A 72,089-nucleotide genomic window follows, 5' to 3' on the forward strand; every position below is an offset into this window, starting at 1 on the left:
AGGCACTGTTCCAAACGAATGCCGTTTGGACCGTCTAGGCGTTCGAAATTGAGAATCCGTCCTGATTTTCTATGATTTGTCCCTTTAGGTGTTTTATTGATTTCTAGGTGATTTTCAGCCGTTTGGGCTCCGCCTCAGCACCGCTTAGACCGCATAGGTATCGCCTAAACGACAATGAACAAAAGCATTTTTAATTGTGCATTTATTTTTTTGCTTTATTATAATTCATTTTAAGTTGTTTCAATGGTATCGTTGTTGAAATGTTGATGTTTGCACAATTTTAAAGATATATGTTACATATATACGTGTTTTTCTATATTAAATAATTTTATATTATTATTTTTAGATAGTATAATACATAATTTAATTATATCTATAGAATAATTTGTTTATTAATAAATAAAAAATACAAAAATATAAATCTGATTAATCTCCGACTAATCCCGATTAATCTTCGAGGGTCCTGTCCGTCCGACTAGCGCCTAGTATTTTTTACAATCTTACATCTAGGGATAGAGGGATCAACAATACAATCATCTGATATGTCAATTTTAGTAGTAACTTTAATTGTACCATCTGACAAATATTGGAACTGAAATTGTGTAGTTTTATATGTGAGACTAAATTAACTCTTCCCAAAATGGACCTCTTCTTAAGTATTTGATTTTTCGGGGCGTTGTAGGCGATAGTAAGGGTACACATGTTTATGTAAATATAATATTTTTTAGTTAAGTATTCAATACGAATAAAAATAAAAATTGGACCCTCTTTATTTTGAGGTCATGTGCAAAAGATCATCTTGCACACCTCAAACTACGAGCCTCGGTATTTGTCATATTTATAAAGATGGTAATAAGATGGCTGATACGCTTACTTATAAGTTCAATTTGTTTGTTATATAAGACGCATGGGTGGAATAATGCTTCGAATTTTCGCAATTCTTTTAGATCATTTAATTATGTAGAGCAATTTCACTTTGCTTAGTTACTTTTGTTTCTCTTGTAACATTATGATATAGATTTATAACGATAGAGTTGATTTTGATTTTAAATCAACAAAGAGATTTTCAAGATAAAGTTGAAGGAGTCGAAAATCCCCTAATATTCATGAGCTAAACCCGTAGGAATTGTAAAATCCCTATTGTTGAAGGGATGAAACAAAAGCTTTCCAAGAGAAATATAAATTTGATTGATAAAAGTTGTGTTCTTACAAAGAAAGAGATGGATTTATATCATCCTCAAAACCCAAATGACAAATTACATAAAAGGATAAATATATATAATATAACTAAATATATAAAGCTTAAAGGTAAAATAGGGTGAGGATAAAAGGGTGGCATGAGTTGTAAATAATGGGTGGTAAAATTGTAATTAGAAGGAAGCGGAAATAAAAGGCAAGGCTAATTGGTAAGACTCTTTAAAAAGTCCAACCGACGTGTGAGAATAGTCACACGATGTATGAGCTTTATATCTAAAATATAGCTGGTGATTTTGGTAGCCCACACGTCGTGTGGGATTCCCACACAGTGTGTGAATTTCCAAAATAAGAATTATGAACTCTTCTTTAGATCCACACAACATGTGGGTTCTATTTTTCACATTAATGGTCTTTTATTTGCTTCGGTGTGTTGCCCCTTTAACCCGACTTCTTTCACCACTTGTCTACCCTCGTTTATTCAACTGGATGCCTGCACCATATATTCCATCTTGAAAAAGAACTTGACTTCAAGTTACTTGTTGAGTATGGAAGAAACTCGTTGATCTTGAATGGAGCCAAAGCTTTCAAATCGAACCAAGGTGTTATTCAAAATGCACATTCCATAAGCTTCTGGATTCACCTTCTTCACACGAATTTCATCCCATATTTCCACTAATGACTTGCCCCGGTTCTCATCCTGCTTGACATTCGTCTTCCACTTTCTACTGGCACAAAATGGGATATCTCGACGAAGCGTGTCAAACCACTTCCTAGCATTATCTTGCATACTCTTCCAAACTCACATGACATGTTGAACGGACCAACCCTGGACCTTCACGGTCTCCACTTCACTAACTTGAAGACTAGCCACCAATTTCCTCCACTCCGCTCATAGCCAATCTCAAATGAAATGTCCTGACGACACATATCAACCCAATCTAGAGTGATCCCATTTGCACTCTTTAAAACCCCAACATCCTTCATCCTTTATCCTTCATAGCATGACGAATCTCCTTTCTGGTGAGATTATAAACCTCTTCCTTCAAAGAACTTGCCTCCTCCACCTCCGGTTTAGGCTTTTGCCTTTGATTTCTTCGATCTGGAGATCTGGAAACCTCTAGTCTTTTTCGGTGTGTTTCATAACGACAAATCAAGGATTCAATGGAATCATGATGAGTGTTTCTATATCGTTTTGGAGATCTGGAACCTTCAGGTTTTGGAATCTACTTGAGAGGTGAAGGTGACCAATAAAGCCTTCGGTATGAAGGACTGACATGTTTTTCCTTCGATCTTCCACGGATCACTTCAGGTTGAGATTCCTCTAAGAATCCTCTCTTCTTCGGACAAGTCCAAACGACATGGTGTCATGTAGCCATTGATCTATATTTATCTCCATGCCTCCTTAGGAGTAAGTAATAACTTGAAAGCAATTAATGAAAGAATGTACTTAGATCTCTGTTTCCAAGGCTATTTATAGATGATTTCAAACCTAAAATGTAATGTATTTTACACGTGTTAGCTCTTGATTGGGTTCGGCTAAGTGTCTTTCCATGTGTAGACTATTGGTTGGCTTCAGACTCTTTTCCCTTTATGTCATTCCGTAATATATGGCGTGATCTAGGGAACATGAGCATACCTTTGAGCTTCAAAACCTCATTAATCCACATGTCAAGTCAAATGACTTCCTATTAAAGCTTCTAGTTAGTCGCACGAATCAATTCCTTTAGCTTATTTTGATATGGGCCTTTGATTCAGACCCGGAAGATTATTCAGTCGGGCCTTTATCCCGCCTTAACGATTTAATCTTGTATCAATTAGTATAGTTCAAAAAGTAACACAAGTTTAATTTGTCTTAATAAAATCACTTAAATTAGTTTTTGTTTTAATGAAGTCATTTTGAACGTTTTTCGGTCATTTTTCCGTTGGAGATGATTACATGGCATCTAATCATATTTCTCAATGTTATGTGGCATAATAAAAGGAATTTAACCATAAATTAATCCAAATAAATAAAGATTGTCAATTAAAATTTTAACCACAAATTAATCCACGTGGCATATGATTATCGATTACAATCAATTTAACATGACAGGTGGTATTGACATGACGATGAGATATCACATCAACAATTTTGACGAAAAGATAACTGAAAAAATGTCCAAAGTAACTTTATTAGAACAAAAACAAACTTAAAATCACAACATGTAAAACCCGAACCAGTAAAACCTAATCACAACCCGGTCAACCCGAACCGATCCATGATCTTTTGAGAAGTGGAAAAGATAATGCAAACAAATGAATTGTTGCTTTCAGAGGTTAGTGATCTTACATTAATTTAATGAAAATGAGAAATTTAAGGTAAACAAAGAGATAATTTCCTAGGTTGACAAAATCCTTGTTATATTAGTTAAATATACTGCTCAACTTGGCTTCAAAGCATTTTTTTTTTCTCTTAAATTGTAAGTTGTGCTGTCAATTAAGCAAAATAATTAATTTAATTTTGCTAGGTTTTATTTTTCAGTTTTACAACTAATCTATGTAATAATGATGGCATTATACCCAAAATATCAAAGATAAACATGTTACATCCACCAACTAATCACTAGCAGTGTTTAATTGACATTTTTTAGTACAATTATTTTTAAAAACCATAGTTTTACACGCATTGTTCAATTGGGTTTTTCAATGATCAGTGTGTACAATGACGAATACTGGATTGTTCGGTTAGGGGGCCGATTTTGCATGTTCATGCGTAAAAAAGTTTTTGCTAAATTAAATTTGATTTTTTCCGTATATATACGTGTTATAATCTGAGTAGTCAAGAACCAATTTTTAAGTATCAATGTAAAACTTGTCAAAATTAAGCTAGATTGTATTTAAGATTCTTAACATGTAAAAAAAAAATGTGTTTCAAGAAAAAAAAAGTTAGATTTAGAAAGGGCCTAACAAGAAAAAAAAAATTAGAAGTTTAAATTTGAGAAGGCCTAACATGAAAAAAACTAGAAATTTGGATTTAGGACCTAAAAGGCAAAAAAAAAAAAAATTAGAAATTTGGATTTAGGAAGGGCCTAACACTTCTCGAGTCATCTTGGGGGTGCTAAACCAACACGCCATTAATATTTCTTGGAGACAGGGAGCTCGGAATCATCCATGATCAGACTAATTTATCTAATACTCAATCAAAGTTCTAGGTCAAATGCTCAATTTAGCACCCCAATTCTTAAATTTATCAAATACCTTTGGTCATGGTGGTTTCGGCGGTCGAAAGGGCCCAGGCCCCCGATCTCCAGCACCACCCCTGAGAAAAAGTGGTTTAGTCTCGAGCACACTAAGATAATTAAATTAGTACTTATAATATAGAACGTGATTGTATAACACAAAATTATGGAAGTTCGAACTTAGAACCACATGGTTATGGAGGAATCCTTAGCTACCACCTAAACCAACTATGATAACTTAATTTTGTTATACAATCATGTTCTATGTTATAAACACTAATTTAATTGTCTTGGAGGTTGTTCGAGGCTGAACCAATATTCCTCAGAGGTGGTGCTGGAGACCGAAGGAGGTTCTAGCCTCATCGGACTTCGGGTTGTCTCTACCCCTGGGAGCCGGAGACCGGCGTCAACACTCCAACAATAGAATTAGATAATAATAAAAGAGATAAATAAGAGAATGAAATTACTAATCGAGAGATCCTGTACTTGATGTTCTAAATGTTTTACATAGGAGATCCGATAATCATTGTTCATTGAGTCTCGTGTTCGACTTACTAATTAGAGGAATGTCTTCCGATGATGCATTTGGACGATGTTTTCTTTGATTACCATATTGTTTAGAGATTCACTTGCCAATAAATTGGTTGGCATAACAAACTGTATAAGAAATTGGATTTTAGATCTTATTGTAACTATGTAAAAAAAATCTCATGTATTTCCATTTGAAAGTAAAAGGTGCCAAAATAGTTTCAATATTGTTGAAAAGAGCAATTTAGTTCTCAGGTACAAAGGGTACAATTTTAGTCTCGATATAATTAAAGCCTTTACTCTCAGAAATTGATGCAACAAACATTTGTCAATTCTTAATGCTAAACGATGAAAGTGATATTGAAACAAAAATATATGATACCTAGGTGTAGCGGGGTTAATGACACAGTTATTTGGTGTGTCAATTTGTATTAGTGATGATTTTAATTTTATCATGTGACAAAAATTGATATTAAAATTGTATTATTCTCTATATAGAAACTAAATTAGATGTTTCTCAAAAAAAAAAAATGAAGATTACTTTTTTATTCTCATTTCTTTATAAAAAGAAGACATTTGGTTTACATAGTTAGTAAAAGAAATAATTTGATTAACACTGTTATATAAAAAGTCAACATATCTCGTCATCAAGTCAATATCAATATTGTATTATGCACGTTTGTGAACTCAAACAAGTTAACATATAATATATCAAAGTCAACATGATATGTAATGAAATTTAACATGTGAAGTCATCAAATAATAACATCATTTGACAAACATTGAAACTGAAATTGAATTGTTTTATACGTAATATCTAAATCATATATTCCCCAAAAACTTATTTGTTACTTTATAATAAAAAAAAACACGTGGTTTACATGGTTAGTAAAAGAAATAATTTAACTAATACTGTTATATCATAAAGTCAATATGTCTCATCATCAAATCAATATATCACATTATCAAATGAATCTCAGATAAGTAAAGATGATATTATGTAACATGTTAAAGTCCACATTATGATGTCATTAAATTCAACGTATCATATTATCAAATACTAAATTCATTAGTTAAATTAGTTTTTTTTTCTAATTGGTTAAAACGTATATCCTCTTTAAAAAACCATTATATCACATTCATCTATTTACAAATTGATACAACCACATATGCTTGATTTTTAGAAATGTACAAAAATAAATTACGTGGTTTGATCGATTTGTAAAAATAATTATCCTCATTTAAAAATTTACAAATATGATTGTTTTATAAAATTTGCAGTTAAATGATTTTTTGGTCAAATTTTCGGTCAAACAATATTTACGCTTTAGTTAAATTTCAAAGTTATACATTGTATTTTAGATAATTTGTAAAGTCAATCTTTTTTTTATTGCTCCATTTGGGATAAATAGTCACGATAATAAATTTTGACGGAATGACTGAGTTTGTAAATTGCACAAAACGCGTAACTTGTATTTGTAAACTTTTAAACCACAATAACTATATTTACAAACAGAGTCGTCCCTGGGCATAAGCCAAGAGTGCGGTCCCCAGGGTCCGTCCAAATTTTTTATTTTTATTCTACATATATTAACATTTTTTGTTATAAATATAATTATAATACTGATTCAGTCATAAAAAAAAAGACCAAATCTATACATATACTAAAAGCTGGAGATAAAATGTTGATGTGTCAGTTTGAGATAATTTCTGAATTTAATTTCTTATTTATTTATTTTAATTTATTTAATATTTATTAATCTATTATTTAGTTTATTTTATTTTATTAAATTAGTGGTTATTCTCCCACTAACTCACAATCTCTAGCAGTTTAGTTAGATTACGACTCTCCCAATAACTCATAACTTCTCACGTATTCTGTAAACTCACATCCCTAAAATCAGTTTATGGCCTTCCTAAAAAAAATTCTGGAATCATTTAAAGGTATACAGGTTTTCTAAACTCAGATGTTGTTCCATTATCCAAAATCAGTTTTCTTCACGTCAATGGCTAAAATCAGCTTTCTTTAAGTCCGTTAATCGCTCCTCCCTCTACCAGGTGGGTTAATTTCTTCATTTGCATACTTCTGAGTTGGGTTAATTTCTTCATTTGCCTGTAATTATTGAAATGAGTTTGTGTTTGATTAATTTCTTCATTTGCCTGTCTTCTTCGTCTATTCAGTTGGGTTAATTTCTTCATTTGCATGTCTGTTTCTTTATCTATTCCATTTCTGCTAATTTCCCTCCTGATGTGCTTCTTATACTTTGCAGTTGGGTCTGCAATTATTGAAATGGGTTGTCAAAATGGATTAATTAAAGAGGTATTACACTTTCTTTCTAAACTTCTCTTATCTTTAATTCTTCATTTGCATTAAAATACTGAATAATCTCATATGACAACATGATATGGATTTGGATTTTATCCCTATTTCTGAGTATCTGGATCTTATGTAAAGCTAAATTTTAGTTTATCATCAAATGCACCGTACTAGATTATGCAAGGAAAACCTAGCTTAATTTCCCTCATGCGCTGTTAGTATATTATTTATTATCCTTATATTAGTAGTCCTTAAATTATGTTTTTTTTTTTTTCAAATGTTGGACTAGATAAGGATAAGAGTTATTTTTAAAGTAAAGGATAAGAGTTGTTGCCGCAAAAGCCTATCTAGCCTGATTGCCAAAAGAGATAAGTACAACCTCAACTATATATAATCTTATAATCATAGGTTTATTTTCTCTCTTTTTTCCAAGGTTTATTTTACCTTAACTCTGATTTTCTTTGTTTGTTTTGGTAGAGTAGTTTGCTTAATTATGTGCTCCAAATGTGTAATGCCGTTTTTACTTTCGTAGCAATTTTCAGTTCTCAACTCAAAATGTTATTATGTGTTTTAATTTGGTTAATTATGTATTCTGCTTGCATTTGTTTCTTTAAATCATGATTAATTTTAACATCAATTTCTATGTCATGGTTTTGAATTATTTTTCACGACATAGATTTTATTTCCACTCTGATTTTTATCTACTTTTCTTAATGGGTTGTGTAATGGTGTTTATGAAAATCGACTTTAAAAACTCTAGATTTTGAGCTTTTTAAGTAATTACTAAAGGCCAATCTCGACAAGAATTGGAATTGTAGTTTATAATTACTAAAGGCCAATCTCGACAAGATTTTGAGCTTTGATGTTTTTCTATTTAATTATATTCTTTTGTTTGTTTTTAGTATTCTGAGTTCAGTCTACTTTGTTTAAATTAACATGTCTGCTAGGCTCTCAACGGAAATATCTCCAAAGCTGTGCATCTACAGAATTTTCGTTCAATTGGAATGCTCCAGTCAAATACAATAAGATAGATTCCTTCTTTTCCAGAGTGATACTGTCAATGGCTGTGGAAAATTCATGGAATATGTCTTTCTTATAATGCTCTTACTAGAGTTCAAGTTATTTGTCCATTATTAGAGGTTTTGATAAGTGATTTACATTGCAATTCAAATAATGCAATCTGATTTGGTTTTGCACACTGGTCATGTATTTAATTAAAGACAAAAAGCATCATTAGCCTTCTAATTTTTCATTTTTTGGTTCATTAATCTTTTAATCTTTTATTTGGATATATTAAGCTCTGATCATTTATTTTTTGGTCTCATTAAACCCTTGATGATTAAATTAGTAAGTTGTGAATATCTAATTCTGCTAAAAATACGTTATTAACTTTATATGTATTAGAAATTATACATCTAAATTATTAAAAAATACGCGCAAGATGCGCGGGTTGAAAACTAGTAATATAATATTTTAGGTCTAAAATGGGTCCAAACTTACGTTTTAGATTTTTAAATACAATTTTTTTTATTAAAGGCTCCTTATCTCTTATTTCACAGAGGCCCATAAAATGTCAGGATCGGTTCTGTTTACAAATCCGACAAACCATACAAAAAAAAATTACATATAACTTTTCTATATTTAATTCAGGCTTAAAATATCATTTGTCCCATGAACTTATCCAAAAAGCTTGATTAGCCCCTTGAACTTTCAAAATATCCCAGTAGTCTCCTCAACTTATATAAAATGTTCAATTTGCTTTTAAACTTGCACAAAATGTAATTAACTGATCACTCAGTTGCAAAAAAAATTAAGTTAAATGCGGAAGATGTATTGCACACGTCTTAAAAAAAAGTAAAATGACAAAGATTAGGGTATGTAGTGCTAATATTAGAGAATATAATTTTTATAGTTGAGCAAGTAATAACTTTATTTTTAATCTATTTTTGAATTATGTAATAACATTTTAAAATGCGTGAAATATATCTTCCATATTTAACTTACTTTTTTTTTTGCAACTGAGTCATCAATTGATTATATTTTATGCAAATTTAGAGGATTAACTGAATATTTTATACAAATTGGGAGTTCATGGAAACACTTTAAAAATTCCTCAAACTTTTTGAATAAATTTAGTAGATAAATTTTTGACCTAATACATCACCAGCTCCCTAAACTTGTCCATAAAAATTTATTAGCTCCCTGAACTTTTTAAATGTCTGGTCTCATCAGCTCCTTAAACCTGTTTATTCTGTAACAACTAAATACAAAAATCATAATACTAACTCGGATTAAAGTGCAAAAATATCCCTAACGTTTTGATCAGGAGTATTTTTACCTTAACATTTAAAATGGTGCAACTTTACCCTAACATTAGTAGCCAAGAGTATTAAGCCTAAATTTTTTAATTAATTATACCTGACATCGGTCATAAATTTTAAATTTAGAAAACGTGAGGCATTGACAAAAGGTAAGACAAAAATAATATTACAAAAAAGTTGTCGGAGTCAGAGCCAGTTATCTTATTTTTACATGCACGAGGTGAATAGGAAAAAGTAAATACTATATTTTGAAAATAATTAAATCTCAAATTAACATATAGTATTTTTTTTTTATGAGATTATAACCTATCTTATTACCATAGAATCTTCCTATTAAAAATAAAATAATACTGACGAAACTATTTTTTATCTTTTGTGACACGGAAATGATTATATATTCATTAGATGAAAAACAATCCGTACAATAAGAAAATAATAATAAATATAATCTATAAATATAAATTAAAGTACGAATAGATGAAAACAAATAGAAAAGGTAAATTAAAAAAATATAAAAAATACAAAAGAACAATAAAACATATATTTATCGTAATGTAAAATCTGCAGAAAATCAACTCCAATTAATCCAATATTTATCATTTAAGCACTTTCGAATATTCGGATCTAAGTCTTTTCTTTTATTGCAACTATATAGATCTATTGATCCATGAACACCTCTTGCGAAATCCAAAAAAGACATAAAGAAAAGAATAATAGAGAGTTGATACAATTCAAACGGATAAAAAAAAATCCGGTAAAATGTATGAACATCGAAAAAAATAACAAAAAAAAAAAAAAAAGGAATCATAACCTGTGGGAGGAGGAAGGAAGAAAAACTTATTTCTTCCTCCTCAAATTATATCCATAAAAAATAAAATTTGAAACTCGATAGATTATTAGACTTTACCATAAAAAGAAAACCACGATGCATTTGATTTAGTTCTAGACGAAAACCTGAAATCGATTGAAGAAATGAAGGAGATGGACCAGAAGAGAGAGAAAGGGTTTTGTTATTCAATCTAACTCACCAAACGGAATACAATGGCTATATATATAGCCAGCCAACACATAAACCACGTGTATGGCAAATAACAGAAAATAAACCCAATATCTAAAATAGTCCTTATAATACTAAAACAATACAATTTATTCCTTCAGCCTCCCCTCAAGTTGAAGTACTAGCAGCTTCAACTTGTCCTGCATTATTGACAGCATGCAAGTGCATCTTCAATAAAGTTCCTGCCATTTGAATGCCTGTAAGTGGCTTTGTAAACAAATCTGCCAGTTGATAAGCAGAACTCACAAATGGTGTGTAAATGAATCCTGATTCCATATGAGCTCTAACAATGTGACAATCAATCTCCACATGCTTCATCTTCTCATGGAAAACAGGGTTAGCGGCTATATGTATAGCTGCCTGATTATCACAGCTCAATGGTATTGGAAGGTCAAGTGGCATTTGAAACACATCCATCAAATAGGACAGCCACTTGATTTCACATGAAGCAATAGACATTGCTCTATATTCAGCTTCTGCTGAACTCTTCCTACACACAGCTTGCTTCTTGGATTTCCAAGATATTAGACATTCTCCAATAAACATACAATACCCTGTAATGGATTTCCTTGTGACTTTGCATCTACCCCACTCAGAATCACAATAAGCCTGCATTTGCTTTAAAATTGAGCTATTAGAATAGAACAGCCCCAAATACATTGTACCTTTCAAATACTTCACTACATGTTTTGCTGCTTCCATTTGCATTTCAGTAGGCTCACTCATATACTGACTTAGTTGTTGGGTTATGAATGCTATGTCTGGTCTGGTAAAACCCAGGTATAAAAACCTGCCAACCAACTTTCTGAATTGCTCTGGCTCAGAACATAATGATGATTCTGCATCCACAACCAAACCACTATTAAAAGGGTTAGACACACTTGAACATTGAGTGAGGCATGCATCTGCTATAAGATCCCTGATATATTTTCCTTGAGAAATGAGAAGTCCTTTCTCTGATCTGGCCAACTCTATGCCAAGGAAAAACTTAGCTTCTCCCATGTCTTTGATGGTAAAACAATCATCTAGTGCTTGCTTTACTTCATTAATCAAAACAATGGATGTACCTGTGATCAACACATCATCCACATAGACAATTAAAGCTAAGAAAACATTATCCCCACGTTTAGTAAATAGGCAATAATCATGGATGGATTTTTCAAACCCCAAGCTAATCAACTTATCAAAAAAAGCTTTATTCCACTGCCTGCCAGCTTGTTTGAGTCCATACAAGGACTTATTTAGCTTGCAAACCATGCCTTTTGCCTTCATATAACCCTCTGGTGGAGTCATGTACAACTCTTCATCTATATGGCCATGAAGATAGGCATTGTTAATGTCAACTTGTTGAATAGGCCAGTTATATGTTACAGCAACTGCCAAGAAAATTCTGACTGTAGTGACCTTAGTAACTGGAGAATAGCTGTCATGGTAGTCAATGTCAAATTGCTGATCATAGACCCTTGCAACCAATCTAGCTTTAAATCTAGCTACAGTACCATCAGCAGCATACTTGACTTTGAAGAGCCATTTACAAGTAATTGCTCTTTTCCCTGCTGGGAGTGGCATTAGACTCCATGTTTGGTTCCTTTCTAAAGCTTCAATCTCTTGTTGCATAGCTGCTTCCCATTTTGGATGCCCCTGTGCCTCTCTGTAGTTCTTAGGCTCAAATTCCTTAGCAACATTAGCCAAACATAATAAGTAAGATTTGTTGTAGGTGAATAAACTGTCAGATGATGCTGTAAAAGCCTGATTAACAACAAAGTCCTGAAACCAGACTGGTTGTTGTGTATTCCTGGTGGATCTTCTTACTGGAACTATAGCTTGAGACCCAGTATGAGTGTATGATTCCTCTCCTGTATTTTCACTAATATGAATCCCCTCTAAATCAACAGATGGTGTCTCAGTATCAACTATAGTCGGCACATTGATCAAAAGAGGGCTTTCCTGAGTTTCATCAGAACCATGACTCACATTAGCATATGGGAAGATGTCTTCAGAAAACTTGACATCTCTAGATATAAGCAATTGCCTGGTGGAAATACTATACATTTTCCATCCTTTCTGGCCCACTGCATTACCCAGATAGATGCATTTGCTTGCTCTATCATCAAATTTTCCTTTACTAGGATTAGTATTCAATACATATCCTTGACATCCAAAAACCTTCAGTGCATTCAATGGAGGTTCTTTACCATGTAACATATAGTATGGAGATTTCCAGTGTAGTACCTTAGTTGGAGACAGGTTGAGCAAAACTGTAGCGTGTGTCATAGCTTCCCCCCAAAACTGAACAGGTAGATCACCTTGTTTAAGCAATGCTCTAGCCACAGTAGTGAGGCTCCTGTGTCGCCTTTCCACCACACCATTTTGTTGTGGTGTGTAAACACATGTTTTTTGATGCAGGATGCCATGTTGCTTGAATAAATCTTGTGTAAACTGACTAACGAACTCAGTCCTATTATCAGACCTTATGTGCTTAACTATGGTTGTATACTGTGTTTGCAACATTAGTATGAACTGATCAAGTAGACTGGTGACTTGATCCTTCGTCTTGAATAAGACAGTCCATATAACTCTAGTAAAATCATCCACCAGAGTTAGCATGTATCTGTTGCCAGTAAGAGAAACCTCTTTATATGGCCCCCAATAATCTGCATGAACAAGCTCAAAACTTCTTGTACTTTTAATCTCACTGACACCAAATAGTGATCTGACTTGCTTTGACCTCATGCACACATCACAACTATGAAAATCATCAGGCAAGTGTGAAACTAGACCCTGAATATGCATCAATTTTTCCTTGGACATATGTCCTAACCGTTTATGCCACAATTCAGCACTATCATCATCTTTAGCAAGCAAAACAAAACCAGCATCATCAAGGTAATACAAACCATTTCTTAAAACTCCTATAGCAAATGGCTTGTCATCTCTTATTTCTTGTAAAATACAACAAGATCCTTGAAAGCAAACTGAAATACCCTGATCTTGTAATAGTCTGCTAACAGACATCAAATTATGACAAAAACTAGGCACATACAAGACATTGAGCAATTTGAAGCCATTTTTTAACATAATTTCCCCCTTATACTGCACTAGTTCGGCTTCTCCAGTAGGTAGAAATATGTTTCTTGGATAGTCTAATTTCACAACATTATCAAGTAGCTCAAACATATATGTCATATGTGTTGAAGCTCCTGAATCCACTATCCAAGCTAACTGACTACTATTTGCAGTTGTGATAGATTTGTTACATGTGCAAGCACCAGCAAAAGCTGAGAATTCTGGCATGCTATTGGTCTGTGTAAATTTGCCTTTCAATTGTCTTTGTACCTCCCTCTGAACCATTTCTTGCACTAATTCAGACTTAGCTGGCATATTTGTATCCTCTTCAAAGTCCTCTAATGGAGATGAGCACCCAGAACTGTTGTCTTGCACAAGGTTGGCTTGATATTTGGCAGGACCAGTGAATCTCTTCCTCTTAAACCACTCAGGGTAGCCTTTTATTCTAAAACATTCAGATCGATCATGACCTGATTTCTTACAGTAATTACATTGTTTATCTTCTTTGCTTCGATTTGTATTAGAACTGTAAGATCCTCCAGAAAAATTACTAGTATTCGATTTGGAGCCTTTGTTGTTTTGACTTCTTCCTCCTGTAGACATATTAACAAATTCTGACTGCATACTATCATCTGCATCTTGAGGCTTTTCAGTTTTGGCTAACATTGAATAAGCTTTATACACTGGTGGAAAAGGATCCATTAACAATATTTGATCAATCACATGATTAAAATCAATGTTTAAACCTGAGAGGAATTGCATTAGTTGCTCTTCATCCGCTTGACTCTGAGCATTTGTGCGAGATGCACATGTACAGGCTACTGATGGCTTGATTTCAGCATACTCATCCTAGAGCCTCTTCAACTTGTTGAAATAATCCACTAATGTCATATTCCCTTGCTTCAATCCGCATATCTCCTTTCTCAATCTAAAAATGAGCGGTCCATTGCTTTCACCGTACCGTTTCTGAATCTCCAACCATAATCCTCTTGCCGTTTTTGCGAAAACAAATACAGGACCTAAATCCTTCGAAAGTGAGTTGAGAATCCAGGAGAATACTAGATCGTCGTCTTCTTTCCATTTCCAGTATGCATCAGATTTTTGATCCTCTGGAGCATCATCTTTTTCTATATGGTTGAGCTTTCTCTTAGCGTTGATGGCTAACTTCATAGATCTGCGCCAGAGTATGAAATTTCTGCCATTAAGAGCAGTGCTCACAAGCACCAAGCTCGGATTGTCGTTGCTATTGTGTCCTTGAGTCGCCATTGTTGACGGTTTATCGGAATTATTTGAAGATTCCGATTCTGAATCAGAGTTTCCTCTCTCCTCTTTGTTGTTTTTTAACGAAGTTGATTTCACAATCTCAGCAAAAGATTGTTGATGCTTCTTTGTCATAATCAACTTAGAATCGATGGAGAAATCTATGGATCATGAACCGGATAGCTCTGATACCATGAAATCGATTGAAGAAATGAAGGAGATGGACCAGAAGAGAGAGAAAGGGTTTTGTTATTCAATCTAACTCACCAAACGGAATACAATGGCTATATATATAGCCAGCCAACACATAAACCACGTGTATGGCAAATAACAGAAAATAAACCCAATATCTAAAATAGTCCTTATAATACTAAAACAATACAATTTATTCCTTCAAAACCTCAAGACAGTTTTCTATCAGAGAGAACAGTTTCTGTGCGTTCGGTTTGATGATAGGAAATTTATTGTCATTTTTATTGATATTTCAATATTTGCCATAAGCAATGCTTTTAAAAATTTCTTAAGAAAATAAATAATATCACACGTTAATCTTTTGATGAATATTATAAATATCATCACGTCAAATAGTATTTTTTTTAATTGGAAAAAAAGCATTATTATAAAATTTTAGGTGTTAAGAGTTTAAAAAATTAAATACTAAGTGATTGAGTTATTTGATAAATATTAGAAGTAATAAATCTTAAATTTATAAATATTAAAAAAATTGTAATAAAAAATATGTTTCTTAAAACCTATATGGAAAATGGTAATACTGTACAAGTCCATTTATAAAGTATATAAATTATTTTTTTAAAATAAATTTTAAATTGTTATTATTATTAAGGAAAAGTATAAAAATAAACACTGTACACAATTTAAAAGTTTTCAAGATGGTAACTTGTGGTTCATTCTGTTAGCAAATGCAGTCCAAATTAACTAATAGTGTTAGAAAAGTCAAAAGTCAAATAGTAAAGAGTGATTATGTTTAGAGAGAGAGAATGGAAATGAATTAAAGAGATGTGAGAGAATGAGGAGATGGTTATTTTGATATTTTATTTTTGTTTTGGGTTTTGTTTATGATAATTGGATAATAAGAGGGTTAATTTATAAAATAAACAAATATAAAGATAAAAATAGTTCTTTATCATTTGACTTTTGACTTTTTTTAACACCGTTAGTCAGTTTGGACTACTTTTGCTAACGGAATGAACCACAAGATACCAATTTACAAACTTGTAAACCACGTAGTTTATGTTTGAAAGTGTTCCAAAACCACATGGTTTATTTTTATACTTTTCTCTTATTAATATTCAACTTCAAATTTTGAATTATAAAGTTTAACTTATTTATCGAGATTATAATATCAATAATTTGAATACAATAATAGATTTACGGATTATTTTTTTCAGTATAGAAATCGTTTGGATTGATCGCAGCGGAATAATGAACTTTGATCGTGTATTATCAATCAAGTTTCAACTACACTAAAAGGGTGTTTGGTTACCATTTTTTCTGAAAAAACCACAGTCTTTTACTTCGTTGGAGATACTAGTCTAGTGGATTTTCCCATTGTTAAAGGTTAAAGATTTTTTTAAAAAAAATGAAGGAGAGAAGGGAGAGATTGATTTGAATAAATGAAAATCCAAAGAGTGTTCCTTCAAAAAAAAAAAAAAAATCCAAAGAGTGTTTTCTCTCTGTTAAAAAAAAGTGTGGAAGTGGAAAAGGTGGGAACAGTTACAAATGGATATGCGAGATTGTGCAGTAATGCGCTTAGTAATTTGGAAATTTGATAAAAGGGTATTCTAGTCTTTGCTATAGACTACGTGTGGGAAACCTAAGCTAAGTATAGTAATTCACATAAATTATGGTGAGGAGTGAGGCTCTAAGTGATGACAAGGAAGGAAGAAACTATGCGGTAAAAAGAAAGGGTGGTAGTGTTGGAAATGTGTCCTAAAGACAATAAATATTCTTACGATTAATGAAATGTTCGTTAACTTTTGTTTGATTTATTATATAGTTATGGTTAACTATTAAAAGGCATTTAATCTTTTGTCATATAATTAATAGATAGAATAAAAATCTTTAGTTTATGCAAGATGAAGTAAGGCTAACCTTTAGGACTAAAACTAATTGATCATAAACTTAAAGCACTCAAACCAAACATTATGTTAAAGGATTGGTACAATGTTGTTAAGATTTACATATAATAATGATTTCTATTCTTGACTAGGCAGTTAATAATATCTAAACAGTTACATGGATGTATATGAAAGAGTTCTTGTACATTGACGATCTGACAAGAGATACCAGGATAAATAGTTCTAATGTCAATTGGTTTATCTTATAGGTGATAGTAGGTATAAACAATCATCGGACTTAAATAATCATTATTGTGATTCTAGATTGTGAATTGTGATGTTTTGACGGTATTATCGAGCACGATCCAACACACTAGGTGTGTCTTGGGCAGTGTTTGGGTATCACATAAAGTAATTGCTAGATAATTGAATGATAGACTAAGAATTTGCCACTCTCGATAGATGAAAGATATATCATTGGCCACTTGTGGGATAATTATTCTAAATCCTTGCAATGTGATAGATTATAGGTTGAAATAGAGATTTCACATAATCTATCTAGTTTGAACAATTCAACATACACACGTGAACAAACGTCTCTATAAATGTGACTCGACATTTTCCATAATCACGATTCGTTTGGATATAGTTGATAAATAAACGAATTATACTATAACTATGCACTCATAGGTAAAGGTCAAATCAACTTGACTTCTTATGGCTCTAGGGGAGTGAGATATTTTTTTTTAAGTTGGTGCACTCACTCCGTTATAGGTTTGATTGTATTGATATGATACAAATTAATAGATATACATTAAAGAGTTAATTTACCAAAAGATTCAATTGAACTGCAATACACGGTTATGGCTAGATGCAATAAGAACTTAACGGGCCACACATAAAGAACAAGAACGAAGAGCGGAACGTAAATTGAAAATTGTTTCTACATAGAACTAAGGGAGACCGAAATAAATGTGTAGTATTTTAGGTATTTTAATTGAATTAGATATATTATATAATAGAGATTATAATTAATTAGAACTAATATTAATATACATATAGTGTTCTAATTGAAATAAAAGAGTTAATTATATTAGATATATAGAAAAGTATAAAAATAAATGATGTGGTTTGATCGATTTGTAAAAACAGTCCTTGTAATTTAAAAAAATTCAAATAGGGGTCTATGTTTTGTGAATTTTGCAGCTAAAAGATATGTGAGTCAATTTTTCGATCAAATAATACTTATTTTTTAGTTAATTTTTAAAACCAAACCTTGTATTTTCGGTAACTAGTGGTCTTTTTAATTGCTCCAAATCGCTCTATTTTGAGGTAAATAGTCACGACAATAATTTTTAATGGAATGACTGAGTTTGTAAAGTGCCCAAAGTAGAGATCTTTGTTTGCAAACTTTTAAACCACATAGACTCTCTTTGCAAATCGGACAAACCATAAGATTTATTTTTATATTTTTCCAATATATATTAACGTATATTATTTATCAGATAAATGATAATATTAATATTAATTATATATATATTATAAGGCAAAAGCTAACGAGCGCCCCCTGGGGTGCTAGATAAGAAAAATAATTATCATTAATCACTACATCAAAAGAATAAATAAAAGGATGTTATTATTGTCATTAATCATTTTTTTGACTAATTGACCATTAATCATTTTTTTGACTAATTAATCATTAATAATTTTTTTTTGACTAATTGATCATTAATTACTCCATTTTATTTCTACCATAACATCTCATTCCCTCTATTTTCTATTCCCACCATTTCATCTTCCCTTATAAATTTTATAATTTTTTCAACTTTTTCCCTCCACTTCCTTTTCCACCAAAAAATAATAATAATCAGATTACACTTTCAATTATAAGGCCTTAATATCTCATTCCCTCTACTTCGTTTATGCCATTTCATTTCCACTTCTTTGAGTTGAGAGCAAAATGTTTGATTTGAATGTCCTCCCATCCAATGAAGAAATAGTGGTGTTCATGGAAGAAGATAATGTAGAAGAAACTCATGATCAAGCAAGCCTACGGTTACAACCATTTGTGAGTCAAACATTTTTAAGTGAAGAAGAAGCATGGGTATTTTACCAAAATTATGCACGCCGACACGGTTTTAGCATTCGGAAAGATCGAACAAAAAAAAGATGGTATAATTGTAAGACGTGATTTCTACTGTCATCGTAGTCGAACTCAACCAGGAAAGGAAATTGACCTAAATAAGGAGCAAAGAAATAGAGTTTCTGATAAATGTAGTTGTAATGCTCACCTGCGTATCAAATTGAAGATTTGCAATGAAATATTTCATGAAGAGTGGCACACAACTACATTTATAGAAGGGCGTAATCATGCTTTACTATCTCAATCACAAGTGCGGTTCCTTCCTGCTAATAGGATGATAAGTCAAGAAGATGAGGCACATATTCTGCTATTGAAAGAAGTCGGTCTATCGGTGAGACAAATTATTCGTGTTCTTGAGCTTGAAAAAAATGTAGAGCATGGAGAGCTTCCTTTTCTTGAAAAAGATATCAGAAATCTTTTTACCAAAGTGAGAAAAACAGTTTCTAGGAATGATGTTTCCAATTTGATAAAGTATTTCAAATCTTGCAAAGAAGAAAATTCTAACTTCCACTACGTTGTTAAGGTTGATCATGAGAAGAAATTAGAGCACTTGTTTTGGTGTCCAGTTCAATCAATTGAGTAGTATGACAAATATGGAGATGTTGTGGTTTTTGACACAACTTATAAAGTAAATTTATATGACATGCCATGTGGCATATTTGTTGGTATGAATAATCATGGAAAAACAATATTTTTTAGATGTGCACTACTCCGAAATGAAACTACAGATACTTTCAAATGGTTAATGAAGGTATACATCATTTTCATTTATTTTTTCTCATGCAAAATAGCTTACTTTTAACTAACTTAATTATTCCTCCAAATTTTTACATTGTTCATTATTTTATAAGATTTAATTTTTTGCACTATGTTCATTGCTTTTAAGTTACTCAATTATTCCTAGCGTTTTTTTATTACACTATAGTAGTGACATATATATATTTCATTAATTCTAACGTATATGTTTTTATTTTCTTGAAGACTTTTGTGGACACTATGAAAAAGCCACAAAAAACGATCATAACAGACCAAGATCCATGGATGACACAAGCAATTTCTCAAGTATTGCCAAACACTAAACATTGCTTTTGTATATGGTATATCACTTCAAAATTTAGTGGTTGGTTCACATTTATTCTCCGTGATAAATAGCAAGTGTGGTGCAAAGATTTTTATATGCTCTATAAGTTGGAGACGATTGAAGATTTTGAGACCCAATGGCCCATTGTTCTTAGCAAAAACAACTTGCTTGACAATAAACATGTAAAAGGTTTGTATAATATCAAAGAATTTTGGGCATCGGCATACCTTCGAAGTTACTACTTTGGAGGGATGAGGACTACAGGAAGATCCGAGTATATTAATGGTTTTATCAAGAGATTTGTATCGTCCAATTCAACTTTAAACGATCTTGCTAAATAGGTTAGTAGAAACTCACTTTTTTCCCCTCTCAAATAGTGGAACTAGTAGGTACTATTAATGTGTGGTGTACAAAGTTTCAAAGTGATTCATTTTTATTATGTTTATTGTTTTGTTAGATTGATGTTGCGGTTCGAGAGATAATCCAAAGACAATCACATGATAATATGGTAGCTGTCACTAAGAAGAATGTTTTAAAAGTCAAGTCCCCTTTGGAAGAAAACGCTTCTCAAGTACTCACTCCGTTTGCTTTTGAGAAGTTCAAAGAAGAATGTCGTAGATCAAATCAATATTCAATCATTTGCGATGATGGTTATGATTTTACAGTTAGATATTATGCAAATGAAAATAGTCGATGTCACAAAGTATTTTGGGATGGAAATGTTGCAATGTGCTCTTGCAAACAGTATGAGTTCTTGGGGATAATTTGCCGGCATATATTGCGAATAAGGACCAAATATTAATTACATAATAATATACCAACTCCTAGTTAGAATTAGCACTTTAACTAATTACGTAATTGAATTACTTATCCAATTAATATACCAACTCCTAGTCAGTGGCTACAACAATACCATCATATTGTATGAGCGCCTTTCTCCTCCCGAAATCACTATGCAATGAAATGGAGGTCATGATGAACGCTTTCTAGTGGGGTGCGAGATTAGGAGGTGGCAGGAAAATTCACTGGAAATCTTGGGCAAGACTTTGCACATCAAAGAAAGGAGGAATGGGGTTCCGACATTTACACTCTTTCAACTTAGCTCTGCTAGCCAAACATGTCTGGAATATAGTCACTAAACCAACTGCTCTCTCTAGCAGACTTCTCAAAGCTGAATACTTTTCTAGAGGGGATATTTTGACGGCTAATCTGGGTTCCAACCCGAACCATATCTGGAGAGGCTTTTGGTCGGGTATTCCCTATATTACTAATGGCCTGAGATGGTGAGTGGGAACCGGAGAAACGATCCGCATATGGTCTGATCCTTGGATATCGGGTGAAAATAGGCTCATCTCCACACCAGCTCCATCGAGTACCACGTTCGTGTAGTGTCGGATCTGTTTGTACAGGGGACAACATATTGGGATGCTGGACTACTATGCCAACTGTTCTGCCCAGCGAAAGTTGGAGATATCCTACGACTGCCGGGTGGATCACAATCAGGCACCGATGCGCTACGATGGGAGTTTGAGAAGCATGGTGTATATAGCGTCAGGTCGGGATATTATGTGGTGGCTTTTGTTTTACTAGAACCAGCACAAGTAGAGGGTGTGGCAGTGGATTGGCCAAGGTTATGGAAGCTGTGGATCCCCCTCGAGTTAAACTATTTTTGTGGAAAGTGCTAACTCGAACCTTACCACTACGGGACCGACTAATAACTAAGGGGATGACCCTACCCAACGAATGTGCTAGCTGCCACCTATTTGGGGAGCATGAGACTCACGTCTTTCTTGACTATAATTTTGTAGAGCAGAGCTAGCAAACGGCTGGATTAATGCTGAATATACCACCAGTTAGTGACTTCATGGAATGGTTCAATTGTCTGCTGAACAATCACAAGTGGAAAGTTTCAAAGGTGGCTTGTATGGTGTTGTGGGGCATTTGGCACAACCGGAATGACAAAGTCTGGGGCAAGGCTCAGGTCACCGCTGCAGTTGGAGTACAGCTTGCTACGGGCTTCCTTGAGCAGTGGCAGGAGGCCAGACACACCGTAACACAAGCTCGCATACCATGGAACGAAGAGGCATATCGAGTATGGCAGAGGTCGGTGGGACAGGAGACTAAATTGAATATTGATGTAGCTGTCTTCCAGGATAATCAGACTATAGGGTGTGGATTTGTGTTACGGAATGCAGCAGGAGCAATCCTTGGGAGTGGCAGCAGACAGGTTGCAGGCACCTTCGAAGCAAACATCGCGGAAGCTATCAGCCTGAAAGAGGCATTGACCTGGCTCAAAACAGTGCAAAGGTGTAATGTGATCGTCGAAACAGACTCCCTTCAGGTTGCAAATGCCTTCAACAACCCGTTAGAAGATCGGTCAGGATTCTCTCTCGTTGTCCAAGACTGCATCGCCTTAGGAGACTAGATTGGTATCTACCAGATTTATCATGTAATGCGAAAAGCGAATAGTGTAGCTCATTGTCTAGTACGAGCTGTTAGGGAGCATGCTAGCCCGTCTTTTTGGCAGCACGGACCGCCCCACTGTTGGTCGGCTGCTAAGATAGATGTTCACTATTCTCATTATTAATGAAAGTCCATTCTTTTCAAAAAAAAAAAAATCCTAATTTGAATTAGCACTTTAATTAAAGAAAAAAAATACTATATATATCCATGATACATGTAATTTCAGCCTACATTGTATATTTTGTGATTAGGGTTTTATTTTTGTCTTACAAGAAATTTTCCCAAACACAGATTAACTAGTTGGTTTTAATGAGTTATAGTCACATCGTTCATCCGTTCGCGTTCGTGTGGATCTACATTAGAGGCACTCCTGCTTTGAATGATCACTTGTTGATTACAACACTGATTGTCATTTCAGATGATCTGATTAGAACACTACTGCAGTATCCAGTGGATCGCATTGTAACAACAGACAGTAGAATGCTTCGAAAGGTAAACATAAATATCCTTCTCGTTCAATTAATTAGTTTGTTCATCTAACGGATATAACGAGATCCATGAGATTTGGGAATAGAAAAATTTAGAGTTTTCATTGTATTGTCTAGATCGTTTATACATGTCGTATTCTCAATGGTAGCATTAGAGTTGTCGCTATATTTTCGGTGATGATCAGATTTTATCTGATTACTTGATTGTTTTATTAATTAATGATTTTTTTGAAATTATTTTATCCCATGTTGTTTTGTAAAATTTGGTATGGGTGTTTGTATTTGAAGTTGATTCAAATAACGGATAAGGTGCAAAAATATCCTTAACGTTGCAGTCATGAGTAATTTTACCCTTAACGTTTAAAATTATGCAATTTTATCTCTAATGTCTAAAATGGTGTAATTTTACACATAATGTTAGTAGCCAATACCAATTTTACTCCTAATGTTGACAAATTGGGTCAATTTAAGAAATAATTTATTAAATTATCTTCTCGGTTATCAGTGTTGTAAAAGTCGTAAGTCGCTAGTCGGGCGGACAAGCCCTCAAAAGATTAATCGGGGATTAATCGGATATGTACTTTTCTATTTTTTATATTTATAATTAAATAAATATTATATAAACACATTTAAACTATAAATTATCACATCTAAAAATAATATTAATAAATATTATATAAATATTATAAATATTTGTTTTAAATAAATAATAAAATATCTATAAATAGTCATTAAAAAAATGTGTCTACTACCTTCTCCATATTCATCAAATAATTCTTTATTTTCTTTCTCAAAATATTTAATACTAACATTTATAAAATTCCACAAATATACTCCAATTCTTTATTTTCTTTAGTTTGGTTTTTTTTTTTTAATTTCTAATATATGTTGAAATTAGTTTTATCTAGTGCTATGTAAATCAGTTTTATTTTTTTTAGTTGTTGTTATGATCATTAATTATTTATATTATTTATTTTGTAGCAAACTTTTTATAATTTTATGATTTGACCCGATTTTTACCCGCCTAACCCGACTTGCCCGCCTAGCCTAACTTGCCCGCCTAGCCCGACTTGCCCTGATTTATCCCGACTTGAACCGCCTAGGCGGAAATATATCGGACCCCCGACTTAACCCGCCCAGTTATAAAAAATCGGTCAGTGTTCTGAATTTCACCGACTAGTCGGCCGATTAGTCGCCAACTTGGCCGACTTTTATAACACTGTCGGTTATGAATCTTGTCGTCTATACTTCACATGTGCGTCATTTTATCACTCATTAATAACAGATAACAAACATATGATTACACGCGAAAATTTTAAAAAAAATATATATACTGTCTTTTGTACGAGTTGGACAAAAAAATTCATATATTTCACCGAATTTATAAATATTAATCTCCAATTCTATTATTAAATTATAAAAAATATGAAATCTTCTTTTTATAATCAACGAATATGTAATTTGTGCAGAATAAGCAACAAAATATTTGTGTTTTATAATACGGTTTTGATATATGCAGCCCTTAGGGCTGCATATAAGCATTTTTTTTTTGAATGAGGCTGCATATAAGCATTTTTTTTTTGAATGAGGCTGCATATAAGCATTAAATACAATGGAATATTTTTTTGTATTTTCAAGATGTATATTTATTATGCATTGAACTTCTAAATACACCAAAAATCATTTACTGCAATCATAATAAATTCTTTTAAATTTTCTATATCTGCATTAATTTTTAATTTTTAATTTTTTGAAAAGATATCTGCATTTATTATTTCGACAGGTTATTTGTAACTGTGTTAGTAACAGAATAAAAGTTACAAATAACTCGTCGAAATAACACAGTTACGAATAACCTGTCGAAATGATTAAGTCTGACATATAAAAGTTACACACAAAAAACTGCATACAGCCCATCAAAATACAATTAACTGCTTTATTTTATCGATGAACTTCTTTGGAATATCTGATGTGATAGTCAAATAACTGTCAAATCAGTAAGTTCAAATTTTCTGTTGTGTAAGGATAAAATTGAATTTACTTGACATTGTTAGGGGTAAAATTGTACAAATTCATAGTTACGAGTAAATCTGCACTTTTTAGAAAACGTTAGAAGTTCAATGTATAATAAATGCAGATATCTTTTCAAAAAATATTATCATTTCGGCAGGTTATTTGTAACTGTGTTGTTACTAACACAGTTACAAATAACATGTCGAAATAATAAATGCAGATATCTTTTTAAAAAATAAAAAATAAAAAATAAATGCAGATATAGAAAATTTAAAAGACTTTATGATTGCATTAAATGATTTTTGGTGTATTTAGAAGTTCAATGCATAATAAATATACATCTTGAAAATACAAAAAAAATACTCTATTGTATTTAATGCTTATATGCAGCCCTAAGGGCTGCATAAATCAAAACCGTTTATAATAATGTATAAAATTAATCCAACTTGCAAACGTTAGAGGTAAAATTGCTCTTTATTGTCAATATTAGAAGTAAAATTGCACAATTTTAGATATTATGGATAAAATTGTTCCTGGTTGTAAACGTTAGGGGTATTTTCTTATCCCTCCATATAATTAGAAATGCATAATGGATACGGATGAAAGAGGTTCACTGGTTTTGAAACTCTAATTTGGTTTTGAATCAATGATGTATATGGACAAAGTAAAAGAAAAAAAAATCTATACATCCAAAAGTTGTTTTTTTTTTGGAATCATCCAAAATTGGTTTTAATGCTTTGTTTATATGTGAACGAAATTGCATGATTGAATTTTCAATTGCAAAATTGCAATTGCGATTTGCTGGTAGGCAATTAGTTGCGCGGCACCGGAGTGGCTGCCAACCGTAGACACCCGTTATCGTATAAAATGAATCAGAAACGTGGCATTATGGAGTTTCTCAGATCAACTGTCACTGCAATTTAGATCTTCATATCATTCAGAAAGCTTTCATGGAATGTTTTCTTTTGAGGAAAACCCTCGTATGGCTAGGTTAAAGACTTCACAATACGGATGACTTCTTCTAAAGCCAGACTCTCTAATCTTTGATTCTGTTTTACAGGTTAACTCTGGAAGATTCGACATGACATTCAAACTCTCAGTCACAAGTTCAGATATACAATTATCATTGCGCGGTGAGCGTGGAACTCAAACAAAGCACGTAAACTACAAAAAACTCAGCAATGATTGAAGAAAATTGCATCCAGCCAGAAATCCACAGAAAAAATAAAGAAGAATACACTCATGAGTCTGGAGACCAGTTCGGTTCAATAATCTCTAGGATTGGATTGAACTTTGGGGATTCCTAAAAATGAATTTCCAGGATTGGATTGAAAATTCCAGTCCGGTCAAATTCGGAGATTCAGGGATTCGGTTCCGGTCCAATCTAGTACAATTATTTGACGAGTCAAAATACGTATACTTTTACCAAAAATAAATTAAAAATATAATTTACAAGATAATAAATATATAAAATTCTTAATAAAAATAAATAGCATATGTATACCATACCAATTATTAATTTTAACCTAAATAAAGTAATTGGTGAACCGAATTGCTAAAGAACAAATGAGTAACTTAGTTTCAAGATTAATAAATTTTAACATCTTAACACACACAAATCTTAAGAAATGCATAATTTAAGCTAAATAACAACAAATTAAAGTACAATAGCAGAAAAAACTTGACCAGATTCTAACGAGTTAAAATTCAATAACAGAAATCAAAATTTGACTAAAGTCATACACTACCAAATTAATTAATTTATTTTGATTTTCATATGTACACAAATTTTAGGATTTAACCAACAACCAAAAGAAATATTATGAGAAACAATACCTGAAATTGAAATTGAAATTGCAAACAATTAGATTTCACTTTAGAGAGTAAATTGAGAAGACGATGTCAGAACTAGAATTCTAATGAACTAGGATTCTCATGAATTAGAATTATAAAATAGGAAGAAAAAAGAATGAGAAACAGAGAGAATATAGAGAAGAATATAGAAGAAAAAAAAGATTTCATTAACCAATTACATAATCAATTAGTACAAGTTGATTCTCTTAAATAGGAAACATGACAAGAAAAATACAACTGGCCTAACAAATCATCGCTCTAATAATTCTAACATACCTCAAATAAGAATAGGAAATATAACCTACCTTAAATCACCATAATAATTCTAACTTAGCTTATGTAAAAATAGGAAATACAACATACCTTAAATAAAAATAGGAAATACGATACTTCACTAAATAGGGAAAAATAAAATTCGAATATATAAAATATAAATTTATTATGATAAATCTTCAGTTCATTCAATTGAGTTCGGTCCAATCCAATCCAATTTTGTTATCGGTCCAGTTCTGGATAATTTCGATCCAGTTCTTTGACAAAAAGTCAACAATCCAGTTCGATCCAGTTCTTTGAAAAAAGTCAACGGTTCGGTTCAATTCCGAATCTTTTTATTCGGATGTTCGGTTCAATCCAGTTTCTCCAAGATCTGCACCCAGCCCTAGTTGGAACCCCAATACCGAAGACTGGTGGATGAAGTCTCTCGCAGATTTTGCCAAAACTTGGGAGCGATGCAAAAGGAGATGGATGACATAAGGGTTGTGCATTCAATAGAGATGACAGAGCTCAATAAAACTAAAACAAACTGAAGGTAATATGCAGAACAATCTCCACAAAATAGGGGAATTTAGCCATCGATCAACACAAACACCCAAGAGGCACACCCAAAGCCCATCACCAACGAGAAGATATTCCAGATCAAGAAGTCCCTCCAAATGAAAGGAAGGACCCGAAATCCCCAAAGAAAGGCCCAGACGCTATTATGAAGAAATGAGCAGTGGGAGACGATCCCCTCATAGGCCTCGGTCGACTCACATGAAACACGGTGATAAAACAAACCAAAAGAAGAGGATGAAGATAAGTCTGTCAGCAAAAAAGAGATGTATGAAATCCTCAGGAAGGAGATTTTGGATAGGTTCAGCACATACATTGGACCCTCACCCGTTACGGGCACATGCACGCCTTTGTCCAAGAAAATCCAGTGGAACCAATGTCTAGAGAGTTTCGTATTCCTACCTCCAGTCAATATAGAGGTAGTGGAGATTTGGTAAATCATGTCAAAGATTTTAGAAGAATTATGGAAGCCACAAAAACCATGGATGCAGTTCTATGTCGCCTCTTTCCCACAACTCTAAAGAATTATGGAAGCCGAACCCCCTGCTTAAAAGGGAGCCAAGCTCAAACAACAACAAATCCTCCAAAGAGAGGGAAGGAAATGATAGAAATCAACCAAGGCTATGTGAGCAAAGGGACAAACCACATGTCACCTTTAATGCCCATAAAAAGGAGATGCACTTTTGGTTTGAGGACAACAAGATGCGAATCAAATACCCACTGACGGTTGTCGAATCCACCAAAAATAAAATATAACTTCACAGCCCTCAGGCTTGCACAAGGGTAAGCAAAGGTCGTACCCAAAGGACTAATACTGATCTAATTTGTACATATAACCAAGCAAATAAATAAAAAGTAAAAAGGGGGATTGGAATAGATGTTTGCTAAATTAACAAAAGTAATGAAGTTGAGTTGAAATTGAATAAAATGATTAATTAGAATTTCAGCTAAGGGATTCTCAGGCAAGGAATTTAGTTAGTCTTGATCATTGACAGAAATGATATTTCTTCTAAATTGCATATCAGACTAGTTTGGTATATTCTTCCTAAATAATGAATTAACCAAGTAAGACTGTAGTTAACTCCTAATTAACGAATAACCTTGCCTCAACGGCTAAGATTCAACCCGTTAACAGCATTATGAATTAGAAGAACCTAATCTAAGCCAACCGATTCTCGGCGATATCGATTCAGAAACTTAATTACTTATTCACTTGATGTGATAAAGTCGAAAATAGATGTATTAATGTCACATGGAGAGTTCTCAATTTGTCAATCTGATTATCCCCAAATACAATCTAGATTTCAACTTTATAGCATCAATTGCTACTAACTCAGATTTAACTAAATAATGACTCGTTGATTATCTAGTTTAATCAGACAGCTATATACCAGTTTGATCAAATGAACAATCGGCCGTATCATTCAAAAGCAAACTAACAATTGAGATAAAATCCCTAAACACAGTGAATGAACAAATGATATGAATAAAGAGAAAATACTAGAAGAGAAACGATCTCACAATACTTGAAGATTCCTGCCTTTGAATTATCCCTTAACCGAAATACAGAGTTTAGCTATGAATAGCCATAAAGAACAAAATAAGTGTTTTTCATTTTTCCAGGATCAAGAACGATAGAAAATGTACGTCCAAGTCTAAGAAAAGTGAGAGAGATCAAAACAAATCAAAACCTAATGTTTTGTAGAGATAAGAGTATCCCTAAAAAAAATTAGCTAACAAAAGAATATTCATCTCATCAGAAATCTTTTCTAATCTTCTCATATCCCTTATTTCGTGCATACTTAGTCTTTTCCAACTGTACAGGTTCATTCTTGATAAAATAAGGGAGAGTCCTGGTCAGTCTGAACATCAGCAGATTCGGAGGTCCTTAGTCTTGGGCAAGACTAACTCCAATTTCGTTTCAAGTCCAAAGTCTTTTCAAATTAAGTCCAATTCTGCTCCTTTTAATCATTTGAGTCCTGTGGAGACAAATCATACCAAAACAAGCAATAATATCCGAAATAACACTAAATTAATTAAATAACCTAGCACTAAAGTGGGCATTTGAACGTTGAATTGGACACTTATCAAAACACCCCACACTTACCCAATGCTTGTCCCTAAGCATATCAGATCATGTCAACAGCTCTTTACTCTTATGATTTCGTGTTTACCAACCTTTCCCGATCCCCCCTCATAATGTAAAGATTATCAGCCATTAACTCTTAAAGCCAAGACATTATTAATGTTTAAACATACAATGTAACCACTTGAAAAATCTCAGCAAACAAGCTTTTGACCATGTACATAAGGTATGAATTAAAATCAACAACACCCTCACGGAAATCGCTCATTGCACTCAAGTGTTTAGGCTATAATTAATTTCAAGAAATCACTCATGTCGCAACCTAGAATGAAATTACCATAAGCTTGCCAATATATCAAATCTCCACCACTTAGTATGAATTCAAGACACTAAATCAGAGGGACTTAAAACAGGGTGTAGCGTAGGCTGGGGTTAAGGTTTGGAAAAGAAATGAGGAAGAAAGGGAAATCGAGAGTAATAAAAATGTACATTTACTCTGAAAATGGCCAAAATGGAATCAAGACACGATTATTTACAAACGACTCACAATTCTTAAACTTCAGAATGAATGAATGTTTAAGACAAACTTAAAAAACTATAGACATACTGAAATGAATAAGTTAACGAAACATTTTTTTTTCTTTTTTTTTTCTTTTTGCTTTTGTTTTTTCTTTTTTTTTTGTGCCTCTGATTTTTTCTTTTTCTCTTTTTTTTTTCTTTGAGGCTTTTTTTTGTTTCTTTTTTTCTAAAGATAATATTTCAAACTAGAATAAGAAAACTACTACTTTCTAAGTTAATGTCCATTTAGACACCTTTTGAAGCACAACCACATATAAGCAACAGGCTTGTGCTAAATCCTCATACTTTGATGAGCTTGTGGTTAATTCGAATACGGAGATTGCTTAAAGCAACAGCTAAACACATAAATAAGCGAGAGAATATACAGACTCTGATGGCTAGAACATCCCTGGCCAAGGGATTTGAACAGGGGTATGTCAAGAATGGGGAAAGGCTCAAATGTGGCTAACTAAGGGCTGGTACTGTTATTTTTTGTTAGTCCTGGACAAGACTAAGGGTGCAAAGTTTATTTTGAAATGGCTAACAGAAAAAAAACCTACTGCCCTTATCATTTTTAATACTCGAATACATCAATGTGGTCTCGAAATGCATAACATGGCAAGTTCTAGAATTTCAAACTAGAATTGGACAACACTCAGAAAAATATAGAACAAAGTGTAATGTTTTTGTTCTTGCATTTAGGCTAAAAAACTTTCCAAAAATTGGGGTAAATTGGTGTTGTTTCATTCAAAACGTCTGTCATGTAATGGGAAATTAATCAAGTGGTTCATATGCATGCTCAAGACAATTGTGCAACCCTGACCTTTTGAAATCGACAGCTTTACTCAAAACAATACTAAGGGGTTTCAGTGCTAAGTTGGCAACCTAGTTTCAACCGAGTGCAAAACTGAGAGCTAGCATTGTTATTTCTAGGGACAAAACAAAGGGTGGACACCCCACACTATTGCAGACAAAAATAGACAGAAATTCTAGAAAGAACACGCATAAAATGAGGTAATGAAACAGTATATCTCCATGAAAGTTAGACAAAATCAAAACAAACAAACAAACAAAACACACTTCTGTATCAAAAACCCCTCCCCCACTTTCTCCTCGCATTGTCTCAGTGCGAAAATCACACAATTAGGGGCGAAGGAGACAACAAACACCACAACGAAAAAGATAAAATTCAAACTAAAAACAAAATATAAACGAGTTGCGGAAAAGCTTACTGCCCCTTTTGGAGGAGGTATTGTTTGGCTTTCTAGTACGGCTGAAGTTTCTACCGATGTAACATCGAAGGAGTTCAACAGTGCTTGTAACTGTGGTGCTGTAAGCGGTGGCACTGTATGAACATGTCGGAGCCATGATCGACAGTGGTAAGGTCTGCTGTTTCTTCTTAGTAAGGAGGTTGGAGGGACGACTTTCTCTGATTGCGATGGTGATAGAACTGACGGGCCTGAGGTTAAAGGAGGGGTTCCGCTGCTCATCGCAATGCTGAAGTGAGAAATTGAAGGAAAGTAAAAGAAGACAAAAGAAAGAAATAAAATAATTAAAATAATAAATAAAAGAGTAAATAAATCGAAAATTAAAGATTGAAGGAAGTAGAAGTTGGTGATGGTGGTGAAATTAAATGGTGGTGATGTTGAGTTGATCAAATGAAATTAAAAAAATGGAAGGAAGAGTTGGTGAGGTGATGATGAAGGATAGGAATTCTAGAAAGTGGGAAGTGAGTGGCGTGGGTTTGTTGAGGGAGTGAGGCGGCGTTGATGGAATGAAAATGGAAAGATAGTGGTGGTGGTTCAATGGGTTGAGCGGCGGAATTGCAATTTGGAATTGGAGAAGGCAGTGAATGGAAGAGAGATAGTGGGACGGTAGGGTAGCATAGGTTAGGAAAGATTTAATTGTTGTTTTTTTTCCTTTTTTACCCCGCACTTCTCTAATTTTTATGCTAAACACTCTTGGGCTTCCATTAACTCCATAACTCATTCTTTTGGGCCTTTATTCCTCCATCATTTTCTTTCCTCCACACCTGAAAATTAAAACTCAACAATTGAAGCCTTTGGAGAAGATGATGTTAGTTAAGTTAGTTATTGCAAATAAAAATAAAAATAAAATAAATCAAATGAAAATGAAATCATAAACACTAGTCTTGGACAAGACTAAAACTGGGCTGCCTCCCAATAGCGCCTCTAGTTAGCGTCTATGGCTAGACGTAATCGAGCTCTAAGGCTAGTCTCCTGGGTCAAGATATTGCACTTCTTCGGGGACTCCAATTGGGATATTCTTATAAAACGGCTCAAGTTGGTGTCCGTTTACTCTTTGCACATTTCCATTCTCCAAGCTCTGAGTATCCACTGCACCATCAATATTCATGTCACACTGCTTAATCGCCCATAAGGCTCTGTGTTCTGTTTTTGGTGCCTGCAAAATGGAAGGTAATGGGCATTGATTAGCACGAGAAATTGTTTTAACACCAGAATTTTTCGGTTTTGATTTCAGCGCTGCCATTTCTTGCATGACTTCCTGCACACCTTCTCCAAGCTCCACGCCTTTCTCCTTTATTTCATCGTACACATTCAGACTTTCCTCAACAACCACCTGCAACTTATCTTCCCTAAAAATCTCAAAAACTTGCTGAGTTATTGGTTCGACAACATCTATACCACAAACAGAATGCACTTTATTAGGAAATTTCATGGTATTATAAACATCAAATTGAACAATTTTACCATCAAACTCCATAGTCAGTGTTCTTTTGTGAACATCGATTTTTGTCCGAGCTGTTGTTAGGAATGGTCTACCTAACGGGATTTCTGATGAATCTGAAGGGTGATCTTCATCTTCCATGTCTATAACATAGAAATCAGCTGGGAAAATTAAACCATTAACCTGAACTAGAACATCTTCCAACAAACCTTCGGGATAAACAATAGATCGGTTAGCAAGTTGAAGCACTACTCCCGTTTCCTCAAGAGGTCCAGCATTTAAGGACGAATAAATAGACATAGGCATCATATTTATAGACGCTCCTAAATCACACATTGCCTTCTTAATGCTAGTATTCCCAATTTGGCAAGAAATTGCAAACATACCTTTATCCTTACATTTTTGGGGCATTTTGCCTTGGAGTACAACAGACACATTCTCAGCCATGACAATCTTTTCATATCCAATTTGTTTTATCTTGTTAGCACAAAATTCTTTGAGAAATTTAGCATATCGAGGGATTTGTCTAATAACATCAAGCAATGGAATATTTACCTCAACCTTGCGGAACGTCTCAAAGATGTCTTTCTCCTCCTTTTCTTTCTTTGATTTGGCTAAACGACCAGGGAAAGGTGGTCTAATTACCATAGGTGTGTGTTGATTTATGGCTTTTTCTCCAGATGAGTTACCGGCTGAACCTTCTGTCTCATTTTCGAATACCTCCTTTTTGCTTACAGATTTCTCTGACACGGGCTGTTCTGATTCGGAAGCAGATTTAGTGCTGGGCAAGACTAAATCTTTTCCGCTGCGAAGTGAGATTGCACTCACATTTTGCCTCGGATTCGTCTCAGTTTGCGAAGGTAACTTCCCCTGGGACTGTATTGCACTCAGAGTAGTTGCTATCTGACTCATTTGTTTTTCCAAGTTTTGGAAGTTTGCTTGAACATTGGCATTGACCTTGCCTTGTTCTTCCTAAAATTTCAGCAAGTTAGACACCACAGACTGATCAATAAAACTAGACGCCATACCTGAATTTAGATCCGTTTGAACATGACTATATTGTTGAGGTCTTTGGTACTGTTGGGGAATATTCGGTTGAACCACATTACTTTGCTGCTTGTAGCCGAGGTATGGATGATCCCGCTGTCCAGGATTATATGTATTCGAGTATGGATCATACTTCCTTGGGGGATGTCCTTGATATCCGAGGACGGCATTGATCTGTTCCGGTGTACCTTCATGCAATGTGGGACATTCATCTGTGGCATGTCCAGTAACTGTACAGATCCCGCATGCCTTAGCTTGAACCACTGTCCCTACAACCAAATTTTGAACAAGAGACGTCAAAGCATTTAGTTTTTCCTCAATGGAAGAAGTACTTACCTCATAAGTTTTCCTTGGAGCATCTTGTTGCTTCCCAAATTGTTGGGAAGTTGCTGCCATACTTTTGATAAGCTCTTTAGCTGCAGTTGGTGTTTTATCAAAGAGGCTTCCCCCACTAGCAGCATCTATCATCTTTCTTTCCATGCCTAACATTCCCTCATAAAAATATTGAATCAAGGAATGTTCAGTTATCCCATGTTGGGGGCAGCTTTCACACAACCTTTTGAACCTCTCCCAATAATCATGGAGTGTTTCAACATCCTTTTGCTTGATGCCGCTGATCTCTCTACGGATCATCGCTGCACGTGAGGCTGGAAAATACTTTTCTAAGAATGCTTGAGCCATGCCAGTCCATGTTGTGATGGATCCGGAGGGTAGGTTGAGAAACCAGTCTTTAGCTGCATCCTGCAAAGAAAAAGGAAAAGCTCTTAATTTTACTTGTTCCTCGGTAATTCCTTGTGGGCTCATACCTGAACAGACAGCATGGAACTCTTTTAGATGATTGTGCGGGTTTTCACTCTCCATCCCATGGAATTTAGGCAAGTAATGGATCAGCCCTGACTTAAGCTCGAACGCCGCATCCAAGTTTGGATATGTGACGCACAAGGGTTGCTGATCAGCTTGAGGTGCATGAAGTTGCCTCAAAGTTCGTTCCGCCATTGTTTCTACTTCATATAGTTCACTTTCCTCACTGGAAATTCCCTCTTCTTCACTAGAACTGGAAGTTTCAGCCCCTTGTAATTTTTGCAACCTCACTTCTTTACGAGATCTTCTTGCTAGTAATTCAATTTCTGATTAAAAAAGCAGTTGCTTTGAAGTTTCAGACCTGGTCATAAATGGCTTTAAATCAAGTTAGATTAGTCCCCGGCAATGGCGCCAAAATTTGACGGTTGTCGAATCCACCAAAAATAAAATATAACTTCACAGCCCTCAGGCTTGCACAAGGGTAAGCAAAGGTCGTACCCAAAGGACTAATACTGATCTAATTTGTAAATATAACCAAGCAAATAAATAAAAAGTAAAAAGGGGGATTGGAATAGATGTTTGCTAAATTAACAAAAGTAATGAGGTTGAGTTGAAATTGAATAAAATGATTAATTAGAATTTCAGCTAAGGGATTCTCAGGCAAGGAATTTAGTTAGTCTTGATCATTGACAGAAATGATATTTCTTCTAAATTGCATATCAGACTAGTTTGGTATATTCTTCCTAAATAATGAATTAACCAAGTAAGACTGTAGTTAACTCCTAATTAATGAATAACCTTGCCTCAACGGCTAAGATTCAACCCGTTAACAGCATTATGAATTAGAAGAACCTAATCTAAGCCAATCGATTCTCGACGATATCGATTCAGAAACTTAATTACTTATTCACTTGATGTGATAAAGTCGAAAATAGATGTATTAATGTCACATGGAGAGTTCTCAATTTGTCAATCTGATTATCCCCAAATACAATCTAGATTTCAACTTTATAGCATCAATTGCTACTAACTCAGATTTAACTAAATAATGACTCGTTGATTATCTAGTTTAATCAGACAGCTATATGCCAGTTTAATCAAATGAACAATCGGCCGTATCATTCAAAAGCAAACTAACAATTGAGATAAAATCCCTAAACACAGTGAATGAACAAATGATATAAATAAAGAGAAAATACTAGAAGAGAAACGATCTCACAATACTTGAAGATTCCTGCCTTTGAATTATCCCTTAACCGAAATACAGAGTTTAGCTATGAATAGCCATAAAGAACAAAATAAGTGTTTTTCGTTTTTCCAGGATGAAGAACGATAGAAAATGTACGTCCAAGTCTAAGAAAAGTGAGAGAGATCAAAACAAATCAAAACCTAATGTTTTGTAGAGATAAGAGTATCCCTAAAAATTAGCTAACAAAAGAATATTCATCTCATCAGAAATCTTTTCTAATCTTCTCATATCCCTTATTTCGTGCATACTTAGTCTCTTCCAACTGTCCAGGTTCATTCTTGATAAAATAAGGGAGAGTCCTGGTCAGTCTGAACATCAACAGATTCGGAGGTCCTTAGTCTTGGGCAAGACTAACTCCAATTTCGTTTCAAGTCCAAAGTCTTTTCAAATTAAGTCCAATTCTGCTCCTTTTAATCATTTGAGTCCTGTGGAGACAAATCATACCAAAACAAGCAATAATATCCGAAATAACACTAAATTAATTAAATAACCTAGCACTAAAGTGGACATTTGAACGTTGAATTGGACACTTATCACCCACCTAAGCTCAAAAAAGGCCAAAAGCAATAGAAAGTATTGCCACTTCCATAAAAGCGAAGGCCATGAGATCGAAGATTGCAGGCAGTTAATCATAGAGCTGGAGAAGATGGTTGAAAGTGCCAAGTTGGACCAATTCCTCAAAAAGTATGGGAAGACTCAACGAAAGAAAAAGAAAAGAATCTCAAAGGTCGCACCCCTAAGGGAGAAATCAATGTCATAGCAGGGGGCCCGATCCAAAAGAAAAAGAGAAGAGATATCCACCTTGGAAAAAGTAAAGGAGCAACAGTCTAATTTCTAGTTCGGCGATTTAAAGAATAACCCCGAGGAGTGGTATGATGACACTTTGGTAATTAAGATGCTGATTGCAAAATTCAAAGTCCGAAGGGTTTTTATGGACACAAGTAGCTTTGTCAACATTATCACTCGGATGTCGAAATTGGAGACTCGTGCTAGTCTGGGCATTTATTGGCTTCTCTGGCCTATTTCAGTTCCTCTCTAAAGATTTCCATCTCCGTTGCATGTTTGGCCTTGAGAATATTCATTGATTCTTGTATGGAGCCTACATTATAGATGAACTATTTAGATGAACTTCTTCTATTCTGGGTCCAAAGAACACCAAACAGGCGTCCATGCATATGTTGAACTCTAGAGTAATCTGTAAAGGCTTGAGCGAGTTATTGTTTTCCTTTACAAGGATTATGTTCCTTGGTGGTGGGTTTGATGATGAATGGATGTTCGATGATGTATGGACCACATGGTTGTTCAACTAAGTCATGACTTTGATTGTTTCGCTCCACACTCAGTGCACCAATTTAATGTGTGGTATTTTGTATTGAGCTTCTTAGGGTCCTTTCGGTGCCCGAGGTAAGATAGAAAAAGGATTAAGGACACATGAGGACACACGACCCCAGTCCGATGCTTAAGTCAACCGAAGAGAATAATACTAAAAACTACATAGTTGAAATGAGCAAAAAGAATGTTACCTTTTAGTGTATTGTATACCGTCTATTTATATGAGAATTGGATCTAAATGAGCTGGAGCCCTAGATGACAGCTGCTTAATGATGGAAGTCTACTATCAAACTTGAACTGTTGTACCAGTCTTAATTGTGGTTCCGTAAATGAAGATGCAAAACTCGAGTAAAATGTGCATGACCATGGGTATTCTTTGACTGGTCCATACGATGTTTGAAAATTACCGTTCATGGAGGGAATACCTTACTGGGCTACCTGTAATATGATTTTTTTTAATGAAAGAATGAATATTATAAATCAAATTTAACCAGTTGCCATTAGGCTTAAAAACGACGGAAGGATAATATCCTTTATATTCATCATTGAAGAAAATAAGCCTAATCTAGAGGCCTCATCTGCAACCATGTTTGCAGTCCTTCGAGTAAAATGGAACGCGCAATATGGTATTGATTCCGAAATAGCATGACAATCATCTAACACTAGATCAAGACTTGATAAATCCTCTCCTATTTCCTAATATAACGTTTTGATAATCACTTTAGCATCTCCCTCTACACAAATAATATCATCTCCCCTCTATTTTATCCAACTAGGAGCTTCCCTACACGAGATTGCCTCAACCATCAATTGTAGAAAGTGGCCCTGAATCCGTCTGAATCAAGTCGCCATAAACGAGCCCTTGACATCCCACAATACATCACCCACCCCAATTATACTAATATTTGCATGTACAACATCATCAAAGTTTACTTTCAGTCCTACTATCAGAGGGATCCATAAGTCAGACGTTCCCCAACCGGCGTACCAGACCCTCCCGACCCTAATGACTACACTATGCTCCATGAATTAAGAAACAATGATGCGTGTTTTGAAATTAATTCTGGATCCAACGCACATCTATTCCACACCCACTGATTCTAGATGTACCATATATACCATATCAATGACGCCCACTGCCCTGCAAGTTCCCGAGAGCTATCACGTAAAGTTGATTCCCACTATTGGTTGAAGTCCGATTGATAAGCTTCCCAGAACTGAGATAATATTGAGTAATTCTAAGCTCGTAATGTTATAAGACAATGGAGAAACATATGGGAGATTGTCTCATCAAACGATAGAGAAAATAGATAGCGTAAGTCAACATCAACACACGACGGTTATAGAGAGATGCCTTAGTTGGGATTATGTTCCAGGCTGCATGCCACATGAAATTTTTCACCTTCGGGGGACAAGACATTTGCCAAAGCTTACTCCAGGTAGCACTACGCACTTCCTTCGTGGGACTTGGATGGGAGTCCATCAAAGTGAAGTAATCTATTTTAACACTATAAATCCTTTCTTCTCCCCCTGCCAACAAAATTGATCATCTCTTCCACAAGAAGAAATTGGAACCCATAAAATGCATTATCAATCTTTTAATGATAAAAATTCATCAAACATCTCCATATTCTATTGCCCGTCCTGAATGAAACGGTCGACCATCCACCCATGGTTAAAAGGACCCTACGACTCCTTTGGTCTACCCGTGACTGAGTCTAACCAATTGGCACACTAAACTTGGGTGCCTTTACCATTACCGATACGCATAACAGCTCCCATTCGAATTATTTGCTAAGACTGATACACACTTGCTCAAATCGCGATTGGGATGGATCCTAACACCACCTCCCTGAAATCAGTCACGGGGAAGTAACGAGCTTTAGGAAGATGACTCACTAATGATTGTGGGTTGACCAGAAATTTCCATGCCTGCTTTCCTAGAAATGCAATGTTAAATTCATGAAACTCATGGAAATTCATACATCCCCATTCCCAGCATAAACACATGTACTTCCAAGCTTTCCATTTGATTCCCCTCATCCACCAATATAAATTCAGAAGAACTTCAAGTCTAGAGCCAATAGATTTAGAGAGTAAGAAAACCTGTAGTATGTAGGATGTGATCGACGGAGCCACTACTTTGATTAATACCGCCTTACCTCATTGGGAAAACCATCTCCCTTGCCAACCTCGTATCATCTTCTACAAGTGATCCACCAATACCAGAAGGTAAATGATGCGGTTTCGGTGAAACCTCACTAAGGGATAAGTGTACCCCGTCGTTATCAAGTAATAAATTTCTGGTTAAGTCCAGGTTATCGTCCACAGGATTTATTTCTGCAAGTATCAATCTACTCGATCTAGGATGTTATCTAGGCTTAGGGGGTTTTGAGTTTGGTTTGTTAAATTAATCTACTCCTAGGTTGAATTTGCACTAATCCTAGGTAAGTTATCTAATTCTAACTAAGTTATTCTAAACCTAACTAAATTGCTCTACCCCTAATTGATCTTTCATTAATGAAACTGTCCGAAGGAATATGGAATGATCGATAATAATTACGATAGATTATCCAGGCTATTGAATGAAAACCTAATCTGAGTCACTTGTATTCAAGGCGATTAACCCTACTTACCCTCCTGAGGTTCCTAGTGCGTGATTCCCTAAGGCCGAAACTAGGTCTAAGGCTCAGTAAATTGGCGCTTAATCAACTAAGAGGTCGTCAATCTCCTAGGCTCTGACTAGGTCAGATTCAGCTCGCAATATGTGCCTACTAGATTTTGGGGCTTTTGAATGAGTTAAACCAATTGAATAAAGTGTAAGACAAAGATAAGATAAATAATCATAGAACAAAATAAGAGCTAAGTTATTATTAAAGGCGAGATGATTGTCACAAGTTACAATAAGACAAGTTCAGCAACTGTATCAAAGAGTACAAACATGGAAAGATAAAAGGCGATACTAAAATCCCTTTCAGGGAACCTGTTTACTCTGCAGCCGGCGACTTGATCTTAAGGACGAACCTTGAAGATTCCTCGAGGAAAAGCTTTGAAGGAGCTTCAATGGAGGTTGAGGAAGATGAATGAGATGGAGAGGAATTACAAGGGGAAAGCTAAAACAATTTACACAAAATGAAAGATATCTAATTTACAATTAAGAAATCTTATTTATAGACGCGTCTCAGGCCTCGTTTTGCCCTATTTTTATGTCCTAGTTGGTGTAGGAAGACGTGGGGCCGAGCGTGGCTTCGTGGGGGCGGAATTGGTCTTTTTGACCAATTCCTGCAGGGCTGCTCGCCGAGCAGGAAAGGCTGCTCGGCGAGCAGGGCTGCTCGCGCCGAGCAGCCCCCTGCTCGCCGAGCAGGCGCCTGGTGGCCTGCTCGGTGAGCAGGCTCCTGCTCCAGGGGCCTGCTCGGCGAGCAAAAATGGCCCGTGGGGCCCTGCTCGCCGAGCGTTTTCGCCCGAGGCGCTCTCGATCCAAGCTTGATGAGTTCCGTGACCTTTTTCGTCCGACTTCACACCTGCACACGCATAAAAACTCCGGAAAACATTAGTCCAAAAGCCAAATTGATCCGTCAATCGCTTATTTTGAGCAAGCGCTTCGTTTGGTGCGACTTTTGACGGACCAATTAGCTTCAAAAGATAACGGAATTCTAATTCGCATGCTATTTCAGCCGTATTTGCCTAAATTGATTACAGAATGAGCCTAAACGACGAAAAGTAGATAAAATGTTCTCAATTCCTAACTAACTCACACAAAAGCATTTAAATGCGAGAATTGCTCGCTTATTAGCTAAATAACCCTAAAAACCGTGCTAAAACCGTACCCAAAGATAGGGGTTTTTGACCCCTATTAGTAAACGACCAGTTGCATCCCACAACTGATGGGAGCCCCAAATAATTTTCATTGGAATCCACCTGTTGGAATGTATATAACCTGATAGTGTTATTTGTCACTCTAAAGGAACCTTTGAGCTAAAAGAGAGTTTGGATTTGGTGAAGTTCATTTTCTGCCCTGAAGCCCATTCATACTTCTGAAAAATTTCCTTGACGGCCCCACATTCCTCTAACGAGGTCATAAAGAAAAAGTAACCATCATCTATAAAGAGCAAATGAGATACCATCGGAGCTCCTAGACTAATTTAACAGCCGTGAATGGACCCATTTTCCTCCGCCTGTTATAACAAGGCCGTTAATCCTTTGGTGCATAGAATGAACAGATAAGGGGATAATAGGTCTCTCTACTGTAGACCCCTCGATGGCTTGAAACCCGAAAACTCAGCATTCATGTTGACAATTTGGTACTCCTCTGAAGAAACACAATCCATAATTAAGTCAATAAATCGTCCTGGGAAATCTATATGTACTATAATCACTCTCAAGAAGTCCCACTACATTCTATCATAGGCTTTAGACATATCCACTTTTAATCTAGCATACCCTTGATGACCCCCTTTGCCCAATTTGAGTGCGTGACCCACTTCATATGCAATCATAATATTGTCAGTGATAGATCGTTTGGGTACAAAAGCACTATGGGATGGTGAGATGACACTTCAATCGATTTGTAATAGCTTTGGTCATTACCTTCATTAGAACATTGCATAGTGTTATAGGGCGTAGGTCAGAAATCCCAACATGCAGAGTCTTTTTTGGGATAAGAATCAAATTTGTTTTATTCAACTAAGCTGAGATGTTACCCAAATTAAGCCATGATATGCAGTAATTTGAGACATTTGAACCCAAAATATGTGAGTGCTGTTGAAAAAACCTGGGTTAAGCCCGTTCGCAGCTCGGGACTTGTTGGGGTGCATAACAAAAGTAGCCTGATTGATCTCATCGAGCGTGTAGTCACGTAACAGCTGCTACTGTTGGCTAGAGGATGCTCGCGCTTGAACCGTTTCAATGGAATCAAGCCCTGCACAACCCTGCACTAGAAATAGAGTCTGAAAGTGGTCTTGAATCGTCTCTGTTAGACCAATAGACCATGTACATCCGGTTCCTTACTCATTAAGAAAACTTCCAAAATCATTCTTTCTTTTCCTAGTTCTGACTGAAGAATGAAATAAACGCGAGTTTCTGTCACCCTCCCAAAGCCATTGGACTTTTGAACTTGTTTCCAATATAATTCCTACTCTCTTCGTACCCTTTCTAGTTCCTCACCGATCCATCAGATCTCCCCCTCCTCCATCAAACCACGTAACTCCTTCAAACGGCCTTACAGCCTCTTTGATTGCCCTCTGAACCGAAGTTGGAACCTCTTTCCCTAGTCCCACATCTTTCTCCTACAACTATGCAGCCTGTCTACAAATTGAAGATCGCTGGAGACCCCGCAAGCATCTGTAACTGTCAGCTAACAACCCTCCTCTAGACCCTACACATTCTCATAACGAAACTGAAAAGATGATGATAAAGGTGGGTCACTACTTTATAGGATAATTGTCGAATGGTCCGATTGTGTTGTTGCGATATTCAAAATGGACACCATATGGAACTGATTCTGCCAAGCTTGATTAACGACTCCTCGATCTAGTTTCTCCTTAATGACCATCTGCCCATATTTATGCCTGCTCCACGTAAATGGATAACCACTTATATGAATTTCAGAAATGGCACATTAATCTAACGCCTCGTTGAATCCCGTTAGTAATTGAGAAGGATGCCTTCAACCCCCAAATTTTTGCAAACACAAAGAGCATACCATTGAAGTCCATCACCACTAACCAAGCCAGATTAGAAATTGTGTACAAATCTTTTAGACACTACCATGATAGTATTCATCTGCCTCTTTCTAGAAAGCCATAAAAGCCAGTAAGGCGCTAGTCTTCTGCCTAAAGAGTTGGGATTTTTACATCAATGAAATTGATTCCGTATTTTAGTAGACTAATAATAATCTCCTACTTCCATAACATCGCTACACCTTCATAGACACTTCTCATAGCAAAATGCCTATCGAACCCAAGAACATTCTTCAAATTATCTCCCACCATTGTTTCCATCAAGAAAATAATGGCAGACTTATAGGTCTGAATGAGCTTTTTAAGCTCATTGACTGTCTTGAGGTTACCCACACCTCGATAGTTCCAACTTAAGCAAGTTATGGCTTCCGACTGGTTCACTCAGCGGAACCTGCTGATATCTCTATTTCATTGATCACTCCTTCTATAGATACACTCTGCACATTTGGACCTTCACCTCACTTCCGTTTCAGATCAGACATCACCTGAAGAACCTTCTAATTGCGTATTACTGACTCTATGCTCTCCTCGGTATGGCGCCAGATTATGTCCATACTCTAACTCTCGGTAACAGTACCTGTAACACTAATGATGATAGGGGACGTATTCAGCCATAGAGACACATTTTGAACGAACCAACGGGGAGCCGTATGAAGGAATGCACCATATAAGGTTGGTTGTTCCGAATCGTTTAAGGCGAACAGTCGCGCTCATTGTGCTCGAGCAAACTACAGAAAAAATAGAAATGAGGTAAACGTTCATATTTGAAGTTTACCCAAGCCCATTGCGTTACAAACATCCCTAGTTTCATCCTCATTTTCAACGGCTTCCCTATATCCATAAGAATCTAGACATTTAGATATTCGATAAAATAAGTTCGTAGCACAGTTCCTATATAAGACTCGCATGCCACTATTATCTTCTTCAAACGGAAAAGACCCGGCAGGTGATGTAATTGTACCAAAAAAGCTACTTCGTTTAGCTGCACAGTATAAAAGTCGTTCGAGCTATCAATCTGCTTCAAAACTAGTAGCTTGTTGTCAAAAGACCAAGGTTCACCATTCAACACAACATTAATATCGAAGACATGATTGAATTGGAATAAGAATCGATCACCTTCTAGGTCGGTAATGGACATTCCACCCACTGGCTTCCACAATTTAGAAAGGGTCACCTTCATCTGTTCCACGTTTATCGGTTTGTTAGTAATAAACCGACCCATACAACTCCAACGGAGGTTGTAGGACGGGCTGGTGCTTTGTTCTGGAATGATTACCGGCGAAGATTTCCTCCTCTTCTAACGTTAGATGTAGACAATCCTAAGCCAATGGTTCCTCTTCTTGATACGGGAAGAGCACCAGGGCGAACAATAAAGAGGAGCTGAGAATAAGAGGCGAATGAACACTTGAGTGATGAAAAAGGCCAGCCGAGTAAGAGATCAAAGGAATACCTTAAACCCCAAGTTAGGGTAATCACAGCAAAACCCTAACCGCATGGTAGTGAAGCTAACAAGTGGTGATGAATAATATCAGCAAGTTTACCTTGACCATTTAAAGTTCTGTAAATATGTAACGTGTTTACAAGTTAAATGTAATTTTACTATCTCTATTAGTTATCAGCTTTTACTTAAAAAAAGTTATCATCCCTATTAAAAATAACATATAAAAATATGAGAGATTCTAGTTGTATTTATAAATAATAATGGTAATTTTATTTTATTAATTAATTAAAATAACATGTAAAAACATGAAAGAATATTGATAATAAATTTAAATATGAATAAATTTATCCTAATCCGGTTAACTTAAAAATTTAAGTGACAATTTTGTATAAATTAAAAATAACTGGATACCTATTAATCTAAACTCACACGGTATAATTACACGTGTATTTCATATATCAGATTGTCTATAATTTTCTCTCTCTTAATTTTAAATAATAAATTTGCTATTGATAATTCTTTAGACCTTCCTAATCTATACAGACACGTTTTAATGCTATACGACAAAAAAACCCTTACACCTAAAAACGGAAAACTATTGATAACTTTTTAGACCTTCCTAACATATACAGACACGTTTTAAAGCTATACGATAAAAAAAACCTACGCCTAATAACGGAAAAACTTATTCCCTGAAAACGGATAATATCTACGTAGTTTCGGATCATGTTATTACACTAGGACCCGAGGAAAGAGCCAAGGAGCTATGGTTAATAACTATTTTAGTTATACTCCGTGACTTAACCACCCATTATTACACCTTTGAACCGTATAATAACCGTATATATGTACGTTTTAATCTAACCGTATATACCCCCACTCACTCAACTCACTCGGTTCCTCAAACACACACTCTCTCTCTTGTTTCTCTCTCTAGAAAGTGACCTGGAAAATGGATTTGAAAGCCGCTGCTTTAAAATTGCCTTTGCGTTGAGATTTCAAATCCCACGCATTTCATACCATAAAAATCGCCATTACTCAACCTGCAAATTCCAGTTTTCCCACCACAAATCCCTTCAGATCCTCCTGTTTCCGGTTCGGATCCTCCGGTTTTTGGTAAACCGGTTCTTTCTCTCAGATCCTTCCTTCCCATGCCGTTTGCCAATCTACTTCGATGAAGTGCTGATTCTTGCGCCGGTTTTTCTCGCTGAGGTGAGTCGGAAAATGTTTTTTGTTTGTTTGTTTTCGTTTGTTTGTAGAAATGGAGGAAACGCTGAATCTTGAGGTAATCTTTGGGATTGGTTGAGAAATGAGAACTGCAGCTTCCATTGTTTGGTTTAGATTCGAGATGAGTAGTTTCTTCTTATTTGGTTACCAGACGGATTGGATTTTTTTTTTGTTTTCCGTGTTTTGTTTGCAATGCTTATTCTATGGGCAGATCAGTGTCCAAATGACGGTTTTGCCCCTTAATTGGCTTCTTCCCTTGAGGGGGAGGGTAGCCGTTCTTGAGATTCCTAATGCGGTTACTGTTTTCATTTACTAATTACTAGGCGTTGCTTGCTGGATTGGATTCTATTGATTTGATTCTGCTTTCTTTTGTTTAGAAGTTGAATTGATGGACCTGTGACGTATCGCGTCTTTCATATGCCTAGTTGTTTATTCTTTGATGAAGAAAAGAGGGAAGTAGTCGAGATTAAAGACTGAAATTGGATTTTGTATATGCTGTGCTTTGAAAGGTCTCTAGAATGGTTTGGTGTTGGCTTGATCGATTCTATTTTGAAGAGATAATTTGTGTTTTTCTTTTCTATTGTTTTTAATGAGCTTTGTTGGTGCCAGACTAATTGTTTTATGAAACAATGTATTAACCATTAGTCACTTAAATCAAAATAGAGCATGTCTTTGAGAAGTCTAATTTATTTACTTCAGATAGAAATTGTGTTTTCTTAGCACTTTTCAATTCAGCAATGATTTGATTGGGATAATTCAATTAGCAAATTGAGGAATATTTGTTTAGATTTTGTAATTAGGACTTGAGGTTATGATCATCCTTGTTGGTCTTCTTCATGCCTCAAATTTCCCTACTTAATGCTTCTTTATTTGCTTGCAACTATTATATGCGCAAGAATAGCATTTCTTTTTTAATTATTTTCTTTTGATTGTGTACAGTGTCCATGGATTTTGATAATCTTGTCCCTGTTGATACACTTGAGACTGGCCATCCAAATGGCAATAATGAGCAAAGTCCTGTCTGTGGAGAGGATGCAATGTCAAATGGTGAAAATGGGATTGCAGGGCTAAATGACAATTTAGCAAATGTGTGCAACTTAGAAGACAGTGCTACTAATACTTCATTTGCTGGTGAGGTATGTGAGGAATCAAATGTGCATGTGAGAACCAATGGACTAAGTGGTTCTAAGGTAGTTATTCTCTGAGCTGTTGTTTGGTTTATATATTAAAACAAAGGTTGATTAGAAATCTGTCAACCTGTCATATAGGAAGAGGGGAAAAAAGATGCAGCTCATCCAAAACAAGTCAAATCGATGAAGGGTCCTGGAAAGAGCAAGAATGAAAAGATATCAACTTCAAAAGCTGTCTCAACCACTCATGCGAAGAAGGACAAAGATGGAAAAATTGCTGAGGTACCTTCTACTGTTTCAAATGGTTTGAAGAGTAAATCATTTAATGAGAGGCAGATGTCAGCATTAAAGGTAGGTACACATGCTTATATCTTTAAAAGTTTCATGGTTATCTAACATGTCATTGCATCTTTGCGAAGTTGCTTATGGTTGTATTTAATTTTGGCTGTTCCTAGCAGCATTCTGGGAAGTCTGATGCAACACCCTCTGAAGGCCAGATGTATGTATTGTTTGTGCATATTACGTTTCCCTATTAATTTGAGATTGATAAAGAGGAATATGAAGATGATTAAGTGCTTCGTGGCTAATCTATCTGTTGCCTGATAGTTTTCAAGTATCAGTTAGACATCACAAAGCACATTTATTAATAACTGCTTTTCTATCCAGCTCTTTGTGAACTGTGATTTCCTGGATGCAGGGAGAGGATAAAAGTGAAAGCACCAAAGGTGGCACCTGCTCTTAAAGCTGAAGGGGATGGACAAGATTCTTCGTATCTTTTTCATTATAACATTTTACATTTGTTATTCTGTTGATAAAATTGCACTTCTCCATTTATCTCTTACATTGTTATTTGTGATATATGGTCTACTGTCTTCATCCTTAATTACTGTGTAGAAGTCCTACTGAAGAGGATGGAAAACCTCGCAAAACTGGTAACCTTCCCAATTATGGTTTTAGCTTTAAGTGTGATGAACGGGCTGAGAAAAGGAGAGAGGTTAGATTTGCTCTTGAGTCTTCTTGATCATATGTGGGTTGTGGCATCATTACTTGAAATATCATCTTAATCTCCATGCTATCATGTTGAACAGTTCTATACTAAACTTGAGGAAAAGATTCAAGCAAAAGAAGTAGAAAAGAGTACCATTCAAGCAAAGTCCAAGGTATGGATGATTTCTAATTTTATTGCATGGTGATTTCTGTGTGTTTATCTGCCATGGAAATATTCAATCCTCTTGCAGGAATCTCAAGAGGCTGAACTCAAGATGCTCAGGAAAAGTTTGAACTTCAAAGCAACACCAATGCCGATTTTCTACAAGGAGCCTCCGCCACCTAAGACAGAGCTAAAGAAGGTAAAATCCTTTTTCAATCACTAGATTAGTTGACTCGATGTAGGCTTTATTGTCAGAATCTTGATTTAGCTAAATTAGTTATCAGTTGATGAAATCCTGATCTAGCACAGTATATTTAATTGGTAACTAAATTGTTATTTTATTGCTAATTTTTTGTTTTTCCTTTTCTCATTGTCACTTCCTCCTCCACATCAAACTCTCTTTATTGAATTTGATTGTCAGTGTAATTTGTTTGTCCTACTGCTGCTTTCTCCTTACGAATTTTGCAATTAGTGACTGTCTACTACCTACACGTGATTATTGTAAAGTCTCTCAAAAGTATCTTTCATTTTCTGGGTTGATATATGACACTGGTTTAGTTTTAAGTTGGAAAGAGTAAATTTGCAAAATTTTGACAGACTCTAATCTAATTTGTATTTCTTACTAAATTCCACTACAAAAACCTTATACCCTGACAATATCCTGGTATTTTCAACCAATATTAATCTGACTGCTGTTATCCTATGTCTGGATCTTAAAACATCATTTTCAGTAAGGGGTGTCAATTCGAGTTAGTGTCTAAATCGTGTTATGTTATCTTATATCTTCCATATGATTGTATATGATATAAATGAAATAAAAATGATAATCATCTTGTGTTAGTCGGGTTTTCTATAAATCGTGTTACTGTGTCAGAAATTGTCACACCTACTTTTCAGGGGTTCTTGGTTAGAAATAGCATTTTAGTATCATGTTGCTACTCTTGTCCAGTCTAGATGCAGTAATCTCTTAGTCGACATTTTCTTGATCATGGACGAATATAATTTAAAATATCTTATTGGACTTGGTTTGATGCAGATACCCACAACGAGACCTAAATCTCCTAAGTTGGGACGGAAGAAGAGTCCATCTCCTGCAGATTCTGAAGAAAATAATGGCCAGAGCATCCGGCCAGGTCGGCTTAGTCTGGACCAGAAGGTGTCTCAGAATAGTGCTGCCAAAGGGCCTTTGCCTATACTATCAAAGAAGCCACTGAGAAAGTCACTCCCTAAACTGCCTTCCCAAAAGATCAGTTTGCCAAATGCTGAAAAAACTGAATCATCTGAAGCAACAAACGAAACAAACGAAAGCACATCTCCCGTGCTAGAGCAGGAGACAGCTCCGACATCTGCTGGTAGCGAAATCGAGCCTCAAACAGATGAGGATCCAGGGTCCTCCGGAGGAGAGCAAGCTCAGCCCGCCACTTCAGCGCAAGAACCTTTTCCAGATGCACATTAAGCAGAGAAGCATCAGAATCAGATGATTTTACAAAAATCCGCGTCAGTAAATAAGAGGTCAAGGTATGAAATCATCCGAACCCGCCCGCCAACGGTAATGCAGTAAGGATTGTGATGTCATGTTTGTCAATAGTCACAGCAGCATTGGTTGTTTTTTGTGTGCCTGCTTTTTCTTTCAAGGTTGCTGGTCTCTTCTCCCCACCCATTAGGATTATTCATTCTGCTTGCAGCATTTTGTATGTTATCATTTTGCAAAAGTTATCTTTTAATTTATGTTGTTAAGCATCCCTTAATCTGCTTGCTTCTGAAAATATTTTTGGGAAAATTTTGCATTAGCTCTGCTTCTAGAAGATTATTAGCTTGAGATCAAAAAGTACTTGAAAACTTTCCCTTTGAAACCTTTTTATTGGACAGTTGAATATTGTGGATTAAAGTCTGGTTTGATGTTTGCATTTTGTCTTCTCAAAACATTATCTCAAATAGGAGTATATCAAAATGGTTTGTTGTATCATAATTGCCGATGTGTAGGGCTGTAAATGAGTAAAAGCTTGACTGAGTTCGGCTCGATTTATAACGAGCTGAGCATGAGCACGAGCACGGTTAAACTCGGTCCAAAAGCTTGTGAACAGGCTCGGTTATAGGTTTATGAACAAATTCGATTATATTATTAATGAACACACTTGTGAGCAAACTTGATTTGTTTTTTTAAATAATAATATTTCTATTAAGGGGGAGATGTAAAACAAGTAAACTTTAGTTTTGTAGGATTGAAAATATGTAGTTTTTTGTATTAAAAAATTTTCAAATGAATATAATTCTCGAGTTCGCGAATGAAATTCATGATCAGAATTGGCGAGTTGTTTGTGACCAAAGCTCGTGAGCAAGATGTTGATCTCGTGCTTGTCAATTTTTTGATGAGTAAAGCATGAGCAGAATAAAGCTCGGTTCGGTTATAGCCCTAACTATGTGATTTATATATGCTTAATAATTATACAAGATAAATTACATACATGACTATTGAATTTTGCTCCAACTAATATTATGGTCATCAAAATTTAAAATGTAAACTAAGAGTTATTCAATTTTACACTTTCTAACAAAAAATTAACTCAATCTTGACTACAATTCTAATTATTATATTTTTTTTGTTATTTAGGTGATATTTGGTTAAGAGAAAAAAAGTGAACGTTTAGAGAGAGATTTGAAAATAGTGAATTTGGAAAAGAAAAAACATGGTAAATATGATTATAAACAATTTTAACTTTGACTGTTCTTTTGAGATTGTTCGACTGTTTTTTTTTAAATCTTCAATGGTCATTTTGAGACGGTAATTGAAGTTTAGTGGCATAAGGTTAGGAAATATAAAGTTGAATGATTTGTACGTTAGTTTTGAAGATTAGTGATAATAATATCAATAGGGTAATATGCATTTATCATTAGTGTAATTTATCCTAATTATATATGATACAAATACAAAACGTTGATAACCGTTTTAAACAAGTTATCTCAATAAATCATATTGTAAATCTCAAATTACTTTAGATTTGTAAAATAATAGCTATATTAATAGGAGGATGTTAATATAATAGTTACAAACCGTTCAAAGACAACAAGAATAGTACTGATTCTATCTCTCTATTACATATATTCCCTTTCAACGATTGCATCCTCATTAGTATACTTTAATTAGTCAAAAGTAAGTAATTAATCTTCAAAAACAAGAAAAAGAAATCCACTTTTGAGAATTTTCTCAAAGTAGTTTCTTTTTGTTTACTTAATTAGTTTAATATTTCAAAGCATAATGTCTAATTTTGCATCTAATGTTTTTGAGAAAGAAAAATGATTCTTTATCGTACAAAATAGCTTAATTTTAGACTCCACGATTCTATCCGGGAGAGCATTAGTTATTATGTCATTGCTGATTGGAAATGTTGAGTCTAGAATTGAGTTATTTTGTATGTTAGAGGTCTACACCTCCCAAAAAATGTTAGGAGCGAAATTAGATTTATCCCGTATACGGAAATATGGTGAGAAAAGCTAGCTCTCAAGTAGCAGCAATAAGAGAAGAGTAATCGAGACTGTGATGACGAGGGAATTCGAATTCTTCATCTTCACTATCCTCTGCTTCCTTTTCTTCGCCTTCATCATCAGCGTCCCATAGAAATCGAGCATACGAAGCAAGAACATAACTGCAAAGCATAAACGAATAATTGTTTTATAAATTTAGTTTCGAGACTAACAAATTAAAATAAGAGGAAGTGCAAAAATAAATTATGGAGTTTGGGTCTTTTTCAAATGCAGTCATGTGTTTCAAAATGTGACACAATTGTACATTTTACTTTCCAAATGGGAAGGCACCGTTAATTTGGTGACATGACAACTAGATTTAACGATGTCTTCCCATTTGGATTGTGTTTATTAAAAGATGTAAGCACTTACAGTATATCATATTTTGAAACACGAGACTATATTTTAAAATGACTGAAATCATAAAGTTTATTTTTGTACCGTCTCCTTAAAATAAGGTTCTTTTAATCAAGTTTTATAATATTATTTACCAGTCGTGAGGAGAGGATTGAACAGCTTGATCAAAATAAGTGAGAGCACGATCACTATCCTTATGGTTTTTCCATATAAGATCTCCATACATTGAAAGAACATCTCCATCATCTTTATTTGCCAATATTGCTCTTTCACATACCTCTTCTGCTTTCATATTATTACCTCTTACCTGAAAACAATTTTGAAGTCAAAACGGATTATCATATCATAATCGTATTTTATGATCTATGCAAAATTTTTAGAAAGTTAAAACGGGTATGCATTCCATGTAATTATCACATATCATATAAATACACCGAAAATATACTCATATTAAATAGATCATCTGTGTAATTTATGTTTCATGTCAAAAATTGACACATCCGTTGTATTTATATACTATAAAATATGTATATAGATATTTAAATTAAGAAATTTCTAAAATATAGCTTTCATAACATATAAATACATTGTTAAAGTTCAATTCAATATGAAATCTAGACATCTTTATAAGTTGACTTGGGTCGGGCCTAATCAAACTTTACATAATAAATACATTGTTCAAGTTCAATTCAATCTTGGATTATTTGCATATTGGATTCGGACTTGACATATAAAATACATAAATTGATTGTATCATTTTCATATTGAACTCAGATCGGACTGAGCTAGGCTAAAAGAACTAACTCTCAAGCCCAATTTAGTCTAATCCGACCCGTTCAATTAATATATTTATTTTAAAAATAATTCAAATGAAAATATGATTATGAATGATAAAGATACATTAAACTAAAATTTAGTCAATTAATTCAACAAAACTCAACCAACATAATATTAAATAATATATGGGCGAGTCAGATTTATTTACATTTTTTGGATAAATCTCAAATTCAATTCAGTTTATGTGCGATTTGAGTGCCAGACTAAGCGAATATCAAATATGCATATCCGCCCTAAATCCAACCTATGAAGGACAACTTAATTTAGGCCGAGCCTTAAATTGGGCCGAAAGAGTACTTAAATATATCTATTCAAATCTGATTAATATGATGTGATTAGACCTGTTCACAGGTCCGGATACCCGTTTGGCCGGCCCAGACCCGTGTCCTCTAAACCGGGTTTGGATATGAAAATTTATCTTTAGATCCAGTACGGTCCAAGTTCGTGTCCTCTGGATTGGGCTTTGACATGAAAATTTATCTTTAGGCCCAATCTAAAACCCACCTCTTTTTTGGTGGATTTAGGATTTATAAAAATAGTATGGACCCATCCCAATCCGGCCCACCTATTAATATTATTTAAGAAATTTATATATTAATATTTATTTTTAAGAATAAATTTAATTTTTATGATTAAAAAAATATACATATATATTTAGGTAGGTTTATATGGGTTGAGTTGGAGATTTGATTTTTAAATCCGAACCCAGTCCGGTACGAACCCGCCTAAATTAATAGCGGACTGAACTGGAATGGGCATTTTTAGATAAAAGCCTGTTGACCCGGCCCGAGTTCGGTCCAGTCCGATCCATGAAGAGATCTAGATGTGATCTATGTTGTACGAATATTGAAATGAAATCGAACTTTGAAATCATTATTTATAATATTCTTTCAAACGGAAACGGAAACAAATACGAAAACGAAAACAAACATAGATATGATTACTAAAAAAATTACCTCTTTCAAAAATTTGGCATAATTAGCAAGAAGAAGAGCATCACCAGGATAGAGTTTAATCATCCTCTCATAATACTCATCCATCTGTTGATTTCCATTTGGACCATTATACCCCCACATCCCATCGCCGCCGTCACTTCCCCCGCCATAAAAATCACCACCATCACTCTCCACCTCATATTCCTCATCAACCTCCGCCAGAACCGACGCCGCCGCACTCACGCAAAAACTCATCCTCTGGCCGTCCCTGATGACCGGAGATGACCTGGCACTGCCGCCGGCACAACTCTTCTGCAGCTTCCTGTCTGCCGCAGTATTGGCGAACAGCCTCAGCTCGCCTTCCGACGAGGTCCGTTGAAGAGACATGGATACGGGTCGGGTCAGATCCAAATCCAGTGCCGATGATGGGAATGCACATGTTTGGAGGAGCGGCGTTGAACTGCTACGGAGAAGCATTTTTTTAATTTTCCGATGGAAATTGAAAAGTTGAATGACTTTCTGATCCTTCTGTTGAAACCCGAGATAGGGTCTCGATCGAAGATTGAAAGAAAATATGGGGAAGATTGGTTAATTAAGATGAATTTAAAGAGTTTATTAATAGATTTACAGTCGAAGAAAAAGCTTGGCTCTCTGGTTTTGCCATTTTTAGGAAATTTTGTTGAGTTTTTCAGTTTTTTTCGATATTATTACAACTAACTTTTTTTTTTGTTCTAATTAATAAAAAATCAGAAAATATTTAATTATGAATAAAGGGTCAAATTGAACTTTAGGCTGGGACGTAGGGTTAAGGTGTGCATCGGTTCGGTTTAAACCGCATACCAAATCGAATCGAATGAATTCGGTTTTTCGGTTTGGTTTTTTAACAATTCGGTTTGGCATCGATTTTAATTTTAAGTGTATTTCGGTGTTTAATTCGGTTCGGTTTGATAGAAAATGTAAAAAAAACCCGAACCGTACCGAATTATATATATTTTATATTTTTATATATATACACATATATTTGATTGTACAAGTTTACTTTTTTATTATTATTATTGTTGAGATAATAACTCAATATAGATATATTTTGGAAATATTTCAATTTTTTTTGTTGTTGTTGTTGTGGTAAATTTAATGAGAAAATATAGTGATTTTTATTTGTTATTTTTTTAACTTAATACGGTTTGTTCGATTTAAACCGAACCGAACCGCATATTTCGGTTCGATTTTAATTCGGTATTCAATTTTTTCGGTTCGGTTCGGTTTTGTACCGATGCACACCCCTACGAAGGGTGACGTGAAATGTTAAATTAATCCATAATCAATATATTTTTTATATATGTATTTTATCATGTTTATATTTTGATACCTGGAATTTATTTTTATACTTAAAGTTTATATATTCTGCGCAACCGCATGCTTTGTCAAAAATAAATTTTGGATATATTTTTATTTATATAGATACAAATTTTAGATAAGAATTAATTGAATTTAAAATTTAATTTTTTTTGCTAATGTATTAATAAGCTTAAGTGATAAAATGTGAGAAAAATAAATAGAAGTCAAAACCACACTAATTTTGATAGAAACTCCTCGAAACAAAAGAAAAAAGTCTCACTGAACCTCTCAAAGTAGTATTAATGCATTGATATTTTGTACTTGCGTATAAAGTAATCCGATGAATGCAAAACATTCCGCAGTTGCGCATAATATAATAGCTTTAAGTATAAAAATATAATTTATACTTAAACTATATCATGGATTAATTTGACCATTCATGCCAATTTTAAAAACTGAATTGGTATTTAAAGATTGATTTGAGTTAAATTAATTTTTCATACCAACTTGAAAGGTCAATTTAACCATTTATTTATTTAATTATATATGAGACGATTTCAAAAATAATTAATTTAAAAAAAAAAAAAACAGATTGAGTTTTTTTTATAAAATCAATAATTTTAGGGTTACACTTTCCATTTGATTGTTGAAGGCATTAAAATAAAAAATTCTAAAGGGATAAGGTGCAAATTTGCCTTTAAAGGTTTTAGGAAAGATCACATTTATCCTTTAAATATGAAATAGCAAAATTTTTGGTCTATTTTATTAGAAGTACAATTTTGGACCTCTTGAATAGAAAAATTTAACACCGTTAAAACTTTGTTTCATTTCCATTATTTTCCCAGATTTTCTCCACTCCTTCTCCTTCGTTTCACTCGCAAATCTGCTCTCCTTCTCATTCTTCCCTTCAATCACGATCCTTATCTCCTCATCTTTTATCGTAATTTCTGCCATGAAATCATTTTCAATTTTGAAATGCTTCCACTTTGAACAGTCTAAAGATCCAGCATTTCTGCCATGAAATCATTTTCAATCGGCGTCCTATTTCTTCCCAGCATGCCCACCTCAAATCAAAGAAAAAACACTTTAATTTTCTGATGATCCATTTGTAGTCTTTGTTTATTTTTCAGTTGTTAATTTGTAGAATTTTGTACAATGGTTTCAGTAAGAGCTGGAACTGAGAAAATTTTTAGGGAAGGAGAGGTTGAAATCAACAATGGATTTTGCTTCTCTTTCCTCACTCATTTTCTGTAATCGATTTCGGATTTAGGTAGAAAAGGGAGACGAAAAGCCTTGCAAATTAAACAACATATGTTCAGAAATTAAAAGACGAAGAGATAGCAGAAAATAAGATCGAATGAGAGAAAGAGAAGACGGGAGAGCAGGAAACACGAAGGAGGACAGAGTTTAACGGTATTTAACTTTTCCATCCAAGAGATCCAAAATTGCACCTCTAATAAAACTATAGACCTAAAATTTTGCTATTTCATACTTAAAGGGGTAAATGTGATCTTCCCTAAAAACCTTAAGAGCAAATTTGCACCTTATCCCAATTCTAAAAATTGGTTAAATTTTATCAACTTTAAATCTCCGAACTTTTAGTTTTAAGGTGATGTTAAATAATTAGACAAATTTTAATATAGCTACATAATAATTATATATAGAATAATTTTAAAATATGAGTTTCAATTGATTTGAAGACAAGTGTTTGTAGTTTTTTGTTTTTTTTACACAAAGAAAAAATAGGTTGTTCTCTACTTTTAGATTGATATTATTAATTTAACTGTTAATGGCTTCAAAATAAAAAATTTCAAAAATTAAATTTGTTTAATATCATAATCATGTAATCACGTTTTTTATTTTCTAAAACATCAAAATTTAAAAGCTGAACAATTAAAATAGATAGAAAATCATCAATTCTTACAATATTTTGTTCAGAGATAATCAATATTGACGAATAAAGGATACTCAACTGAGGGGGTCAATTTTACATATGCATGTGTAAGTTTTTTTTTTTTTTTTTTTTTTTTTACTAAATTGAATTCGCTCAATTTTTATGTGTATATATGAAGTTATTTACATCCGAACTTGCTCAAATCAATTCTCAAATTTATCAATTCAAATTTTCTACCCTAATTTATCAAAGTTTCAATTAATAAAATGTATGAACACTAAACTGTTAGAAATCTTAGATTTCATAATAATATTAGACAAACATAATTGCCCAGATGTTTGAATAAGATGATTTTCACAAACACTTAATAACAGTCAGAAAAGTGTACCTTGATCCATGATGATTACAATCGAGTTCTTCGGGAATCACGAGAATTGTGTTTCTCTCACTTAACCCTTTAAACTTTACAGATTTTCTAGATGGAAAGAAAATGACGTTTAGATAAGTTAGAGAGAGGACCAATTCTGATTTGTGTTCAATAAATATACCTTCCATCAAGGCATCTCTTCATTCATAAGGTACCTTTTAGTTAATGAACCAATAGGATTCAATGTACCTTTTCATTAATCAATCAATATGATTGATCATACCCGTACATGAACTGACCAATAGGATTTATTGTTTTATTTTATCAAACATTAAGTATATAATATACTAGGACCATATTCTAACTTAATGTAAATTATGGAAAATCCAACATTCTCCCACTTTTTCCGTATGAAATTATATATACAGTTTAATAACAAACATAAGGCACGCATTAAAATAAATCCATTATCATAATGGGTGCCCGCTATGGTTACTTTGTTTTTTACAAAGTACCGTTACTTGGTGTCGTTTTCACCATTGGATGATAGAACATAAAATTAATCCAATGGTGAAAATGAGCACCAAGTAACGGTACTTTGTAAAAAACAAAGTAAACATAGCGGACACCTATAACATAAAGTCATTATTAAGCAATAAGAATAATAAGGATCATAGCGGTTTTATGTCAGTTTATCGGCATAGTCCCTTCCATGTATCACAATATAAATCTTATACTTAAAATGAACTATTATAAGGCTTTTTTTTATGATGATCCAACAATAATGTCTTTCTTAGAGACTATATCCTGTTTAATTCCCTTAATGCATTCATGTATATATACTATTCATAAGAAACAGGATATAAAAATTTATATCAGAAACAATATGTAAATGAGCTCAGAGTGTTAAATACATTATAACATAAGATATCATTATAACATCATTAGTGATATCCGATAATCCCCATTCTTTCAACATGTTCACTAACCACCTTAGGGGATAATCCTTTTGTCAACGGATCCGTAACTATAATATTTGTGCTAATATGTTCGATTGACACTCTTTGTTTCTGAACTACTTCTTTATCAACAATGTATTTGATTTCTGTATGTTTAGCACCTTGAGAATACTTGTCGTTTTTAGAAAAGAAGACTGCTGCAGAATTATCACAATAAATTTTCAGCGGCTTGCCAATACTATCAAAAATTCCAAGTCCTGAAATAAAGTTCTGCAACCATATGAATCGTGGCCTCAAAGCATGCCACGAAGAATCCTTTTAATATATGCTTTCTGAGACAATCTCAAAATCTTTATTTTGGTAAAAAAAAAAAAAAGGTCAAGAGACTTACGTTAAAATAAAAATAAAAAACATCAACACCAAAGAAGCATTAACTCTGACTTATCAATATCATAGAGCTCAATAATAAGAATTCATTTCAACCTCAATCTGCCTGAGATAGGGGAGGCCTGAACCACACCTAGTAGGAGTGGTTTTGGCAGCCAGGGGCTGAGGCTCCTCCAGTCCCCCTTTCTTCGCTTTGCTAGTGTAATCCTAAAAATCGTTTATTTTCTAAATGAGTAATGATCTCAATCCTCTTTTTGCAACAAAAAAATCACAGGTACCTATTTACAAATCAGTAAAAATACACGAGTTAATTTTAAAATTATCTTTATGTATTATTAGAATATGTTACAAACATATCAGAAATAAATGAAATTTACTCTTATCTAACGGAAAATTGGAGGAAATAGCCAGGAGTTGTCCTCTTTAGACACTAAGCATATGTTTTTAGAAAACTGTTTTTCTAAGTTTAACATATATACATTTTCTACACGAGGGACAGTTAAAATCAGTTCATTTGTATTTCCCTCGAGTATTTGACACTTAGTATCATCAAATACAACCTTTCTGCCGCTCTTGCAAAGCTGAGCTACACTCAGCAGATTGTATTTGAGACCTTTAACTAAGGAGACAGACTCAATAGTTGGGCTACCTCCGATAGTACCTGATCCGACTATCTTACCCTTCTTGTTGTCTACAAAGCTTACACTTCCACCTCGTTTAAGCTCTAATGTGATGAACTGAGTTTCATCACCTGTCATATGCCTTGAGCATGCACTGTCTATATACCATAGTTTTGACTTCTCCACGCATGTCAAGCTGACCTGCAGTTCAAACTATTCATTTTTAGGTACCCAATTTCTTTTGGGTCCTTTCTTGTTAGTATAAACAGGTGAACAATCATATTTTAGCTTGTGACGACATACTTTTATGGTGTGGCCTGGCTTTCCACAGAAATCACAAAAGGGTACCCTTTGTGGGTTGAACTGAGTATAGTCAGCATTATTGTGTTGGGCATGCCAACATACTTTTGTAGTATGTCCTTTTCTTCCGCAGAAGTCACATTGGACAGTCCGCTTGTTATGCCAGCACACATCCTTTGTGTGACCCCTTTTTCCACAACACTCACATTGAGTGACTTGCTTATGCTGACTAGTATTTGCATACTCAGCACGGACTTTATTTCTTTTTGAGCCCTTCTCTTGACTCTGTAACGTTGTGATATCCTTTCTAAGTTTCTTTGACTCAGATTGAACCTCCGTGACAAACTTATGTAAGATTTGCATGTTGGTATGCAAGTCAGAGTTGTCCTGGAGAAGATATCGGAGGTCACTCAGCTTGACCTCTTCAATCTCATCACAGCGCCTGCTGAGTGCCTTAATCTTTTTGTTACACTTCTTAGTTAGTGTATATAGGTCACTGAAGGCATTTACCATTTCGTTTCTAAGCAAAAGTAAGGATGTTACCTCATTGTTGTGATTCTCCTGGTCAGTTTCATCAGAGAGGTCAACATGCTCAGATTGGGATTGGTCAGCTCCATCATCTGCCATAAAACATATGTTGGCCGTTTCATTTTGCTCAGCTTCAGATGATGTTGACTCATCACTGTCACTCCATGTGGCTACCATAGCCTTTTTGCTTAACTTCTTCTCTTTCTTGAGGTTGGGACAGCTTGACTTGATGTCTCCGGTTTGATGACACTCAAAACATGTGACAGATTTCGAGCTGTCTTTCTTGTACTTGTCACTTGACTCCGCTTTGTACTTGTCATTTCTTCTAAATGATCTTTTGCCGTTTCTATCATTTCTCCTGAACAACTTTTTCATCTTTCTGGTGAACATGGCCAGTTCCTCATCGTCAGTTGACTCTGCTTCAGTTGAGTCAGCTTTCATGACAAGGGATTTTTGTTTTTTATCTTCTGATTTTTGTTTCTCTTTGGCTTTAAAATTTTTCATAGAGATTTCATGAGTCAGCAGTGATCCGATAAGCTCATCATATTTGTAGGTAGTCAAATCTTGGGCTTCTTCTACGACTGTTTTCTTTGATTGCCAGCTCTTGGGCAGACTTCTCAGAATTTTCTTCTCCTGTTCTTCTTCAGTGAAGTTCTTTCCAAGCCTTTTTAGCTCATTTATAATGTTTGTGAACCTTGCGTTCATCTCTGAGATGTCTTCATTTTCCTTCATCTCAAACAGCTCGTAGAGTCTCTGATAGGGGTCAAAACCCCCTATCTTTGGGTACGGTTTTAGGACGGGTTTTAGAGTTATTTAGTTAATAAGCGAGAAATTCTCGCATTTAAATGCTTTTGTGTGAGTTAGTTAGAAATTGGAAACGTTCTATTTACTTTTCGTCGTTTAGGCTCGTTTTATGATTAATTTAGGCAAATACGGCCGAAATAGCATGCATAGTATAATTCCGTTATCTTTTGAAGCTAATTGGTCCGTCAAAAGTCACACCAAACGAAGCGTTTGCTCAAAATAAGCGGGTAAATTTCACACATGGTGTACAACCTTTACCCTAAATCACACTTTGGTGTACCAACTTCATTTTGTCTCACTAATATGTACCAACTTCGGGTGACCTCCCACTAAGGTGTACGGCCGGTGAAAATGACCGGTCAACGCTAGTCAACCTTGCCACATCATCACTTTTTGCCTTTTTCAATTTACCCCACGTTTTCTATTACATAATCAATTACCCTTATACCCCTTCTTAGTTTCAAGGACAAATTATAAAACCCAAAAAGTCTCTCTCTCTCCTCTCACATCTATCCTCATCTTTCTCACCTGACATTGCATCTTCCTCCTACTTTCTTCCATGGTTGGTTTTCATCGCAAGACCTGCACGCCCAAAAAAAAAATCGCAATCGCAATTGCAGGTGAAGTATCGCGAGACCCAAAAAAAGCACCGATTATGCCTTCATCATCTTCTTCGCGAACTGTCTAGAACTTTGGTGGAGGATGGATTTGCCACTGTGGGATTGAAGCCCCTATGTCAACTTCATGGAGTGATTCAAACCCGGGAAGAAGATATTTCAACTGTAGGAACTTTGGGGTAAGTCGTTTGTTTTAAAAAAAATGTTGCGTTGATTCTGTACAACTGCACTTCTGTGATGCTCTGTTAATTTTTCCTCCTCTGTGCCAAACTCGAAATGCATGTAAGTTCTTTAAGTGGATGGACCCTCCAATGAACGAAAGGGCAAAATCTGTCATCCTTGGATTATTGAGGAAACTAAAATTGAGAAAGAATGTGAGAGATTGAAGAATTGTGAAAGAGAAAGAAACATGGAATTTGACATGGCAATTGAACGAGAAACAGAGCAAGGAGCAACACTACTTCAGCAGGAGAAGGAACGAAATGACAAAAGCGGACAATTGTGCAACTGTCTTGGGATTTTCTGTGTTGTTGTGCTTGCTTGCTGTATTTCCAAATTGTTGTTGGGTTAGACATGTTTTAGGGTTTAATGTACTCTTTTCGGAAATCTGTTATGAAATTTGCAATCCTGGTTAATGTACTCATTTCGGAAATCTGTTATGAAATTTGCAATCCGTTTTAATATACTCTAATTTGCTGTATTTAGAAATTGTTATGCCTATATATCATTAAAGACATTTGGATTATAAGTGCTGGAAAACAAAGTGCAATTGCACCTTACCTTAAAAACATCATTTGCACTATACCTAAAAAAGGCACTTATAATGCACAACACCTTAAAAACAGCATTTGCATCATACCTAAAAAAAGGCACAAAGTGCAAGTGCATGTTGAGCGATTTCCGCAAGTGCACGGTTTCGCTTGTAGTAATAAAAATATCGATCCCACAGGGATACGTTTTTTAACGAAAAACTTATTTTTGAATCTGTTAATTTCGTATTTGTTAGATTTACTATTAATTGTAAATGAAAAGTGAAATTTGTCTAATTGAATTTAGGAAATATAATTGATTGAATTTGTGAACTTTGAATACTTGAAAATGCTGGAATAAGATTTAATATTTAGAATAAATCGATTGTTAGAAAGATCTTCTGATTTAAGGATGAATTTTACAAAACAGGAACATTTAGAACTTTTAGAAAAACAATGAATATGTTCATTTGCATTAAGCAAAGAAAACAACTTAAACTTTGTATCAATTATGACGATGAAATAAATGACGGAACCTCTAATTAATTGGCTTTGAACGCGACAAAACCCTTTCGGGATAATTGTCCTTACTCAAATTAAAACTCTTTCGAGATGATAATTTGCCTAAGTGTTCAACAAAGTTTCCTTGTAATGATTTTGAATTCAAGTGCATATTAATGAAAACACCAGCCTCACTTATATTGGATTGGTTACTATAAGTGCTGCATTATGATTTGTCGAATAGAACGGACTTTATTAGATGAAATATAAATTGATACAAGTTTACAGAGAATAAGGAGCATCGAGTTCTTCGAGGGCGTGCAAGTGAAGGGCTTGATCGGTTCCGATTCCTTGGGTTTCCTAGGAGGTTGTCAGGCTCGGGGGCGAACACTTTACTCAATCTTCTCGCTGTAACTTCGTAATAGGGATTCGGTCGGCCACTACCATGATGCAAACTAAAACTGGAACAATGTCTAAACGCTACTGTGTTGTAATTAAACTATAAACAATATGTGTACCTCATCTTGTTTTGTACAGAATCTAGTTTCTAACTCTCGAAATGTTTTTACTTAGAACTTAGACATAAGTCCTACGCTCTGATTCTATATCTATGCTATAATATTTCAACTACACAACAACACAACCAACCTCTTCTCTCCATATGAACTCTTTATTTATAGATGTTGAAGGGTTGTGACTGAAGTGATGTGTCCTTTGGTTAAGAGTCGTGTTTGTTGTGAAAGGACGTCTTTATCCACTTGAACGAACGTGTTTCTTGGATGTTTAATGTACTTTGGCAGAATTTCTGCACTTACCGAGGATGGTAATCCGCGGCCATGAATGACGTAGCATTGAGTTGAGCTTCGGACGAAGGGGAGAAATAGTTAAACCACGCGTGTCGCGGCCGCGGGTTGAGAATCCACTGTCGTGGACTGGCAAGTTTTCTTACTTCTTGCTTTCGTTCGTGTCCTCGACTTGGTGCTTTTGATTTACGTCGTCTTTGACTCCTTTTGTAGGTTTTTCTTCTGTTTTAGATCCTTTTTCGTTCCTATTTGGATTTTACCAAATATTTAGGTACCTTGCAAGAAAGAAAGATATTTGAAAGTAAAAGTAATCTAAATAGATATAAATAACATAAATTTGTAATAAAAATGATGTAAATATTAATGATATTTTAGGTATATTTTGGGCTTAACAAATCTCCACACTTAATCTTTTGCTGGTCCCGAGCAAAATTTCACTGAATTGATTCCTTAACTAATCTCTTTATGAAAATAAAACATCTATCTTTGTGTTTACCTTTTAAATTAGTTAAGCCGAAAAGACTAACTTCGCATGGCAAATTTATACGCAAAATATCAAACTAACTTAGTATAAATACGATATATCATTCGTCTTGTATTTCAATTTTTAAATTGAAGTATTCGGGACGATGTAAGCACGCATGTTATTGAGTCTTTCATCTCAAGGCATTTCAAAGCACCAAATTTCCTTTCCCAAACTTGAATTATTATATATAAGTATTAAGTTTAATTTATTTGCTTAGTTACGCCCGTGATAAGGGTGGTCTCGATCGTAACTTTATATGCATTTGATTTGTGTTCGCTTAAGAGGTACCGACCATGCCATGGGTGGACGCAATCGTTACTTTAAACTTTAAACACGCTTAATTTTTTCTTATTTAAACGTTCCTTTCATACCTCGATTGTGATAAGGGTGGTCGCAACCGTGGCCAAAAGTACGCTTTACTTTTTATTTCTTCCCTTTCATACCTCGATTGTGATAAGGTTGGTCTCAATCGTGGCCAAAAGTTAAGAATACGATTTATTGATTAATTAATATGAATTGGGAAAAAGAAAATTAGCACATTCATCCTATATTGATTTAAAATTCAACATGTATTATGGCTATAGTTTCCTTAAAAACTTCAATTGGTGTTAATGTAAGACAAAATCAAAACCGAGCTAAAAATTGTTAGTTCAATTTAATGCCTATAAACCTAATTGAAAATTTAAAATAAGATTTATTGTATCATGAATTTCATGATATGAAATAGAGATTAAAATGAAAGAATTTTTTACTTAAATACATTCACTCGAGACAATTTTTACTTAAAATTGTGTCGAAGATTTGTGAAAAATTTAGAAAAATATTACCCGTATAGAAATATTATTTCTATCGATAATGATAACCTAAAAATAATCATAAAAGATGTATAACTCATGTTTAATTTATAAATATATATATAAAAAAAAATTTTAAAATTGTTGCAATATAGTTAAAAAGTGTTGCAAAATGTGTTGCATTATGTATTTTTTTGAAAACAAACAAGTGTTGCATACATTCATTCATTCATTTGCATACATTCGTTCATTCATTCGTTTGCATAAAAATGATATATGTATATATCTCCTCCCACACTTAAATTGGACCATGTCCTCATTGGTCAAAATGGAGATAAAACATTAAAGACAAACGGAAAGAAACGAAAGATATAACAAAGAAAACATTCATCATAAAAGTAAATTAAAACTTAAATTGTACGAAACATAAATAAAAATGTACGAAACTGAAATTAAAATAAGATAAGATAAAAATAAAAGATAAAACCTAAGCATTCGGCGGGGAATCCGGAGGTGTTGGTGAAGTTTCCACATTTCGACGACGGAAAAACGAAAGCATCCGATGCCGAGTCTATCTATGCTCACGCCTCAAAGTGTTGAGGTTGTCATTCATCACCATGTTGTTCTCCACCAAATCATCAATTCTCAAATTCATTTGACGATTATTTGCATTGATTTGGTTCAAAATCCGCCTTAAATCCACCGGATCATTATCTTGGGTTGCTTGGGCTTGGGGTACATTTTCCGCTCCTTCCTCCGCACCTCCTTCTTCGGTACCTACATTATGAGAGCTAGAAGCACCTCCACCCATAGTGCCATGAAGATGTGCAATACGTGTAGCATAAGAAATAAAAACGGGAGGAGCCACAGAAACCAATAAATGAGCCCGCTCAAGAGCCGCAATGTCCAAAACCGGAACATACCCATGGTAGGTGGACATATCATAAGTTGCCAAGTCATCCCGTGCTCCCAAAACAATAGCGGTGATTAAATTACCTAGAGGGACTTGAGTGGTGTGAGCCCTCGAAGCACGATACAAATTGTCAAATATCATTCTAATGCTATCAACCCTTAAACCCTTGAACAAACAATCCCAAACAAACAAATCCCGGACTTGAATCTTCGAACTCTCAACACGACCAAAAAGTGAAAAACTCAAATACTTGTGAAAGAAGAACACACAATTGTCCTTAATCAATTTGCTTGAAGTGTTTTTAGAGTCGAAAGAAGTTTGATCGGAAAGAGTTTGCCAAAAAGAGTTATTATCAAAATCCCGAGGCTTATCATAAAAATCACTAGTAGGGAAACCAAACATATTTCCCATAGCCTCATAATCTATGGTATAGGTAGTACCATTGTTCCTAAAAGAAATTTCTGTCCTCTTTTGGTTCATCTTCAAAGTAACCAAAAACTCAACCACATACTCTTGAATTTGTGGAAAATGCATAGAAGCAAAAGTTTCCCACCCCAAAGTCTCAATAAAAGCATCAATTTGAGTAGTAAAGTTCAACTTCCTTACCGAATCAAAATCAAGAAACTGCATGTCCACGAACTTACGATTGGTGTGTGAAAAATGCTTGAAACGTCCAACTTCGTCCTCAGAATGAATGTCGAAATAAGCCCCGCAACTAATACGAAGGCGATTAGCCTCAGTGACAGCCGGCTTGTGTCAAACACGCTTTGCTCTAGGCATGGTTATGGTGTTTAGGGTTTAGAGAAAAAGATGAAAAGAGAGAAAAGCTTGAGGTTGAAGATGAAGTAGAAGTGTTGTGGAGACTTGAAGTTGAAAGGTGTAGGTGATTGAAAAGGTTAATGATGAAATTGGGAAGAGTAAAAGTAAGGTATTGGGAAGAGGTAAGAGTAGGGGATTGGTTAAAATTGGAGGTGATGTAAGGTTGTGTGTAAGTAATAGGTATATATATAGGGTTTGAATAGGAAGTTTAATAGGTAGAGTAGGAATAGGAAGAAGAATAGGTAGAGTTGAAATAGGAAGAGTAATTAGGTATAGGTTGAATAGGAAAAGGAAAAGGTATAGGAGAAATGGGAAAAGGAAAAGGTATAGGAGAAATGGGAAAAGGTGGAAAAATAGGCCAAAAATCCGGATTGAGGATTGCCTAAAATACGCGTGTCGCGGTCGTGGATGTGTATCCGCGGTCGCGGATCGCGTTTTTCAACCAATTTTTGTCTCTGAAATTTCGAAGAAATTTCTGAAGCTACCGAGAATCCATCATTCGCGGCCGCGAATCGCGTTTTCCAGCGAATTTTTTTCTGAATTTGGAGTGAATTTGCTGAAGTTACCGAGAATCCAGTAATTCTCGGCCGCGGATCACCTGTTGGTCCCCCAATTCTGCATATAAACTCCAATTCGTGTAATTTCTTGATAATTTTTGATCCTGGACTCCTTAAAATATTATCTGTACTTAAAAACATAAATGTAAAACATTAAATGATAAGGAAAACCAAAGGTTTATCCTTATTAATGAAAAATTAAAATGAAAAATGCATTAATTAATGAATGTTAAAATTTTTGGAACTAAAATTAATTGAAGCATTTATTTGCATTTATAAATTTTAAGTGAAATGAATCTTATCTAAGAAACTTGAAATTTAATTATTAACATTTAATTAGTCATGAATGGATTAAGTTTGCATTTAATTGATTCATTAGTGTAGAATTATGAAATTAAATGTAACCATATAATCAAAAACAAAGTATAATGCAAAAGAGAAATTTTTATTTATTAGTCATATGTATAAGATATTAATAAAATAAACAATAGCTATGCTAAAAATTCATCCTTTTTAATCGGAATTTTCTTAGCCCTATACCGATCCATTTTCAACTGCACGAAGGCTTGACGTTCGGGTGCAGAAAGAAAATTTGGTCCTGATCGAAAAACTCGCTTCACTAGACCTTCATATTCTAAAAACTCATAGTCTAGCATTGGGAAAGATTCAGCATCACTCCAGGGAACAGAAATACTGCCCTTGGTCCCTAGAATTATTCCGCATATAATGTTCCCGAATCCAACCTTCTTAGCCTTGGATCTAGATGCGGCAACAAGACCCTCCATCAGAATTTTTGAAGAATCAACCACGTTGCCTTGAAATATATCGTCAAGGACATAAAGATCAGATTCTTGGACGATACTACTGAACGTGCGACCGAACAGGCTGTGACTCAGAAACTTATGCAAATATAGCATAGAGTTGGAATAGAAAGACTTATTATAGGCAAGTTTTGAGTTGAAAGGCCAGATGCCGGTGAGCATTCGCCAAATATCAGTGGACGTCATGTCTCTTCCATGATGGCGTTTGGTAGCATCCTTCAAGGGAAAACCAAACCAAGCATGCAATTCAGGATATCCAAAAGTGAAAGTTTTGCCATCCCGACGAAAACTGAGACGCATCCGACGCTTGTTAACAAAACGAACCGTACAGAAGAATTCGAATATCCAGTCTCCAATTATAAGAAACTTCATATCAACAAATCTGGTCCATCCTAAACGCTCCATGTAGCGACTCATATCTTCTTTGATTCCTAATTGATCACTGAGAAAATCGTCCATGTATAACATTCCGACAAAGAACGTGTATCGAAGCCTCAAGAAGCGCATTCCCTCATCTTGATTGAAGATGGGAAAGTTACATCCATAACGCTCTGATATATCAACACGTTTATTGCGTGAAGCAATAACTTTCTTAGATGAAGTGTTTGAGGAAGCCATGATGTTTCGAAAGATTAAGGAAGAAAGGTTCTGAACTTAGTGTCTGGATTTGTGAATGGTAAGAAAATCAGAGATAGTTCTGATAGAGATGAAAAGAAAGTGATAGAAAACTGAACCTCTAGAACCTATTTATAAGATCCTAGGACGAAAAAAGGTTTTGTTTTGAAGTAAAAAGGCATGAAACAAACCTTTTAGAAATGAAGAAACTTAACTATTCGTTTCTGAAAAGTTGCATCTGCTGGAAAAAAAGGTCAATTTGGGCATAATTTCCCCGTGTCGCGACCGAGGATGCTGACCCGCGGTCGCGACACGCTGATTTCCCTGCGGAAATCAGTTGTCAAAACTACAAATTTCTGATCCTCTATCGAGAATCCTCATCCTCGGTAAGTTCAGAAATTTTCCTTTCAGTCTGAACTCAGAATTCTCAACTGAGAATCCGAAATCCTCTACAAGTCGAGAAATTTTCCTGGCTGCTAGTTATACCCAAATTCTCAACTGAGAATTTTAAATTCTCTATAAGTTCAGAAATTTCTTACCTCCTTAAGAATTCTATATATGTGAATTCTCAACTGAGAATTTCAAATTCTCAATTGAGAATCACTGAATTTTCTAATTCATATGAAATTCCTAAAAATTAATTAAAATCATGACTCGAATATATTTTTCTATATCTAAAATTCTAATATAAAATGATTTAATCTAAAACAAAACAAAATAAAAATAAAAATAAAAATAAAAATAAATAAAAATAATAAAAACTAATTATTAGAAAAAATGAAATGATTTATATGTCAGGAAATCTTGTTACGAAATTAGTTCCTATTTCGGAAATATTTTCGTAATAGATTTTACATCGATTACCGTTAACTTTGAAACGCTTACCGTTGGTTTCCTCAAGTTCTAAAGAACCATAGTCGAATATTTTGACGACTAAATACGGTCCGGTCCATCTGGACTTAAGTTTTCCTGCTTGTTGTAAATCGAAGTTAAGTTCCCTAATAGCCCAATATTCTTTGTTGCACCTCAAATGGTTTGGTAATTCTTTAAGTTCTAATTTAGGTGGGACTACTACTGAAGGCGGAACCGGTCCATCTTCTCGAATCAAAGGCTCTGGGTCCTTATCTTCTAATTCCTCACCCATTATAGGTTCTATTATTTCTTCTCTTTGAACAATGTCATTAACACATTCTTCAATTAAATCAAGTTTCATGCAAGCAAAATCCTCCATAGGATATTTCATCGCTTGATTCATATCGAACTCGATCTTATCGTCACCTATTCGTAAAACTACTTTTCCTTCCGACACATCGACTAGAGCACGTCCCGTGTTCATGAATGGTCTACCAAAGATTAGCGGACAATTAACATCATACGCAAAATCTAAGATAACAAAATCAGTAGGAAAAATAAATTTGTCAACTTTTACCAAAACGTCTTCAATTATACCATATGGTCTTTTAGTGGATTGATCCGCTAATTGCAAAACCATATTGGTACGTTTGATTGCTTCTTCTAAACCTAATTGTTCAAAAATAGACAATGGCATCAAGTTTATACTAGCTCCTAAATCACAAAGACAACTTGTGAATTCCATATTTCCCAATTTACACGGAATGGTAAAGCATCCGGGATCTTTGAGTTTAGTAGGTAATTTGCTTGATACTATCGAACTACATTCTTCAGAAAGAGAAATGGATGAAATTTCTTCCCAACTAATCTTTTTTGAAATTAAATCTTTCAAAAATTTTCCATAGTTGGGAATTTGCGTAATTGCATCCATGAATGTTAAATTTATATGCAAATTCTTAAGCTTATCTAAAAATGATAAAAGCTGTTTATCATAGTCCTTATTTCGGACCCTGTGCGGAAAAGGTGGCTTTGGTACAAAAGGTTTCGTACCAGAGTCAATTGGTGTATCTTTTTGTTTTAATGTATCTTCTTTGGATTTTGGTAAATCATTTCCAAGTAAAGTTGAATTTCCGGGCATTTCCGGACCTAAGTAGTTTTTCCCCGAACGAAGAGTGATAGCCTTAACATGCTCTTTCGGATTTTCTTCTGTTTGGCTGGGAAGACTTCCCTCTTTGCGGGATGGAATTGATTTAGCAAGTTGTCCAATTTGAACCTCCAAATTATGGATGCTAGATGATTGGTTTTTGATAAGCTGATCGAATTTACTTTCGATCCGTTTAAAACCTTCGTCTTGATTACTTACCTTTCCATTCATAGCATCTATAAATTTGTCGATTTTTGAAGATAAAGTGCTAATCGTATCTCTTGTTTGAGTTTGATAATTATTTACACGATATTGATTAGCATTTGCATTATTATTATTATTATTACTATCTTTCCAGTTAAAGTTAGGATGATTTCTCCATCCAGGATTATAAGTATTAGAATAAGGATTAGTAGTTTGGTTTTGTCCTTGGACAAAATTTACCTGTTATATCTCATTCATACCTTCGTAATCAATGTCTCTCTGGATCGGATCATTAGGATCGCACGGTGCCATAAACTTATCAATTTTGTGCGATAAGGCAGAAAATTGGGCTTGTAACATCGCAACTGGATCAAGATTCATTATACCTTTAACCGATGATGTACTTGAGGATGATGGTTTCGCCATTGGTATATGTCCACGCTCTGCGGGCCACATACTGCTGTTGATTGCCATTTCCTCCAAAAGTTCTCTTGCTTGGACGGACGTCTTCTTCATAAATAAACCTCCAGACATAGCATCTAATGAACCTCTAGTTGTAGGATTTAATCCATTATAGAATGTCTGCATTAAAAGTGCATCTGGCAATTGGTGGTGTGGGCATAAACGTTGAAGTTCTTTAAAACGTTCCCAAGCTTCATAAAGAGTTTCATTATCATTTTGTGTAAAAGATGTCAATTCTTTGATGACTCTTGCGGTTTTTGCTAAGGGAAAATATTTTTGTAAAAATGCTTGGGCTAATTGGTCCCAAGTTTCAAATGTTGCAGCAGGCATAGAAGTTAACCAAATTTTTGCCTTATCCTTCAAAGTGAAAGGAAAGAGGCGAAGTTTGATTGCTTCGGCTGTTACATCATGAATTTTAAAAGTGTCACAAATTTCTAAGAAATTTGTCAAATGAGCATTAGGGTTTTCATTAGGTAGTCCG

At 34.7% G+C, this 72,089-nt stretch overlaps 2 protein-coding genes, 1 non-coding gene and 1 pseudogene across 5 annotated transcripts; 3 read left to right on the top strand and 1 right to left on the bottom strand.

Annotated features, from left to right (window-relative positions):
• Positions 1 to 19,002: 19,002 nt before the first annotated feature.
• On the top strand, positions 19,003 to 21,068 carry LOC136203856 (protein FAR1-RELATED SEQUENCE 11-like; annotated as a pseudogene).
• Positions 21,069 to 45,757: 24,689 nt separating this feature from the next.
• LOC136202651 (protein WVD2-like 5) lies at positions 45,758 to 50,290 on the top strand. Of its 3 annotated transcripts, none has more exons than XM_065993408.1 (9): positions 45,758 to 46,088; positions 47,043 to 47,239; positions 47,372 to 47,584; positions 47,689 to 47,732; positions 47,931 to 48,002; positions 48,128 to 48,227; positions 48,322 to 48,393; positions 48,472 to 48,582; positions 49,420 to 50,290. In XM_065993408.1, the coding sequence occupies exons 2-9, from the start codon at positions 47,048 to 47,050 to the stop codon at positions 49,837 to 49,839; spliced, it is 1,224 nt and encodes a 407-aa protein (XP_065849480.1). In that variant the 5' UTR covers positions 45,758 to 46,088; positions 47,043 to 47,047; the 3' UTR covers positions 49,840 to 50,290. The 3 variants fall into 3 exon arrangements, with proteins under 3 accessions (XP_065849480.1, XP_065849478.1, XP_065849479.1); XM_065993406.1 differs by having other exon boundaries at positions 45,760 to 46,088; positions 47,043 to 47,293; XM_065993407.1 differs by having other exon boundaries at positions 45,761 to 46,088; positions 47,043 to 47,293; positions 47,692 to 47,732.
• A 1,120-nt stretch (positions 50,291 to 51,410) lies between these two features.
• On the bottom strand, positions 51,411 to 54,749 carry LOC136203001 (uncharacterized). The gene is made up of 3 exons (XM_065994028.1): positions 54,056 to 54,749; positions 52,397 to 52,569; positions 51,411 to 52,027 (listed from the first exon to the last, which is right to left on the bottom strand). Exons 1-3 carry the CDS (start codon positions 54,509 to 54,511, stop codon positions 51,883 to 51,885), a joined length of 774 nt encoding a protein of 257 aa, XP_065850100.1. The 5' UTR covers positions 54,512 to 54,749; the 3' UTR covers positions 51,411 to 51,882.
• A 17,001-nt stretch (positions 54,750 to 71,750) lies between these two features.
• On the top strand, positions 71,751 to 71,857 carry LOC136204282 (small nucleolar RNA R71). The gene has a single exon (XR_010675129.1). It is a non-coding gene; the product is annotated as a small nucleolar RNA R71 (small nucleolar RNA).
• The last annotated feature ends 232 nt before the right edge of the window (positions 71,858 to 72,089 follow it).

Source organism: Euphorbia lathyris, chromosome 8 (assembly GCF_963576675.1).
Source record: "Euphorbia lathyris chromosome 8, ddEupLath1.1, whole genome shotgun sequence".
NCBI lineage: Eukaryota > Viridiplantae > Streptophyta > Magnoliopsida > Malpighiales > Euphorbiaceae > Euphorbia > Euphorbia lathyris.

Excerpts from the sequence above, each read along its gene's own strand:
- LOC136202651 (XM_065993406.1), top strand. The coding sequence starts at position 47,048 with ATGGATTTTGATAATCTTGTCCCTGTTGATACACTTGAGACTGGCCAT. Across the intron at positions 47,585-47,688 it reads GGCAGATGTCAGCATTAAAG|CAGCATTCTGGGAAGTCTGA; the intron begins GTAGGTACACAT and ends GGCTGTTCCTAG. Across the intron at positions 48,228-48,321 it reads GGGCTGAGAAAAGGAGAGAG|TTCTATACTAAACTTGAGGA; the intron begins GTTAGATTTGCT and ends CATGTTGAACAG.
- LOC136203001 (XM_065994028.1), bottom strand. The coding sequence starts at position 54,511 with ATGCTTCTCCGTAGCAGTTCAACGCCGCTCCTCCAAACATGTGCATTC. Across the intron at positions 52,570-54,055 it reads ATGCCAAATTTTTGAAAGAG|GTAAGAGGTAATAATATGAA; the intron begins GTAATTTTTTTA and ends AATTGTTTTCAG. Across the intron at positions 52,028-52,396 it reads CAATCCTCTCCTCACGACTG|TTATGTTCTTGCTTCGTATG; the intron begins GTAAATAATATT and ends TATGCTTTGCAG.